This window comes from Larus michahellis, chromosome 15 (genome assembly GCF_964199755.1).
Source record: "Larus michahellis chromosome 15, bLarMic1.1, whole genome shotgun sequence".
Classification (NCBI taxonomy): domain Eukaryota; kingdom Metazoa; phylum Chordata; class Aves; order Charadriiformes; family Laridae; genus Larus; species Larus michahellis.
In genome coordinates, this window is record NC_133910.1 from 11,858,520 (window position 1) to 11,928,896 (window position 70,377).

The window sequence follows — 70,377 nt, forward strand, 5'->3', positions numbered from 1 at the left end:
GGCCTCACGACAGAGGTGGCACCATAAAAGCCCTAACGAGCACTGCGTGCAGAGGGGGGGACGCCAAGGGATTTCTTTTCTCACAAACACCTAGAGCTCCTCGCCAAGGTGGCAATTTATGAACCTCAAAACAAAGCGGCTGGGTGTTTTGGAGCTCCACAGCTTTCATGCAAACGCAACAAAGGCCTCTTTTGGGACGTTAATGGGAAGAGCTCAAAGAGGAAAAGGGCCATAAAAATAATGACGCACTGTTTTACGGTAAGCAGAGACTTCCAAAGGGAAGAGGTGATGATTGTGCACATCTAACAGCCGTGGAGACTTGACCCAACCTTGGCCACCTGCTCAGGCTGGGAAGACGACATTGAGCATCCCCCAGTGGTTTGCAGAGCCCTGGGAAGACGCTGGGGGACAGGGCAGGTGAGCCCCCCCCCCAGCCCAAAGCTGTGGCATTTCAGGTAAAAAACCCACATAATTCCCAATGCCAAGTCAGTAATTCCCAACTCCAAGTCTGGGCTCTTGTTAGCACACTCTCCCTCCCGCCGCAGGACCAAGCCAGGATCCGACCACTTTCTGAGCAAAACGCAAAGTCCACTTAATGAGGCTTAATTAAAATGTAGAGGCTGGTGCAGCCCTGCAGCTGCAGGCACCTGAGCTTTGCCATTAATACCAGAGGGTGCTGGCAATTAAACAGCACTGGCAATTAGTTGTTTACTATTTTTGTTGGACTCGCTGTTGTTTTTCACTCCTTTCTGAAAAGGGATGCAGACCCCACAGCCTTTGATTGAGCTGGAAACTGGGCCCCGCTCCGAGTTCGATTTGGAGGGTTATCAAAGACTTGGTGTACCCGAGACACAGCTGAATCGCAGGGAAAGAGAAAATTACCTAATTTTAATGTAAAAACTAATACTGCAACAGGAAAAAAAAAAATAAAAAATCCCATTCTTTGATATTTGCCAAACAAAGGGGCAGTCCCAGAGGTGAGCCATGCTGGAGAGGAGGAAAAGCACATTGTGCAATTCTGAGATTTTTCCAGCGCTGTTCTGTGCTCCTGAGGTTACACCTTGTACATTTATTTATATGCCGGTGACTTAATTAGATGTTCTTTTGTCTCAAGTGGCAGGGAGATGAATCAGCACTCTCCGTACGCGTGCAAGGTCTCTGCTCGGGACCGGCTCCCGGCAGCCCCATCCCTCCGAAAAGCCGTGGCAGCGGACAGGGGGGCTGCGCTCGCCCCTCGCCCACGACCCTGGCCTAAAACCCCCAGTCCTGCATTTTCCCAATGTGCCTTTGACAGCGCTGCCACCAGCGAGGACATCCCCAGGCTATCCATTGCGCCCCAGGCTGAAGGGCCCCAAGCCCTGAGGTGTCCCCGGGGACGATGGGCTCCCTCGGGGCGGAGGGTGGGGGTGTGAGCGGAGCTGGTCCTGCCCCTCCCTCCCTCCCCTCTCGTCTGTGGGGCTCACCGTGGATCCTGGGGGGCTTGTGTTCCTGCAGCGTGTCAAGCAGAAGAGTCAGAGAAAGCCAGATGAAAAGGCTTCTTATGATTAATCTTTTTTGGGGGCATTTTTTTTGCCTTTGCTGGTTATCCCAGAAGAGAGCAGTCATCCCCCCCCAATCCCACACGTCACCCCACCTCCCAGGTTCCCCAGGGGATTCCTCTCACCTTTCAGCACAAGTCTGAGACGGCTGCAGAGAATTTGCTCCTTGCAGAGCTGAAGTCATTTATCCAGTACCCCATCAACAAACCCAGATAAGCACCTGCAAACACGGGGTGGTGGGGGGGGAAGAGTCACCACCCTGCTCACCCCAGTCCAGCCCAGCTGGGCAGGTCACAGCCTGCAAAGCCACCCTAAGGACCTGGCCGAGATGGAGCCAGAGGACATTTGGGTCCCCAAGGGTGCTGATCTGCTTCCGCGCATGGGGGGACGCTCCGCCTCCCCCAGGCGGGACCCCGAGGGCAGCCCGTCACCCAGCGGGAGCAGCCACATCGCAGTCCACGGGCAGAGGCCCCCCCATGGCGTGTCGGTGGGGGTCCTGCAAGGGGGCCCTGAATTCTACCCTGATTTTTGCTGAACTGATTTTTTTTTTTTTTCCCAACAGCGGAACCGGTCTCTTGCTGTTTTATAAGCTAAGCCCACACGGTCACGTTCAAAGTGATGCAAGTCTGAATTACAAAGTTTTACGCATTCCTCTCCCCCCCCCCCCCCCCCAGTATCTGGCTTCACTTTTCATCAATGTTTTCGTATAACATTGCCAATACCATATTATAAAGAAAACGCATGACTTGTCATCCAGATATCCGCACTCCACCACATTCGTTTACGACCGGCGAATTCCTCCTGGCTCCAGAGGGGTGCTGCCCACCCAGTTCCCGCACCATCAGCCCGATGGGTGCGGAGCATGAAGTAGGTGCCGGTGCCCAGGGTTCGGTGCAGGATGCAGCGATTCTCCCCGGCTCTCTCTTGCTTTCGCTTGGGCAGGATTTTTCCGCTAGCAGATGGGAGTGGGCTGCAGCATTATTTGATTGCTACCTATTTATGGCAGCCTCACAATATCCTTTTCAACCAGGGCAAGAAGCCATTTGCGAGGAGGTTGGACATGTGAGTGGGAAGCCGTTATGAGTCGCTTTTCTTCAGGCCAGTAATTACGCAAGAGAAGATGGGGTGTCCCACCCGCGGCGGTGGGCTGGAGGTCTGCCCCGCAGAGGTGGGGCTGTCACAGGGGCAGGGAGAGCCGTGCCACCTCCCCAGCCGTGTCTGGTGGGACGTGGTGTCCTGCCCGAGGATGGAGGTGACAAACCACCCTGGTGCCGCCAGCCCAGGTACCCGCATTGCTGGGCGCTCGGCAGGAGTTGGTGTGCTCCCCTCTCTTCCTCGAGCCCAGCTTGCCCCCGCGCTTTGCTCCTCCAAACGCAGTTGGGTTTAGGGCTTGGACAAAGCCTCCCTGCATCTGTATTTCCAGTGAGAAATCGTGATTTAGCAAGGAAAAGCAGAGGACAAAAGCCTGGCTACCCTTGCACAGCCCGCGCTGCCTGCGGAACTCCCCTCACAAACCAGCCTTCCTCAAGCAAACAGCCCCATTACAAAGGATTAAACAGCTCCCCAGGGCAAAAAGCTCCTAAACCGGCAAGAAAACAGTCCACGCTTCAGGAGAGGAGTGAATTCAACAGGAACGGGGCTTACCAGGCCTCTGCGTGGCTCTGGATGTCCCCTGCATCCCCAGTCCGGCCACCGAGCCCCGCTGCCCGGGGACCAGCTCCAGCCCTGCCCGGAGGCGCTCGGGAGGATTCGGCAGGGACTCGCCTCCAGAGCTGCTGTCACAGCAAACTTCTCCCCGTGCCTGGGGCTGTTGGCGTTATTACTTCCGCGGCAGAGACAATATGATTTATTGAAGCTTTTTTTTTTTTTATTTCCCCATGGTTCCTCCAGCGCCGTATGTGTAGGGAAGACAAACCGTCTCATTATTGCCCTGATCTCTAATCATGTCACATTTTCGGTTGCTCTGTGGTGACGGTGACATGTTGGTGATTTGCTCTGCTCTGATGCAAAGATAAAAACCAAAAGAAGGGAAAGAGGAAGGGGAGCAAATGCAAGTGTGATGCTAACCCCCAAAAAACATTGTCCTGGCCTTCCCTTGGAGACCAACACACACGTACCTGACTCTCCTTGGGTCTGCGGTGTCACTGGAGGCAACACGGTGGCGACGTGTGAAGTTATACGCATGCACATAGGAAATCTGGGGGGTTTCGAGTGGCGCGTGCACCCCCCAGCTCTCCCTGCTGGGGGCCGCGTGCCTGGTGGGAAGGGAGATTGTGAACCCACAGGAGAGACCTCCGCTGCACGTAGCATCCACCCCAGGAGGTCCTGAGCAAGGGCAGCACAGGCTTGTAAAAGCTCTGTGAATCTTATTCCAATTTGCAGAAGAAAAACGGGATTTTTTCTATCCCTCCACGTAGCAAGACAACACACGGAAAGCTGGGAAAGACCCCTGACACCAGCCATCCACCTCGAAGCTATAGGATGCTTGCAGAGAGGCCTTTTACTTGCTCCGACGATGAATTCCCCCATTTATAAGCCTGCTAATGGCACGCTGCCGTAACACCTCTGGTGGCCCTCAGCCCCAGCAGGATTTTCCCTCCCAGCGGCAGCATCTCCTCCTTGTGCAGGGGATGCTCCGGGGTGCGAGACGGGGCCAGGCTCAGCCCTGCTGTGCAGGGACAGGGGCTGAGCATCGCTGCAGGCTGCGAGCCGCTGCTTACAGAGCCTCTTCATTACCTGCCTGCAAGGTGGCATTCGATATGTAGGGCAAAAACTCCAGCGAAAACACTTGGGGCTTTCGCTGCCATCATTAAACAAGGGAATAATATGGCCAGATGCTGTGAGAGAGACTGCTGGATTCATCAGTGAACAACAGAGAAACCGTAATGATTAAACATATTAGATAGTGAAAGACAACAGAGGATTAATTTCAGCACTTAATTAGAGTACCTTTAATCTTCCCCTTCATCGCTATTTTCCTTCTCTTCCCTTCCCTAGTTTGTCCACATGTGCTTCCAGAGAGCATCCTTCAGGGAAGAGGGAGGTGTGAGATATGCCAATGTTTATTTTAACAGCTCCTTTTTTAGGGCTCGGCTGTGAACGCGCTCCTCCTGTTGAACGGGCTCGTTGCTATGGGATAAAGTGATCCAAGTTCCTTGGTTTGTACTTTTTCTCCCTCCTGCTTTCACGCAGGTCTTGTTCCTCGCTGAAGGACACCTTTGGGTGTGCTCCCCCAGCACCGGTGACCCGGCTGCGCGGTCCCATGGGGTGTCCTTACCCTGCACCTCCATTCCCTTCCAGGGAATTAATTGGCTGCCACCAGTTTTATGCCCTCGTGGAGTTTCAGCCGCAACTGGGCTGACACCAAAACCAGGTAAAACCACTGAGCAGGCAGAGCCCCGGCAGCTTCTGCAGCGCGCCAGGACTCCTGCGAGGTGTTTGACGTAACTCACGGTACTGATTTAACAGATGGGAATGACAATATTAATACTGCATTAAATATTTAAAATGCAAACCGTATTAGAGCGACACCGTGGACTCTCAGGGCCGGTAGCCTGTTTCCAGCAGCGGCTACTGCTGCGCGCTTTCGGCAGAGCATTACAGCTCCGAACACAGTCCATTAGACAGCATCACCCCGAGGACAAATTTCTTCCTGACCCTTAGCTGACAACCATCGCGCGCCCTGGTGCATGCGGGCTGATTGCCCTTCCGCAGGTTTTATCCCCTCTGGTTTAACGGCAGAGGCTATTTTTACGCCGAAGGCTGGAACGTTTTACAGCTCTTTATCCCAGATTTGTGCGGGGCCGGGGCTCCTCGCCCTGGCTCCCAGCGGGGGCCGGGCAGCACCGCGCTCATCACCGCCGTAACGAGCGGGAGCGTGAACATCTGGCAGCCACAGAGCAGCTTCTCTTCGCTCGCGTTATGATAACACAGTAACAACGGCTGGTAATTAAAAGTCTGACAGTTTTTCCTGTGCAAAGCACTGGTTTATTGAGTTTTTGAAAGGAAGCGTTATGGCTGAAATCTGGGCGCAGAGCCCTGTTCGTTTCCAACAGCTTACCCTCCTCTGGCTTTTACTGCGGCAGCGGCTGCGCTCCAAGCACCTGCACTTGAGCGGTGCCTGTGTCGGCAAGCGGGGAGGTACTTTGGGATGCTCGGCAGAAATTCGGCATCTCCTCCTGCAGAACACCCTGCATTTCCGCAGGCTGGTTTCCTTCCCAGGGATGAGTGGGGTTTGGATCCTAAAATCGGCAAAGAGCCAGTGGCCAACCCTGCTTCCAGCAAGGAGACAGGCGCTCAGACCTGGCCTGGTATCATCATCGTCATCACCACCATCTCCTCTGTCACCACGGCTGTAGCAGAGGATCGCAGCCCGGTTTTGGTCCGTTCACTGCAAGTCCCGAATGCCTCTGGCCAGTGCTCCATCAGTGATTTGCGCAGATTCTTCCCACTGTTTGGGGGCAAATGGTAAGAAAGGAGAAATGTGGAAGTTTGGAAACATCTCTCTGCTCCTGCCTGAGCTCTTCGATGAGCCGTCCAGTGGATGAAGGCTGCCAGCTCTCGAGCGGTGTTTGCAAGAGGAAATCTTGCTTGAGAGCACAAATATTTGGGAGGGCCCGACCTAACACCTTTTCTTCATGCAAACTCCTCCTGGGCTGCAGGACTCACCCCAACCTCATTTCTCAAAGTGAAGCCCAGCTCCCAGAGCCACCCCGTGTCCCCCGGACGCTCCCTCTCACCATGACACTCCAGAAAGCCAGATCTCTCCTTCCGTACCTCCCCCACATCTGCTTCCAGGTCATCTCACGCTTGTGCTTGCTCATCCCGCCAGTCGTGCAAAGCAAAGCCAAGTGCACGGTGCCACCGGTGTGTTTTCCCTGGACCTTGCTCCCACGGCTGAGCGCGGCAGCCTGCCCAGCGCCCACGGCCAGCATCACCGGCAAATTCCTACTCAGCCTCTAATTTAAAATCCCAGCCCAGATATCGAGACTCACCCTTGCGGCTTCACATTGCAGAATTGCAATAAAACTTTAATTGAATGCCTCCTTCAAGAGGGGACCTCCCCGAGCTAATGTCAGCCCCTCGGAGTGACCCTTCGCAGCCACAGTTTGTCTATTTTATTACGGCACGCCACGGCCAATTTGATGGGAAAAGGAGACTGCTCAGGCCACAGAGAGGAAACGCTTTAACACTCATTCAAAGTGACAGTGCCCCAGTGCAATATGACTGGTAAATGCTAAATTGCCACAGACGGCAGATTTATGCTTCCTTTCTCCAGGGTCCCTTGCCTGCGTTGCTGGGGGCTCGCTACGCATGCTCGGGGAAGGACCCACGGTGCTGCTGCAGGTGCCGATCTGCCCGCAGACTCCTTTGGCTTTTTGGTAGCCGGGTGCTCAGAAAGCACAAAAACGGGAAAGTGCGTGCAGGAGGGCATGAAAAAAAATGATCCTGAAAGTGATGAGGTCTCTAAAAGACCAAAAAAGCCAGAGGGAGGGCGAGGAAGAGCTCAGCCCTTCTCCGTGGAGAGGGAGACGATTCGCTGCAAAGCGGCCCCAAAGCCGGGAGGGTGCTGAGGGCCAGGAGGGGAGCAGCAGCCTGTGGACAAACACAGCGGCTGGAGGTGGCCCTGGGCCCCTCTCTGGGTGTCAGCCGGTGGGCTTGGGCTGCTGCTCTCTGTTCCAGCCCAAAACTGTTCCACAGGGTCATTTCTACCCCCTCTTGGAGGACAGCAAAGCCAGGAAGCCACTGGTGGCCATGGCTGCCCGCGCAGAGGATTCCTTATGTAAGCACTCCTTTGCACTCCTCTTTTCGTGCTTTTTTTGGTTTTATTTGACAGATTTGCTTAAAAAACAGCGTGGGAATACAAACGACATGTTCAATACAGATCAGCTCATGGCTTTACAACATCCCAAAGAACATAAGTACCACATTATCACAAGTCCTCAGCGCGGGCTGAGAACAAAAGCCCTGTGCAGGTCGCTCTGGCGCGGTGCTGTTTGCCACGGCTCGCCCCGATCCCCCGCTATGGCTCCGCTCGGCACCAAGCCCCTCGGTGGTAAGTGTCCTCCTGCGATGGCCGTCCAACAAACTCTTAATGGCCATGAATTTATTCAGCCTGGCGGCCCTGGGGGCTGTTTTACAGGAGGAAGAAGCTGTTTGGGGTTAGTCAAGGCTCCCTGGGCTGGTGCCTCTTCTGCTGCAGACAAGCTGCATCCCCCCTTTACGCTCGTTGGATGCGATGGGAAGATGGCCAGCCCTTCCAAATGGCTTGGGCCCCCTTTTTAAGAGGTCTTAAGCAAATCACTTAATCCCTCTCCAGGTCAGGAGAGGGACTGTTCCACACCGACTCTGCGGATTTTGGGAACAACTCAGCCCTGGGCTTGTCAATTGGCCACCCATCTCCCCATTTTTTTGGCCACCTCCGTAAATCAGGTGAAGTCTGTGCGGCTCCATGCTTTGTAGGAGAGACCTATTTTTCTTCTGTGTTCCTATCTGGTAGCTGCACTCCTCCAGCTAACAGCTTGTGCAATGCAGTGGATATAATCCATGCCCATCTGGCTTTTATTTATTCATGACGGGCCTGATCCTGCAATGTGCTTTTGGGAGGAGCTGAGCTTTACTAATTCCTTTCTCCCCCCTCCGAAAATGGAAGGTCTCAACACCTACCGCCATCTGTAGGAACATATCCAGGGTAAATTAATATAGAGGGATGCGCACATTAGTTTTTGCAGTGCTCTAAAAGTGGAGTTATTAAGAAATCAGCCTGTAATTGCCCTCTTAATGATTCTTACTCTTCTGCACTCATTCGAAGAGAGTCATCTCTATTGTGTCAGGTATAAAAAGAGCAGCTTCATTGACATAGTTTATGACTTTATTAAAACCAAGGATTTTATATTAATAACTATCGGCTCCTCAGCTGTATTTCCCTAGTGAAGGAAATGTGTGTATTGGGGTAGGTCCAAGGCAATTTGTAAACATAGAGTATTAAAAGGCTCAACAATTCTAAAAAGTTTTAATTGGAAACTCAACAAATTGCTTTGCAACATCTTAATGCTTCAATATGGAGCTCTCAGATAATGAGGAGCTAATTAAGGGGCCAGCATTCATTTTTTTATGATAACTGTCTCCATATGGGCCCTGCATTCAGTGCTAGCAGAACTAATGAAGGTCAGAGAAGGAACAGCAAAGGAAGAAAGGAAAATTTTTAGCTCTCATGTTGTGATGATGCTAAGCAACAGTCAGTGTTTCTGCCTGGGTTTTAGGCCAGGTGCTGAGCGAGCTTCATTTAATTCAACGGGACAGTCTGTGAGCGCCATCACAGCTCTGAGCTGCATTTCGCAGCCCACCGCTGCTCCCCATGGGCTTTCCCACCGGTGGGGGAAGGATGAGCTCCATTTCCCTATGTCAGCCCCAAAAGCCAGGCTCTCCCCTCGCACAGACCCAGTCACACACCTTGGAGAAGGACAGCAACGTCACGGCGAGGAGGCGCAGGGACCTGCTTTGCCGGTGGTCAGAGCTGGCCAGACACGGAGCCGGGCTGTCGGGAGGCGTGTTCCCGTTGAACCATACCCAAAAGCCAGGCAAGCATCCTCTGGGGTGGGCAGGAGGGCTCCAGGGAAGGGGGCTGTCTCAGAGCCGAGGATAGAAAAGGACCATGGCTTGGTGATCTGCAAGAACGAGAGCAAACCCCATCAGATACCCCGTTCATCCCAAGGCAGGTACGAGCCAGCACTGGTTCAGCTGGCTCAAAGGCTGAAGGACAGCAATGTCGTGACATGCAAAATTAAATCTGTCCAATTATTTGCTCGGTTATGGAGCTGGGACTCGGCACGGCTGATGGGGCTGGGAGCAGAACCTGCGTTCTGCATCAAACCGAAACCCTCGCAAACATCTAGTACAGTGCTTTCCAATTAACCCCTTATAAAATATTAACAACACATAAACACACGTATGAAAGTATGGTCAGATGTTTCCCCGAAGTAACTCGCTGACTCCCATGACTAAATTTGGATGAGTGAGCCTCGTGCACCAAATAATTAAGTCATAGGCTATAGAAAGCAATCCTCTGGGACGTACTTGTCTTTGAATGGCTCATCCACTTGAAAAGTAATACATACCATTAAGTATATGACCATATGGCATCCATTTATAGAATATTGCACTACAGGCAAATAGGACAAAGGTACGCCCCTTAAAGCACTTTTCTTATCTCATTAACTTTGGGTACACGTTACAGAAAAGCTTCTCTGTCTTTGTTGTGTTCAAGGACATTTTGTGCTGTTGAGTCTTTCTTGTCTTAAACGAGTTGCACTAGGAAAATTAGAATCTAAATGTAGCTGTGCCCTAAAGCAAACAGCATTATTTTGCCTTTCTGTAATTCAATTTATTTTTGCAGATCAATGTTTTGAAGCAAACGTATTCTTTTGTCCTCAAATCCTGCCTAATGACAAAGCTGACTTTGGGTAATTTGGCACACGGCGGTGCCTCACTTGTGGCAGCGTGCCTGGCCGGGGCGCTGGCAGATTCAGGTGATGCCCTGCCGACGTGCTCCGGTCTACCTGAAAAATCTCCCCCAGACTGGGCAGACTGGCTGGGACAATCTCCGTGACCACCTGGAGAGGTCTTAGAGAGGAGCCGTCTGGTGCTCGGGGCCATGAGCACAGCTCCTTGGCGGGCGGGCGGGCAAACCCAGAACGCAAAGCCCAGCTGCTGGGACAATAATCTGCATGGAAAAGCAACTCAGCTTTTCAGATTCAAAACTCCGGCGAGACGTGCGGGAGAATCACGCCGATGCACTCGGGGAGCTGTGCAATGAGCGGGGTCAGTTGGCTGCAAAAGCCCGGCCCCTCCTGGAGCCACCAGCATCCCCCCCACTTCGATTGCAGCAGTCGCTGGATCCAGCTCTAAACCTTATAAAAACAACGTGTTCCCCTTAAATGAATTTGTACTGAAGAGATGCATTAATTAAATAGAAATGAATGCAGGTGCCTTACAGCTTGTTGGCTTAACAGATTTCTCTTGTGCGTCGAAGATCAATACTGCTGCCAATTACACCCTGGGTGTCTAGCCCCCTTTTTTAGCTTCTTGGAGGGAAACCCACTGCTAAATATCGAAGATCTCCACAAACCTGGCAGTCCAGAGCCTTGGAAATACGGTGTGTAGCAGAGAAACGGGTCCTGAGAGAGCTGTCCCCGTTCCGGCTCCGGCCAGCATTTCAGTAAGAGGAGCAGTGCTGACACAGGACAGGATCTCAAATCCCTGTAACTGGCTCAAGTATCCGCATGTGGAGGATCGTTCATTGCTTGTGGTTTAATCCAGCTCTGGGAAACCACATTACATCTTTTTTTTTTTTTTTTTTCTTTCCCCTCCTGCTGAAGGGCCCAGCAGGGACCTTCTGCTAAGGCCGAGAGGTTGAAATCCATATGTGCAATTTGCAGCAGTCGCCAATTGCTTATATTCAATTTCCTGACCTCGGTGATCCGTGATCCTTCCAAGGGCCCTAATGCATCCATCTGCCGAGCTCAAAGCCTGAACCTCATCAGTGAATAGAGCTGTTCACATACCACTGGGCTGGAAAACCATCATGCCTGATGGTGCTAAACACGGTCACCTGCTTCTCAGTTTGGAAAGGAGGTGGCAACAGTCAAACGGCACCGGAGCGAGCCCTCTGGGGCTTGCACTGCTACCAGGCAGCCCACTGCCCGTGAGATCCAGCTCAATGGGCTGCTTGGGTGGGCAACGAAGGCAGGACAGGTCCTGCCATAGAATTGTAGGGTCATAGAATGGTTTGTGTTGGAAGGGACCTTAAAAACCATCCAGTGCCACCCCTGCCCTGGGCAGGGACACCTCCCACCAGCCCAGGTTGCTCCAAGCCCCGTCCAACCTGGCCTTGAACCCCTCCAGGGATGGGGCAGCCACAGCTTCTCTGGGCACCCTGGGCCAGGGGCTCACCACCCTCACAGCAAACAATTTCTTCTTCAGATCTCATCTAAATCTCCTCTCTTTCAGTTTAAAACCGTTCCCCCTTGTCCTATTGCTCCACTCCCTGATAAAGAGTCCCTCCCTTGGTCACTTGTAGAGAGAAGACAATAAACGAAGCAGGGGAGTCTCCTAATATTTTTATTGTTCCTTAGATAACTGTGGATAGTACAAAGTTTTCCTCTTAAAAAAAATTAATTACCTTCACACTTCCATAAACAGGGCTTCCCATGGGAATCTGATGCCACAGAATTTCCACAGAAGCAATTTCCAACCACCATAATGCTATGTAGATAGTATAACAGTAAGAGAATATTCTTGTAGTTATCAACATGAAATTGGTTATCTGTGTATAAGGGTGAACACTGATCTTTTTTTTTTTTTTCTTTTTAGAAACAAAACCATCATTTATTAATCCAAACTACATCATTGCATTTACAACATTCATTGCATAAACTGGACATACAAAGTTTTGCCACCTCTGGTAAATAACAGACATACATTATACAATATATTTGCTGAATACATAAGTTCAAACAATATGGGTACAACAACTTGTTCATAATACATACTTAAACCATCGTGTTTAATAGTTACTAAGACACAGATCCATGAGCTACTTCGGGTCTCAGCACAGTTAATCTAAGTGACAAGAACACAGTAGAGAGACAGTAGCTGCAATGGAAGGCGAAGAAAACTAACCTGTGATAGGTCTTGTTCAGACAGCGAGAGCTCCTCACGGGTCAGCTTGTTCTGCTTTAGAAATACAAATCACACATCCATCACAGCTGACCGCGATGTCGGGAAAATGTCCATGCAACCCACACACAGAAGAGAGCGAGTCTCCCAAGGATAAACTTTCAACAGTCATTGCCTTACTTCTTTAGTATGTACTATAGGTCTGCTATCGGAACAGAAACAAAACAAAACCCCAAACTGAAGTGGTTCTTTTAAGTGCAGTTCCAGCTGCAAGTACATGGTTATTCGTGAGTCTATAACACAGGGCCAGACTTCTAGAAATGTAGAGGTAATGCTGATCTGTCAGGTTTATGCTGAATAATCCTCCGCGATGTTGGTCTTAATTTTGGCAGCTGTTTATATATTTACTTATTTAAAGTGTGTTTCCTTGATATTAGTTTTGTTGTCGGTTTTTTTTTTTAAATTAATTTCTCCCTTTTTTTCCCTTTTTTTTTTTTTTTTTTCCTAAATCAGTTTCTAAACAAGGATGGACTACAACTCGTCGGACCTGATGACGTGGAAGAGGGTGACATTGTAAAGTATTTGGTGCCCGTTGTTCCAGGCATAGAGGGCCCGATCCTTGGGGTTGTAGTCCAACATGGAAATGTGCGAGTACTTGTTTTGGAAGGGGATGTCGATGTACTCGTAGGTGGAGGCGTTGGTCTGGTAGGCGTAGTGCACCTTGGTGCCTCCCGAGTAGCCGTTGGTGACGTAGAGCGTGCCGCAGATGATGAAGGCCTCCCCGGCGCTGCGTTTCGGGTAGCTGGTGTTCCAGGTCTGGAGGCTCTGCAGGGTGTTGGGGTCCAACTTGCTGATGACGATGTTGCCCGCGTTCTGGTTGGTGGCGTAGACGGCCCACAGCCCGTTCTCGTCCACCATGAGGTCAATGTCCGAGTGGCCACCCCAGGCGTAGTGGTACATGTTGTTGTAGCCGGCATAATCCAGGCTGCGAGTCTTGAGAATGGTCTCTGTTTTCAAGTCAAACCTGATAATTATGTGGCTTTGGTATTTATTGAAATAGATAGAGCCATTGTAGACCACTTGACCGGTGCCCGACCATGGGTGAGGGAGACGGTGAGAGGTAAAATTGTCAGTATTCATGAAATCTGCCATGGATTTATATTCGCGGACGAAGCGGTTGTTGTGGTAGCTGTCCATGTACCAGACCTGGGCGAGCAACAGAAACACGTGGGGTTAGAAAAAGAGCAGAGACGCGGCTGAGCCCTTTGCGCATCACCCTAGAAACTGAGCTGGGACCAAAACCCAGAGCGAGGAATCCAACCTGTGGGAAAATGATGTGTCCAACACCTGCCACCTACGCCCAGAAATAAACCCAATTTTTAGAACCTCAAATCGGCCATTAAATCAACTAAATAGCAACGCTTTCCTGGGGAGTAACCTGGTGTTTCCCCAGAAACCTGTGGCTGTAACAGATTCCTTGGGAGTGCTGCATGATGGACATCGTCCTTCCAGAGGGCAATTAACATCTTTTCTCTGGCTAAACCCAGCATATTATGTTGATGCCGCTTTTTTTGTTTCCCGTGAGCTCCACCGCGGTAGCGCTCAGTAAATGATAGCAGCTGCTGCGCAAAACTCCGTTAATTTGGCATGCAGAAGCGATGGATGCAATCGCTCATTGTCAAGGAAATTCAGGCAAAGTCCATATTGGTTTAAAAATCCTACACTTCCGCATCAAAAGCTGAAACCAAGGCCGCTAAAACGTACGAGACAAAGACATCAAAATCTTGCTATCGGTAGATGGGGGAGAGATTTTTAGATCATCATTTAAGCGTCAGTTCACTAGGGACGCTGTCTAGACTCCTTCAAAAAAAAAAAAAAAAAGCTTTTGTCATATGAAACTAATTCCGAAGCAAATGACAAAGCTGTGCAGTTAACATCAAGAAGAAATATCCAGCCAGTGAGTGACATTCCGAATGCAGTTGCTGCCTAAAACTAAGATAGCTGCTTTCTGTAGAAACTCTTTAGGAAGGAGAAAAAGTAAATTAAAATAGCAAGAGGGAAGCCTTTACGGGTGCAGATTTGGGTAACGTGGTAGCGCAAATTCTTTTGCAAAATCTGAGGGTGCCCTCTCTGCAACATGGCTCTCCCTTAGGAGAGCAGACAAACATTTCCACACGGTGTGAGCACGTAAACTGCTTTTTGGCTGCTGTATTTGAAAGGCCGAGGGGGGTCTGCAAAAACTTAGTGGGGAAAGTGCAGCCCCGCCTCGTTACCCCCCTGGAAACACTGCAGAGGCGGGGAATGGACGTGTGGCAGGTGGCCCTGACCGTCACACCTCCACCGTGGGCTTGGGGGTGGCTGCAAAAGCACCGGGGAAAAACCAGGCGCCCGGGGCTGAGAAGAGCCTGCAGCCTGGGAGAGCTTCTGCTGTCAGACCTGGCGCTGGAGAGCATCCCCGCTTCACGCAACGCCTGCATTCAACTACACCAGCTTGGGAAATCACAAAAAAAACCCCTAAACCACCCAGAAAACCAATTGTCTCTCTGCTGCTCCCATTTCATTATTTGGTATTAAAAATTTACGCATGCCCATGCATTGTGCTCAGTTTTTAGAGAGACAAAGAGAAGCCTGGAAGGGCAGAAGCCCAGGGCATCACGCCGTGGCTGCAAGGTGGCAGGTCCCAACAGCATTTCGTGCGTTGGAGAAGCAGAGATTGATGGCTAGAAACCGGCTGGCTTTGAGCAACCTCCTCCTCCTCCTGCCAACCCCCATCAATCCCGGCGCTCAGCATCCCCCCCGCCGCCTCGCCGCCGGGCTGCTCCTGCGGGACTCCCAGTTTCCCCCAGTTGCGTTCAATGACACGAACAAATAAATGACCATCCGAACCACCAAACGCCTCCTGGGGCTTGGCGACATGAGATGGCGATGATGAACTCATCCCCATCCCCATCTCTTCCCCATCCCCAGTTTGCCACTCTGCTGGGCAGCCAGTGAAGTTCACTTCATTGTGTGTTTCTAATAAAAGTCACAGTAGATTTATGTATTACACACACATGCTCGTGAAGCTTGAGCTACAGTCCAGAGAAAACTGCTTGTCTACTCTCACGACAAAAATAGGCTGCAGAAAAAGGCACGGGTAATAAAAATATGAAAAAAATACCAGTTTGAGACAAAACTCTCTGAAGACATGGAAAGATCTTTAGCATTTGATCAACTGGCTTCAGCTGCAACAGGCCTGACTCCTCCTTCACTGATGTACAAATCATGTTAGTGCCGAGGGATGCGGCAAGCACAGCCCGAAGGGGACAAATCTGAACCTTGGCTTGAGCAAAACGAGATGTGATGTGGGTAAAGCCTTCCTGTCTCACTTCATAATGAGGATCCTGTGGTGAAATTTTGTTTAATAACTGTAAAATATGGAGGTGTCGTATTGGGGAACCAGTGCCAACCAGCTGGCTGCTGGAGGGAAAGTGCCCGACGCCTCAAGTCACCGCAGCTTCGTCACTGCACGTCCATGGGCCAACGGAGCCACCCCCAGGGGTGGCTTCTCCAGAGCATCCCTCATCCTCTCTCAGCTACAGAAAGCCGATCACGGGGCAAAGCTCTCAAAATAGCTGCCCCGACACAGCCCTTGCTGGTGCCTTCATCCTTTGATGAAGGATGCCGCATGCAGCAGGGAATTACCACGCAGCCAAGCTCTGTGGCTTTTGTTTTGTTTTGCTGCCTACAAAATCCTCAGCAAACGCTCGAGATATTTTCCATTCCATCAGTCATGGGAAGCCTGGATTGATTTTCAGCCAGTTATTGGCCTCCTACCTCCTTGGGATCAAAATTGAATGGTCTGAATGGAAAAAAAAAAAAAAAAAAGACCAAAACAAAGGAAAACAAATCTCTCTCTGGCTGCAGTCAGTTAATTCCTCAAAACAATGAAGGTGGAGGATGGAGGACAAATGCAGTCAGATGACATTATCGGAGGCACCGGCAGCAGAAGAGCAGCAGGGACTGGGACCACGGGGTCCCTCTGCCCGGGCCCAGCTCTCTCCTGGCTGCCAAACCCAGATGAGAAACCCCATATTTGATTTTTCCCTCCCGCGGGAGGCACAGACCTCGCAGTGACACTTCTGAGACCGTGCGCGCTCATCACTGCAGTGAGTTTCACCCGCCCTGTGAAGGGACCACTGCAGGGGGCTGCTCAGCCCCCTCCTCCTCCTGCCTCCCTGCGGGATCCTCAGCCCCCTCCCGCGGCAGAGGAGGCCAGCAGAGCCCCCTGCGATGAATTAGGATGTTCCATGGGTTTCACAGGGCTTTGGTGCTTGCACGTAGTGAGTTTTCAATGACCTCAGCCTCATGGATGGAGGTGGGAACACAGGGACGGAGCTGTGGCGGTCTTACCTTGTTCTCTCCCTCAGGCGCGAGAGGGTCCGTCATCCACGATCCAAACCTGGACCCCGAGGTTTTAATCGTGATCGGGTCACTTATTCCTGTCAGCTTGCCACAAGCTGAAAAAAGAGTGCAAGGCTGGTGAGCACCACGTCAGACCCCCCCCCGCCCCCCCGCCTGGTGGCTCCTGTGGGTCTTTGCCAACCAGCCCCGGAGCCCCGATGAGGGGCACCAGAGCGAGCCACCACCCGCACTGTACTGCCCTCTGCTCTCCCCCGCTGATGGGCAGCTCTGGTTTTATTTAATTAGAGGTAATTAGGCTGGGAACAACTGTTGGATGCTTTTGTTTGTTTCACGCCTCTTAATCACAATTGTCCTTATCACACTGCCCCCAAGAAAACAAGCTTTCCTGAACCCGCCGTGCTGCCAATGTCACGGAATAGAAAATGAGAAGAGTTAGCCAGGGTCGAGCAGCCAGGTGGAGAAATTAGCTGAAAAGCTCTGCTCGTTTCTGCTGTAATAGAGTGGGTGCAGCCAAGATAAAAAGACAGACGTGTCTATGCCAGCCCTGCTGCAAACGTACATTTGTTACAGGTTACGCAAAGGAGAGAAGAAAAAGAAAAAAAGGCCAAGGTGGGAAATTATATGCAATATAAATCCCTTCCTTGCAAAGACCATTTAGCGGCTTCTACCAGCCATCTTCTCTGTTCCCTATCATCGTGTCTGCACGCTTCGGAGACACTAATGAATTCACCAGCCTCCTCCTTTGCCAGCCCTGGGAGAGGAACCCAAGGGCAGGAGGACGGGAGGCAGGAGGTGGGATGTCCCCAGGGTCCCCTGGGAGCTGCCCCGGGAACCCTGCCCAGACTCAGCATCACCACAACAGGGACCCGCACCCGTGCAGCGCTACGAGCCAGGTTTTTGAAGCATATTTAGGTGCTCCACACTGTTGACTTCATGCCACCGAATTCAGTGGCCACGTCAGCACATTTGCAAGCCCAGCCAAGTGCCTGGCTGTGTTTTTAAGCCCTGAATACAAGGTGAAGCAGCGGCAGCTCTCCCCCAGCTCACTGCGCCGGCAGCTTTTTTCCTTTCCGTGGCTCTGTCCCCTGACATTGAACCCAGCATCCCCCCGGGGACGCCCCTGACTAGACACTTGCAACGCTACAGCCTTGGCATCGAAGGTGCAGCCACACGCCGAGCTCCTATTTCCAACGATATCCCCAGGTTTCAGCAAAGCTGCCGTTCTGGTCTCCTGCAACACCAGCGTTCTAGCATACGTGCCCCAAGGAACGAAAGACGAAGAGACAAAGATGTGGATGTGGTTTTGGATGGTCTTTCGCTATGGAACCACACTCATTTAAAACCCGGACACACTCAGTGCAGAGCCGGTCCTGGAGCAGCATCTCCTGAGCAAGCCAAGCTAAGGTCAGTGGCACCAGGGGGACAGCCACAACCTGAAGTTCAGAAGATGTTTCCTGACGTCTCCTTTTTGCCGCGGAAGCCTCTGGCAGGCCAGGGAAGGGGAAGGTGGTGGTGCTGGGATGGAGCAGCTGCTCCGGAGGCTGGGTTTGCAGCCTGAGCTGCAGCTGCACTGCGGTACGGATGGTGCCGATGCTCAGCGAGGGGTACCCGGGGCTGGGGCTGCAAGGTGGGAGCCCATGGAGGTGCTGCTGAAACACATAAGGAGCTCTGCCAGCTCAGGACAAGGTCCTTCTGCTCAAAATTACCAAGTACAATCATAGAATAGTTTGGGTTGGATGGGACCTTTAAAGGCCATCTATCCCAACGCCCTTACAATGGGCAGGGATATCTTCAATTAGATCAGGTTGCTCAGAGCCCCGTCCAACCTGACCTTGAATGTTTCCAGTACGTACAGTCTGCAATATCTCTTCGCTGCCTCTCTCCTTCGCCTCTTCTCACCTGTCCCTGTATATTCCTCATTAAGGCCATGGGACGCATCCACCTACCTCAGCTCTGAGCTGTGGGCAAAGGGGTCACCTCAGCCTGGGACATAAAATTGATGAAGATATTCTTGATATGTACCAGCCTGCCATGGGCAAAGGGAGCATCAGCCTTCCCACAGCCTTCAGGCACCGGGCAGGTACAGAGAGATCCCACCAAAAAGCAGCGAGCTTTGCTGGCCTCACCGAGACACGACGTACAGGATTTTGTCTGATGCATTCAAAACCTCTCAGCTCAGGAGGAGAGTGAGGTATTGACAAAGGGACGCAACGGGTTAAAATCATAAATGCTTAATGTATTGCAAATTCCCCTTGCAGAGGACCAGCCTCCCTCTAATCACAGATCTGCTCAACGCTGCCTTCCATTATCGCAGCCCTACATTGCTGTCACTTTATCTCCTTCCTTCCATTTCCCTGGAGAGAAAGGTTGTACAAAAGCTCATTGATTAAAAAAAAAAAAAAAAGTAAAAAAAAAAAAAAGAAAAGCAGCAGCAGCTGATAAGGGTAAACCAGTGTTGTTTGCAAGTAGTGAGGCTCCATCTCATACACGTTTAGCTGGAGGCACATTCACAACAGCTCTTCAGCAATGCAAGGGGGTTGCTCTTACACAGGGCAAAGTGTTTTCTTTCTTGGTGTAAATCGATCGCAGGCACTCAGATGCTAGAGGGAAAGTTTAAAAGGGATCCTTTAAGGCCCCTAGCGAGCTGGCTCCCTGCAGCTCTCATGGGCTTGCCACCCAGGGACGGACAACTACAGCCTCTGCGATCCTCATTCCCCCGTCCGTTCCTCGTGAGATCCACACCACACTCCAAACACCATCAGGTTCTTCCCCCTTTCTATGGGGCTCGCATAGGAAAAACAGGAAGATTACTCTGCTGGGGGCAGAGGGGTCTTGTGTCTTCTACTGCTTCCCCCGGACATGTCGCAGCTTGAACCAGAGCAGTAGCTCACAAGACAGGATTCTTGCGACTCCCTACTCTCCGGCATGGAGCAGCAGCCCGCACAGCCTCGAAGCACCCCCCAGCAGCACCCCCAGCCCCAGCAGCGCTCCCCTCCGCGGGCGAGGAGCTGAGCGCGGGGCGGTGGGGTGGGAGCAGAGCTGGGGAGGGAGCCCAAGAAACCCAACATCCAGGTCTTCCCCTTATCAGACTCTACCGACTCGCACAGGGCAGTTTTCAAGCCCCGGCTGTGATTGCCCGAAGCTGCTGCTTGACTGCCCAGCAAAGCCCTCCTGCCCCGAGCAGCCCAGCACCCATGGGTGCCGAGCCTTTCGCAGTAGACCTGCTCTCCCGTTGGGATGGCAGGAGCATGGGACACCACGGGCATTCCAAGTCACTCAGGGACAAACGTCCAAGAGGAGAACACGAGCTGGTGCTCATCCATCAGCCCACGGCGCAGGGGAAGCCTGGGAGCAGCAGCTTTCGGGGCGTGCGCAGAGGATCTGTTTTCATTCCAGCTTCCCCAGCACTACTGGGGCTCCCGGACCTGTGGCCCACGGGGACCGGCGTGTCCCTGTTCTTGGAAAAAAGCCCAAATCAGCCTCTTGCCCAGTGACCCTTGGGGCTGACCCCGCCAACCGCCTCCGACCTCAGCAGAGCAGCAACGAAACACCGCGCAGCCCCTTCGCCAGCCGCACAAGGAATTTTCCAGCAGAAGACAGGCTTTCCTCCAGCCAGTTAAAAGGACTGCTACCATCCTCCCAGGATGCTAACACCCCCGCTCCGTATTTCTCCTAAGATCCAGCCCACAAGCGTTGTTTAGCGGCTCAGCAGCAATTTATCCACCAACGCAACCACCAGGTTGACACCAGCACCATCTCCTTCTGGACTCAGTGGTTCTGCCCGGGCTGCCGCTGCCGCAGTCGAGCGCCTTCCCTGCTGGGGCTTCCCGCGAAGCCGAGGGCTGATCCACATCGCACATCCCGGGATCCCACATTCCCCAGCAGGAATGGGGTTGCAGTGGTGGGGTCGTGCCTTGCCCTCGTCTCTGTCACTCGTCCGGGAGCGCCCCCATCCCAAAATCCACCTGGGACAGGCCGGCAGGGCTCTGTCCTCGTCTCTGCACCGGGACCGTGGGCTGGGATTTTGTGCAAGAGTCAGGGAAAGCTCATTCCGTCAGGCAAAGAGGAGCTGGCAGAGCACAGACGACTTAAATTCCCCCTCGAATCACGGAGTGACAACCTCTCTGCGCCTCCAAGGCTCCTCTTAGGAACATTAATGGAAACGCTAAAATCCCTGTATAAATAGTGATCTTTAAGAGTGTAAACAGAATAACAGATTGAACGTGCCATTATTGATTTTTTTTTTTTTTCCCCTTCACACACATGCCAGGGTCAGGAAGCGTTTTCACTCTTGATCCATCAATAATGCTTAGGAAACCCAAAAATGCAAAACAGGACCTTGTCTAAGGAAAATGCTGCTGCCCTGTGGAGCATCAGTGCTTCCCCAGGGGATGGGGAGAGGAGAACCGGACGGGAACCGGGCACATCCCCTCCCCTTCCCTCGTCCCGTGGTTATTGCAGCAGCTCCCAGCTCCTGTCCTGGGTGCTCCCAGCTGCATCCTGAGCTCTAGGAAGCGAACGCCTGCCAGGTGAGCGGCACGGCTGGCCCCATGCAGGAGCAAATCTGAGCTGAAACGTGCTACTTGAAACGCCAGTGAGTCCCTCTGAGCCGATAATTTGCAGCAAACAGCAATCCTCAGCAAACAGGGCCTCACCGCACGGCAGCAAAAGTGTCTGCAAGGCTGTTATCCGAATTTAACTCAATTAACTACCATTTTCACTGGTTTGCACTCTGGAGCGATAAACAACATCGGAAATTCAATCCGTGCTGTTTGCTGTTAAGTGACCAAATAAATCACCCTCCTGGGTGAGCAGCAAACCCTCCCGGGAGAACCCTTGTGAGACTCAGCGTCCGTCTCCACGAGCACCCAGGGGTGCTGCAACGCCCCGAGGCAGAGAAGCTGCCCTGACCCCAGAGGCAGCAAGAGGAGAAAAGAAGGGGCACGGCCAAAGAGCCCAAATAAAGCCTCAGAAAGATTAAAAAAAAACCAAACCCCAAAGTTCCTAGAAAACATTGCCTACAAGAGCTGGCCATCCCAGCTGTCTCCATCAGTCTTACGTGGGCTCCTTGGGTGGATGTCCCAGCTGGAGGACCTGAGCATGAGGATGTAACGAGCCAGGACATGGCCCAGAGCAGGAAGAGCTAACGGTCTAGAAGCGAACTCTTTTTTTGGAGTCCTGAACGGTTTGGGAGTTACTTCCTAAAGTTCCCAGGGTCATTGGGATCATCACAGCTTCCCTGGCTCTTGTAGACCAGCCTGGGCTGGGCAGCTCCACCAAGGCCAGGCGGAGAGGGGCTGTGGGGTCCAGGATGGTTTTGTTTAAAGAACTATCCCTGGGAAGTACTTCTGCAGCCCAGACTCGAATCTCTGGTCCTGCTGCTGTTCCCCCTCCCTATCACCCACAGCTCCTCCTCATCTTCAAGAGATGGGCTGAAGGCTATGGATGCAGCAAGCGGATCCCTCCTCTCATCTCACCCACATCTCACCTGCCTTCGGCAGGGGAGAAATGAGAAAAGCCGTTCGCAGGGCAGAGCTGCCCTGTGCTGGCAGTGTAGGGCTGCTGGGGGGGTTTGCTACATGACCTTGGTCAACCATAGAATCATTCAGGTTGGAAAAGACCCTTGGGATCATCGAGTCCAACCATCAACCCCTCTCTACAAAGTTCTCCCCTACACCATATCCCCCAACACCACATCTAAACGACTCTTAAACACGTTCAGGGATGGTGACTCCACCACCTCCCTGGGCAGCCTATTCCAGTGTCTGACCACTCTTTTCTGGGAAGAATTTTTTCCTAATATCCAGCCTAAACCTACCCTGCTGCAGCTTGAACCCATTCCCTCTTGTTCTATCGCTAATTACCTGGGAGAAGAGACCAGCACCAACCACTCTACAATGTCCTTTCAAGTAGTTGTAGAGAGTGATGAGGTCTTCCCTCAGCCTCCTCTTCCTCAAACTAAACAGTCCCAGCTCCTTCAATCGCTCCTCAAACCAGACACTCCTGGGCCTGCTCTCCATCCTTTCTTGTCTTACCCACTGCAGGACTGTCATTCCCGAGCTGTCTGTATGGTGCCCATGCGATAACGCTCCAGGTGGTAGGTATTGCTAAGGCAGAAAGCACCAAGTCATTATAACCTCAATCATTTCTGTCCCCATTAAGCTTTCAGGGTGAAATTCCATCAGGTGAGGACAAGGAAGGTCAGGACTTCCCTGCCACCCCTCAACCCTGCTGCCTTCCCCGTGACCACTGCAGGGCAAGGAGAGGGACCGCAGAAAGCGACGGCACGACTCGCCTCCGCCTGTTCTGCCCCCGAACCAAACCTGGGCACATCAGCGCTCGTTAATAAATGAGAAGTCAGGCTCTGCCCTCTCACTGAGCCTCCAGGGGGGGTTATACCCGCTGCCCAGGCAGCTCCCCGGGGGGGAACGTGGTGGATGACTCGCTGCACGCTCCTACTGCTGAGCAGCCGGGCTTACGTGGAAATTCACTTTCCCCTCCCAGATTTCCAGCGAGAGGTAGCTCGTAAGGGACATCCAAGGTAAGAGAGGACAGGACGGAAACGCGGAGGGAAATACAGGCGAGGCGGCTGCTTACAGAAGTGTGGGGGCAGCTAGAAACAAGCAAAAGCAATCCCACCAGCAGAGACAAGAGAGAAACAAAGCATTACCTTGCCAAGGATATAAAGTGCTCAGAAGAGATCTGATCCTCCACGAAGTTACCTGAGAGCGTAACTTCATATGTGCTACCAAAATAGACTGCGGAGCAGTTAATGTGTTTAGATTATCTCAATTGCTTAACAAGAAAGTCAATAATGTAAGTAGAAATTAAATCAAGTCAGAGAGAGGCCAACAAACGGTGGGGAGATTCCCTGCAGGTGCGGAAGGCAGTGCCCTCCTTCCCCCCTTCGCCACCCCCGGTTTGGGGTCAGACCCTGGGTTTGGCTACAGCTGTGTCTCCCCACAAGAGACCCACGGGCTTCGGTCAGTTAATACTCTCTGTATGAGATTACGGGTGAATCTCTCGGGTTTTAGCATTGCCGGTTACGTGGCCTGACGGAAGGGGCTCCCTGGGGGAAGGGGAGAGATGGGGGGGATTTATATCCTGCTCATGGCACAGTCCAGACCAAACCGCGAACCCACACCGGCCACATCATGCTCTTCTCAACGGTGGTTTGCAAGATGCAAAAGGGGAGGAAAAAAGGGAAACCGAGTCACAGCCTGCACACACACACACACACGCGCGCGGGCGCTAGCGGCGCGCAGAGACCTTTGCCGGTGCGCCAGGTCCGGTCAGCAACAGGATCGGACAGGGATGCAGAAGCAAAACGGGGGGCATGTGTTGGCTTTGCATAAGCGCTGTTTGCAACAGGCACGGGCATCTCACCGCATTGCGCCGCCCGCTTATGCAAAAAGCCACATGCCCGCTCGAGGGCCCGATCCTGAAGCACTTACGCCATGAGCAACATCGGTCTTGCAAGTAATCCTCAGCAGGACTACTCCCAGGATTAATGTTACTTATAGCATAAATGTTTACAGGATCCCAACCCGGCTGTGCCAGCTCATCCCTTACAGCCAGGCCAGGCACGGGGAGATGTCCAGTCTAGCATCTCTGCCTCCAGACGGGATGGGTGGTTTGACATCGATGGTGTTTAGCCAGTGCCACCATGTTGTTCTGAGCCTACCTAATTTTTGCATGCATGCACGAAGCCTTTCTTCAAGATTTGACACTCTGTTCTGAAGCTCTTCGTAGTCATAGGCGCCAATCTCTTCCTGGAGTTCGTTTAGAACTGACGTCAGATTCTGGACCTCCTCTTTAAACTGCAATACCAATTTGGCATCGGCTTTGTACTCTTCCAACACTGGTATCAAAGGCCTAAGTTCCTCCATTTTCGCTTTTATTGCCTGCAAGGTTAAAATAAGCTTGGTTCAGTGCTATGCGTGCAAAAATCTGCAACACTCTGCCTTGACCTGGTTGCTTCCTACGTGAGTGCAATGTTCATACCCCACAATTATTATCATTAAAATTATTTTAATTATTATTTTGGTCCAAATGATGTCTTGGAAAGAACATATTAAACAGGCTGCAGAACACCAAAATATTTGGGAAAGGCCTTTATTTGTCATTTTTAGAATGCAACATCTTAGGGTTACATGCTTCAGATCACATACACAAAGAGTTCTTTTTTTTTTTTTTCTTTCCAAAAAATAAAATAAAATAATATATATATGCATTGACAAGGGTTTCAAACTATTCATGAAATGCATCTACAATTGCATGCAAAGGAAGATCTCGGTTGTGTGGTTCAAGGTTCCTTAGTGAGATATGGTGCTAATTTGGAAAATAATCAAAAAAATAAATGCATGGTGCAAAATGCTCTGTGGCCCTCTTTTCATGGTTACATGGGAGTGAACTGCTTCTTCAGTCACTGCAGCATTGAAAAAACTTGCTTTTAAGTTAGCCCTGTAAGCAAGAAAATGAAATACTGTTGAGGATCTAGCTCGCTAACCTGCCTTATATAGATAGCCATTCATAGACAAATACTCTTACGGAACTAAAAAGAAAAAAAAAACAAAAAACCAACACAAGAGCTCCAAACCACTCACATTTTAATGCTGGCATTAGCAGAAACAAAATGCTGTGGCTGTTATTTAAAATGGTGCTTCGGCAGCAAATTAGACAAAAATCCCTTACTGTTTTTAGCCATGCTATAAAGAACATAAAAATCAAAGTCATTATCAAATTTATTTTGCGGAAACGAAGACTTTTTTTTTTTTTTTTTTTCTTTCCCCCCCATAAATTAACTGAAGGCCTCGTTTAAAGGCACGGTACGCAGCATTTTGTTGAAGATGCTTTGCTCCAGCAGTTAATGAGCAGACATAAATATGCATGCACCTACCCGTTAATGAAGCATGTTAGTGTACACGGTAAACCTGGTGCTGCGAAAGCTACTGCACAGTGGCCGAGCTCCCAGCGCTCAGGGCTGCGACATCCCACTGTCCCGGGGGCGACCGGGATCACAAATTGGTCCTCAGCCTCGTTTCTTTCCTTCCCATCCCCTCCTATTTAACTCAAGAGGCTTTCCCTCTTTTTTCCCTCCTGTCCTTTTTTTTTTTTTTTTTTTTTTTTAATGTGGGGAAATATATTTATTTCCTTATTTACTTGCACTTCCCGGTGCAGGCGCCCTGGCAGGCAATGGGGAGGATTAGACTCATCAGAATGGAGGGGGGACAAAAAAAAAAAAAAAAAAAAAAAAAAAGAAAAGGAAAAGGAAAAAAAGAAAAAAAAAAGAAACTCACGCTTAAATCAGAAAGATGATCCTTACATCCAGCCCGCGGATCTAAAATTTAGGGTCCTGCGGTAACCGGAGATAGGGAGTGGAGGAGGTGGAGTCGGGGAGAAGTTTTGAGAACCTTCTTCCCAGCTTTTTATGATGCTACTTTGGTATTTCAGCATTTAATTTATCAATTAAAAGATTCTGCTTTAAAACACCAGCCAGCTGGGAAGCTGCCTGAGAATGAGGATGGGAATCGGCTGGGGGGCTGATCAGAAACGTCCCCAGATTTCACTAGAAATCTTCTCAATTTGTTTTTCACATCTATTAATCCAAAGCATTACTAAAATTTAAGATTCCAAATATTGCCGACAGCCTCTTTTTGGCAATTTCCTTTGTTCTCCGTCGTGTTCTTGAAAGTTTGACCATTGCTCGCCACGACAGCCCCGTTTAAAAGGCTGACAGCTTTACTTCTCGTTTGCGCGACACCGGGACAACACAGAAATAACCCATCAGAAGGTGCTGGCTCTGCTGCCAACACCGTTATTTCAAAATTGGACGTTTGCACATCCTTGAGATGTGCAGTCTGCCAGCCCGAGGACGGCTGCAAGAGTATTTTTGGGTTTGTTTTTTTTTTTGGGGGGGGGGCGGAATTAATTTGTTTGATGGATTGCCCTGTTGCTACAACCAGCCCAAGGAGGGCAGCGGTTTGGTGACAGCCCATTGCGGTTTGCCACGCGCTGCAGAAATGGGAATGGAGCCCCGGCTCCTTCCTGGCTCTTCCCAAGAAAAAAAATGGGGTCCCGGGCACGGCGTGGGAACTGGCCTGGCCTGGAGGGAAATTTGGGCAGCCCTGACCTCAGCTGCCCCGGGGTCTCCCCTCTCACGGAGCAATCCCGTGCCCCCTGTTTGGGGCACCCAGGCGGTTCGTGGGTACGGGATCGCGGAGATTTGTGCTTTTAGCCTATAGAAAAATGTACTGCGGCCGAGGACGCGATGCCGCAACCCGGATCTGGCCGTGCTCGGGACAGGAGGGAGCTGCACGGGTGGGAGTACGACCGGACCAACGGCTATGTGTGACCGGGGCCACCGTTCCGTGCGAACCCCGCAGAATCCCCGGCCAGGGCTTCGTTAGCGTTTTGGAGAGCAGACTTACCTTAAACTGCCTCGCCAGGTGCTGCTTGTGGCTTTCTTCCACTTGCTTAAATTTTGACTCCAGTCCCCTCATCTGGTTTTCCATCTTCTCAACGTACTGTAGGTCTCTCTGAGTCCGCCTGTCCAACACCTCTATCGACTGGGACATGTTTTGCACCTGCCAAAGGAGAAGGGGCTCATTAAGGAGGTGCCTCCCCAGCAGCAAGGCAGCCCCGCTCGCATCCCAGCGCCGGAGGCGGACCTTGTCCGACACGCTCAGCAAAGCTAAAGGGTGATCACCCCATGCATTATTTACCGGTTAATCGACAGCATTACGACCCCCATGCTCTAAACCAGCAACGTGGTTTCATAAACATTTATTCTGCCGCGCTGCAGAGGATAATTTAACCATCACGCATGCAAATAAGGGTCGTAGTCAAGGTGAAAATGCGTCACCCTCCGTGGCCTCTCTGAGAGGCTGGGACGGCACCTGCCATCAGGCGAGGAGAGGCTCTTGGTGGAGCAGAAGCACATCTGACTGCGAGGAACGCTTCTGCTGAGGTGCACATTAGCATCTCCTCATGCACGCAAGTGACACTTACTGATTGCCTGAGTGCAAACTTTACTCCCAGCTAGTAAAAACTTCATTATCCCAACAGCCCGACTGTTTATACAGCAGCTGCCACAACAAACCCAGCTGCAGGTGAGGGCAGCCTGGAGCTGGGAAGCGCCGCGGGGGGGCCCCGAGACCTGCCTGTCCTGGTCCCCCCCCGTCCCTGCCCGCTCGGGCGTTTGTGCCGTGTCGGCATCCTTCCTCGCTGAGCGGCGCCGCATCCCCGCGGCCCCCCCGGGCAGCACCCATCTGGCCCAGCCAAAGGAATGATGCAAGAAGGTTGGCTGGGCTCACGGTGAGAAAAAAGAGCCGCTTGCGCTGAAGGTGTGAGGAGAGGAGGGAAGCCATAGCTAGGCTGACCTGATTTTGAAGGCTGGCTGCCATCTGATTTATTAAGATATTCCCTTCTCCCATTTTTCAGAGCTCTGATTTGGGCAGGCACCCAAGCACCTATTCAGCAGAAAGCAACGGGCGTAATTTGAAGTCTTTGCGTCAGGGACGGTGGTGTTTGTCGCGCGGTTTGTGCATTACGGGGCTCAGCCCACGGCTGGCGCTCCTGCCACGGCAAGGCGACCGCCGGCACCGGTAGGGATGACGCCTGTGTTTAAAATGAATCAGGCACCCAAGCGCGCTGCTGCGTCAGGGCCCCAGCTACAGGCATCCCGGTCCAAGGCTCCTCATCTGTGGGCGTCTGAGCAAAACCCAAATGTGAGCCAGCACCGTCTCTGCGGATCCGCTCCGAGACACTTCCCAGAGCCCGTGCTGCCACATCCCCTCCCGTCTCCGTCCTCGCCAAAGCCAGGGCTGAGATGGAAGGAGATGGGTGCAAGTGCAATATTGCCTCCAGCAAATCACGCTGGGCTGCCGCGACTTACCTGGAGTGACAGCGCGAGGGGATGGCGGGACACCCGCACGCAGCCAGGTCTCGGAGGCTACTTGCTGAAACCAGCCTAGGTCAAATGCCAACTTTGGCGTCTGCATCACTGAAGGGATCAAAATGCCCATTGCTCATGCATGACGACAAGAAAACTATTACGGGGAACTATTAAAAATGTATGGACAACCTATATTTCAAAGGCCAACAGCGAGGAGACATTTTCTACAAGCAGGACAACTGCTCCGGGGGTCCAATGGTCTCCCTCAGCAGAGGTGAAGCTATTTTCAGTCTCCGAGGCCCAACACACCCCTCAGAGATGAACCAGCACCCATCCTGAGAGCCACCAAGGACCTGCTCAGCGAGGTGTGAGGAGCAGGGACGGGCAGAACAAGACCCTCTTGGTTTGAAAAGAGCAAACCTGAGCTCAGCCCGTTTAGCCGTGCCTCCCTCGGGGTACCTGAGCTCCCAGCGGACGCAATTGGGTGCCGATTTACCTGGGCTGGACGTGGAGGAGTTTGAAGACCTCTCTCCACCCTGAGGCAGGCGAAGGGAAGACTTAGACAAGCCTGACTGGTCTGCAGATATTTTTTATTCTGGTAATCCAGTCTATCCTCCTTTGAGTCAAGGTGTACCTACACAGCAGAGTTGTTCCCATGGGTGGGAACAGGAACGACTTGTAGGGATCGTACAAAATTGATCTCATTTTTTCCACTAATGCCTACCCCCAGTTAAAGGCCAAGCTGTGAGTAATCAGAAAAAAAGCGTTTCTGTAATGATGTGCTGGTGTGTGACACTGCAGGGGCCGCGGGAGGCTACGGGGGGCTCCTTACGCTGCCTCTTGGATGGTGGGGAGGGAGAGCCAGACTCCGCTAGGAAATGAATCGGAGCATCTCGCTCCGGCTTCTGCTCTGAATCACGGCTGGAGGAGTCTGCCTCTCCCCTGACTGCAGAGGCAAACAGCCTCCTCACATGGCTCTAAACCGAGATGCCTAAAATTAGCTGCTGTGCTATTCTGGGGAATCTGTTTTACAAGTCCAGACTCTCGCTATTCGTTGCCCATATTGTTTTCAACCAGGCAAAGATCCTGGCCAGACTTGTAAAAAGTCAGTCTCCATCATTCCCGATCTCTGTGCGCTTCATCAGCTGAAGATCTACTTGTTTTCCTTCATTAGCATATTAAGCCCTTGATCCAGCAAAGTACTTTGGCACATGATTAGACTTCAATGAGACTGTTCATAGCTTAAACTTAAGCATGTACATAAGTGCTCTAATGAACCGAGACCCAAGGATACTGTCTCTCAAATTCCCTCAGCTTCATCCATTAACCGCTATCCTCAAACATCAGCTGAAATGCTTTTTGCCTCCGTTGGCGGAGCACGCACCCTCAACACGAAACCTCATTTTCCATCAAGCTAATGGGAGCGAGACACCTGCGATTGTCTTGGGGAAAAGAGTTAATTTTAGCATTTGAAATAGAAAATTGATACAAACGAAACTTCCAGTGCTGTTCTTGTCAACTTGTTTGACAGCGAGTTGTTTCAGAATTAAACCAGAGTAACGGAGTGTCAATATTGGCCTGATGACCAATGGAGACAGATATGGCCAAAGCCATGGTTTAAACCCTGCTCAAGCTTCCCTGTGGATCAGCCTTTCACGCCAGCTCGAAAGGGCTGCTCTAAGATCATCTCTGGGGTTTGAACTGGGATGAAGCTTCAGCTTTGGGTAGCCGGACAAACTGGCGGAGCAATGGGGCACCTTGAGGGAGATTTTCGTGGTCTACAGGAAGAATTAGCAGAGAGATGGACTCAGGTGATGGACCAGGACACGAGAAGTTCATCTTGTAAGGTCTGTAGGAAGCAAAGTGAAGGCTGAGAAGAGATGTCACTGTCCTCCCTACATCCACCTTGGACTGAATATCAAAGGAACAGAAAGAACTGTTTAATCTGGAAATCAGTGCTGGCAAAGAATAAGAATTGGCAGGAAACCAAAAATGGTTTAACCATCAGAGGAGGAAGTCCTCCCAGATAACAGGGCCAAAAGAAAAAAAAAAAAAAGCCGTTTGAAGATAAAACATAATCTGTTTATGAACAGGATTTAGGTGATGTCTTGGTTTGGATTCAGCCCAAGATCTGGACTCAGCACCTGACACGTACAAGGCTGGAAGGACTCCGTGTACTCCAGCCAAAGATGAGCTCAGACACCTCGGTGGCAAAACACGGGCTGAACAGTTTGTGCGGTGGCGAGCAGACCTGGCTCACCTCACCTCACCGAGCGCCTGCTCTTTAAGCCGACGGGGTGCCCAGGATTCACTCGCGAGCAGCATGAGCCGCAGTTTCTCTGCATATGCCTGTGCCCCTGCGCTGAGGGTAGATGGGGTCTTGGCAGCTTTGAAGCTCCAAGTACATTCTGCTGCTGAAGCCTCTGTGCAGAGATTAGCGCAGAAGATGCTGTAATGGGTTTGCCTACACGCGCACAAATGCAGCTTATTTCTTGCCCGTAAAAGCAACGCCTTATTATTTCCATAGGTGACTGCCAGGTGTCCTCCTTTGAAACTCCAAACATAATTACCTCTTTGACACATTTACGCCTCTTCATCTGCCGGCAGAGAGAAATGAGGAGATGCGAGTTTCCCCATCGCAAAGCTAGAGTTAAAGTGTCAGATGAGGGAAGGAGTTAGCAGGTTTGAAATCCTTCCTGGGAAGCTGGAAGCTCTTCCCCGCAGTCGCGTTTTCCTATAGGGATTATCATTTCAGCCTTCGTCAACATCAGATGTCTGGCACTAAGAGCCTATTCTTTATTTTGGGGTTTTCATATAGGTTAGCGTAGGAGTGAGATGCAGACAGATTAGCAGGCAGGTAACATATCCCCAGAACACATGCCTTGAAATACCGCTCCTCCCTCACTCTATTCATTGGCAGCCGGGGAGCTGCATAAGGGAAAAACCACTGAGCGCTTACGCCCTCCGCTCGGGAGCCGACGTTATCCCAGGTCGCGTATGCCCAACTCGCCCGTCCATTAGCAGAGGGCATCGGGTCAAATCCTGCTTGTTTAATGCGTGTGAGCAGTTCTGGGAACACGACGGCTCTCGGACGCCCGTGTCAGCTGCTAATATAACGCACGCTGCCTCTTAGGCAAATGCGCTGTTGGACCGATTGCTGTTACTGCTTAGAGAAATAAAAGCTTGAGTGGGATTATTTTTAGAAGCCTCTGACATACCAAAGAAGCGTTTTAGGGCCAAATGTTCCCTGCCTCACTTCATTGTCCTTATCACATAAGAGAATCAGTTAAGTGTAGGTTTAATATTATTACGAGTAACTAATACATCAACTTCCCGATAGCAGCGGGATAAAAATTATTTTGTCATGCACAGCACATGCCAACACAGCATTAGGGCATGAGGGATAATTACATATCCAGCACTGGAGTCCACTTCTATTTTAAAGAGAAGAGCACCATTTCACATGAAACAGCTTTTCTTCAATGAAATCCATTATCTGGAAAATTTCTTGTTATCAGGAATGTTTCCCTAATGAGATTCTTTGATCTCTTTGGACAGCAGACTATTAAAAAGTAATCAAGTGGATGTCAACATTAGAAGGAAAACCACTACCTGTCATTTCCGTGCTATTTGATGTTGACAGCTTGTACTGTTTTACTTGACCTTTTTAATATCAGCTTGGCTAGGAATGCATGGGCTTTGGGTTTTTAATTCTATCTTCTCTCATCTTGTTGAGGCTCATCCTTTGAAACCGCTTGTGTTAACGTAATGAAAAAAAATAATGAGTAAATGACTTTTTTTTTTTTTTTTTTTAAGCAATGTGGTTCAATATTTTTGCTCTGATCTCAGCAGTTTTAACCTGGCCTTAGGCCACGGTCTCTTTTCCTCCGTGCCTCAGAAACACCCAAGAGATTTATCCTCCCGACTGCATCTGATTATTCCCCACTACAGGCATGGGGACAGCTACGGCGCGGGAGGGATGGCCAAGGGATCCCTCTTCCCTGGAAACCAAGGCTCAGCCCAGCTCACTCGAGTTTTTGCCCCCCGTGTCACGCCAAACCAAACCACCTTGCCCAGAAGGGGTCATCCGTTACCTTTTCTAATAGTTGTCTCAGCTGCTTTGTCCTGGCATCACGCGAGCACATCGTCTGTTGAGGTGCCACCACTGTGCATATACAACGTCCCTCGCTATCTTGGGCAGAGCTGTAGACCTGCCAGCTTTCCTCTGGGTTGGTAGGCAACACCTAATTAACACAGGGAAAGAAGGGTTAAGTAAACGGGGGGAGGCCTGGCAGGGGGGCGGGAGGGGAAGGGGGCTGAGTGGAGGGAGCAGGATGGATGTGGCAGATACTGGAGCTGTGCTGGCAGCGGAGGGAGGCTCCTCCGACAGGCCCAGCTGGCAAAATGCACTTGTAATGCAAAAATATGGATCGGGGACAAATAAAAGAAGGGTCTGAAAAGGAGAGCAAGAGCTGGAGCAAGAAGGCAACGCGCACGGGAATGCATGGACCGGAGGAAAGCCACAAAGCAGCGAGGGCTGGAGCGTGCTGTAAGGCACTGAGCGCATCAGGGTGGGGAACCCCCTGCCCCGCCGTCCTTACAAAGCACTTGGCTTCTCTTTGACAGCGTGAGAAGGATGTGCCCGAGCCACCAGCGAGGATACGGTGTCCTGGCTGAGGGCTGAGCAGCGATCAATGTGTCTCTGCAGAGCTCTCCCGGATCCGGCAGCAGGAAAATCAGCTCCCCTCAGTAAACAGACACCGGGAGTTAGGTTTCCCCCCTCCTCTGCCAGACTCTCCTGGGGATGGGGAGGTTCACCAGACAACCATCTCCCTCCAAACCTTCTGCGGGTCCTGGGCAGGGGAAGCCCGGTGCCGTGCCCTGCGGAGCATGCCAGCAGAGAAGGGATGCGATCCGGAGGGTGCGATCCGTGCCCCCGTCTGAGCTGCCAGGACACGCTGCAGAAAGGGAGCCCAGCCCCAAACACAGCACGGTCCCCAGCCCCCCGCCTGCCCCTTCTGCTCTCCAAACCTCTCTGATCTTAATTTTCCTTTGATCTCACAGTACTTTGCAAAATACATTATTTAATCACAATTCGGCCTCTGGTTACTTTGAAGGTACCCCCGTTTTGCCAACTGGAAGGGAAACGTTCTTTCTACTATTGCAATGCATTACAAATAACCTTGCAAACACCCATGTTGCCAGACACACACACTGAGAGAGACGGCTAGGCAGACCGGCAAAAAATTTGATTCTCTATCTAAAACAACTGGGGAAAAAAAATAATAAACGGGTCTCATAATCCCCAGAAAAAAAATAAAAATTCCCAGCTTCATTCACAATCAGCAGAATCACTACCCGAAACACTCGTCTTGAAAGAGCAGAGCTGTAACACGTTAGCTCTTTTCCAAGGCACAAGCATGCAGCCTGGAGGCGAAAGGTGCCCGTTTTTCCCTGCTAAGGGGAGACAGACGGAAGGATTGGATTTCTCAGCCATTTCCAAAGTGGCAAGACCAGGCACCGTACCAGCCCTCCAGCGAAACGGGGACAGGAGACATACGGCACCACCACAATACACCGCAACTTCTCCCCTGCATTTTCCATCCCATTAACGACTATTGATTAAAGGCAAGGGAGGCGAACGAGATCTTGCGGGACCTGCTGTCCCAAGCGGCTTCGCCCAGCGACACCAAAGCGGCGACGAAGGAAACTTTGCAAACCCTTTGCCTGAAGGCACGGGGTGGGGGGGGGGGAGCACCCGGGTCGCCCCCCAGCCCGGGACTAGTGATGGCTAAACCCGAGCGCAGGAGAGCAGCGGCGCTCCCCGCACGGCCACCCCACTCCCCCGTCCCCTACAAACCCCCCCCCAACCCCGGCCCCGCAGCGCCCCGACCCCGCTCCTGGGGGGCACTTTGCAAGAGATGCTCCCCCCTCCATCACCCCGAGGGGCGGCGGCCCTGCCTCCCCCCGGGGTGCTGCTCTCTGCACCCGGGGGGGCTCCCGGAGGGCCTGCCGGCGGGAGGGAGCCAGACCACCCTGGAGGTCCCGGGGGTGCGGGGCTGGGGGGACACCCCAGCAAGGAGGGATTTAGGCAGCCCGGGGGACACCCAGGCGAGGAGGGAGCGGGCGGCCGGGGGTGGGGATGGGGGGGAGCGGGGCGCAGGCGCCCCGGGAGGCAGAGACGCTCCAGGCAGCCCCCCCCCGTCCCCTGCCCGCCGCCCCCCGCACTTACTCCCGTGCTGCGGTCCAAGGTGCCGCCCGTGGCCGCCGTGAGTTTGGTGGTGTTGAGCCCCACGAGGGAGGGCAGCGTCTGCGACATCCAGTTGGTGATCATGGCCATGGTGCTGAGGACGACTCCAATCTTGAGTAAAGGCACAGACATGTCTGCGGGGGGGGGCGCCAGGCACCCTTCATTCTGCACCGGCGCCGGGCTCCATGCCGCTGGGGACGGGCTGCGCCAGCCGCCCGGCCGCCGCCGCCGCCGCTCGCCGCCGGCCCATCGTCCCCCGCCGCCCCGCCGCGGCCCTGCCCGGCGCTGGCGATGGTGCGACCGGTGCCTCTACCGGAGCCGGTGGTACCGGAGCGGGGTTGCCTCCTCCCTGTGCCCGCCGCCGGGCGCGCCCCAGCCGGAGCGGAGCGGAGCGAGCGGCTGCGGGAGGCGGGACGGGACCGGGGCGGGCGGAGGGAGGGTGGGAGGGGCGGGGAGGGGGGGGCGTGAGCGCCCAGCCAGCCGGAGCGACTGCGGGTGGGGGCAGAGGGAGAAGGAGAAGGAGAAGGAGGGGGTTTGGGGAGGGGAGGGGAGGGGGGAGCGGAGGGGAGGAGAGATTTTTGGGAGGGAAATAATTTTTTTAGGTTTTTTTTTTTTTTTTCTGGTGGTGGTGGGAGATTTGGGGACGCGGGAGCGGAGGGAAGGAGGGGAGAAAAGATTTCAGGAGAAAAGATTTGGGGAGAGGGGAAATATTTGGGGAGAAAAGATGTGGGGAGAGGGGGAAAGAATTGGGGAGGGGGGAGGGAGAGATCTGAGGAGAGGCGGAAAGGTTTGGGGAAGGGAGAGAAAGATTTGGGGAGAGGGAAAAGATTTGGGGAGAAAAGATTTGGGGAGAGGGGGAAAGAATTAGGGAGAGGGGGAGAGATTTGAGGAGAGGCGGAAAGGTTTGGGGAAGGGAGAGGAAGATTTGGGGAGAGGGGAAAAGGGAAAAGATTTGGGAAAGGGAGGGGGGGGAGACTGGGGAACGGGGAAAAAGACTTGAGGGGACGGAAAAAATCTGGTGGTGGTGGGGAAAGGATTTGGGGAGAGCGGAAAGGAATTGGGGAGGAGGCGGCAAAGATTTGGGGAGGGAGCAGACGAGCGTCGGCGAGGGGCGGGGGGGGGGGGACGGGGGGGCGGCTCCCCCCGCTGCGGCGCGGCCCCGCTGCGGCGCGGCCCCGGGGCGCCCCCTGCCGGCTGCCGGGGGCAGCACACCCGGGGGCTGCACCGCTTCCGCGCCGGGTGCGGGACGCTGTCACCTGGCGGTCCCCAAACCCGTGGCCTCCCCGGGCTGTCGGTCACCAGGGCGCATCCCCTACAGCCCCACAGCTCCCCCCCCCTCACGGCACTCCATCAGCAAGAGGGACGCAACGCACTCGCGTTAAACCGAAATGCCCCAAAACTCTGCCCTGGAGTCGGCAGCCCTGCCCTCGCCGCATTCCCAGCGGGAAGGGCTGCATGGGCAAGAGGGATGGGGCACCATCAGACGCTGCCGGAGCATCCCAGCCCAGAGTTCCAAGAAAAACTCTTGGCTTTCTGTGGCTGGTGAGGCAAACCCCGCTGAGGAAGCCCAGGGACCGTCACGCTGCAAACAGCGCACGGCGCGTCTGAACGGGCCTGGCACAGAGTCTGCAGCGAGATGGAGCTTGTGCACAACTCCGTTTTCCTGAAGGCGTTTGCAGAACAGTCCTGCTGATGTCCAAACCAAAGTGTCTGACCAACAGAGACCTGCAGTTCCTTGCACATCGTTCCCTAAGTGAACCTTTAAACACCTCGTGCAAGGCAAATTATGAAATTAATCCCCTGGCCCTCTCCAGAGGATAGGAGTGACACCCCTCACTCCGCTGGCATAGCACTCAGCATGTTGGAGCGGCCACCGTGGCCCTGCTGCAGGAGACCCCGTCTGTTCCGTGGCCCTACCACCCCCAGCCTGACTGGCCCCGTGGGAGCCACCACATTCCCACTGGATTCTGATCAGCCTGGCCGCAAACCTGCCACCTCCAGAGCTGCTCTTCCCATGGCCTGGCTCCTTGGGGTGGTGGGTCTCACAGTTCCCTCCCCAGGCGCTGGCTGGGCTAGAGCTGAGAGGGGCTGAGGGGTCCCCAAAGGCTTGACCCGCTCTTCCTTGCCCTGCAGCATCCAGGATGGTGTGGGGAGCAAGTGTGCAGAGCAAATCCTAGCCAGGGAGGCAGGGAGCTGTGCCCTGAAATGCAATTCCTGCCGAGCCGACCTGTCCCACCTTAACGGGACCTTGCCCCGTAGCTGGGGACCCTGGCGTGGGATCATCCCAGCGCACCCCAGCACTGCTGGTTTGGGCAAAGGGAGCAGAGATGGATGACAGCCGCGGGGAGCTGTTTCTGCAGGGAGCGCTGGGGAGTTTCTGTAACGCGCTGAAATAAAAGCACATTTAGTGAGTCCACCAGGTGGAGAAAAAGAGATGAGTTAGAGTAGGAGCGCTGGTGCCAGCTCGGATCCTGTCCCTCCGACAACGCGGAGGCAGAATCAGGCGCTGGGAGGCAGCGGCTGGTGCGTGTCGTAGGCTGCAGCAGCTGAAATGCCATCCCTTCCCTGAAATGCCATCCCTTCCCTCGCTTCCCGGCACCCTCAGACCGTGTCACCCCTGCCCTTTGCCCCCGCTCGGGCCAGACCGGCTCTAAGGCGGGTAAGTCAGCCAGGTGACAGCTCAATCTGCTGCTGAAATCAATATGAAAACACTCCTGCCCTCTGAATCGCTGTCCTGCTTAGGGCTCCCGACGCAGATTAACCGTTCCCCCGCATGAAATCAGCCTCACCCAGCCCAGGCACGGGGCATCCGGAGCATCCTCCCCGTGGCAAAACCGCTGCCGGGCCGTGCGGTGTCGTGCCTGGGGAGGCGTTTCAGGCTGCGGTTGTAGGAACAGGTTTGTTAGGCAAAAGCCTCGGATGGCTTCCGTCTTTGAGAATAAATCCCTGCTCCCCGTTCTGCTCCAGTTCAGCCTGCTCTGCTCTAACAGGTGCTTCTGCTGTGCTCAGCACTGTAGCGGCCCAGCCCCTGATTGCTTATCTGATTTCATACCGTATAAAACACCTGAGTGCTGCGCTTAAATCACCTTAATGTTCATCTCGAAACTGAGTTTGTAAGTAAAGTTTATCCTTCATATTCGTCTACTCCAAACACATACTGAGCGAATTAGACCTACAGATGCTTTATTATTTAAAATAGCATTCAGCAGGGTGACGAGCACTCCTTTGCCTTGCTCTGGATTCCATCCGGACTAAAGAAAGACTCATTTCCTACCGGTGCACGAAGGTAATTTCATTTGTATGCCCTCTGAGTGCTTTGCGATGATTAAAGCTCCTGCAGATGGGGCCAGCGAGGCGCAGAGAGGGGCCGCAGCCACAAGTCCCTGCTAAGGAGAGGGCCCATTCCCAGGAATCTTTTCCCGGTGCCCAGCACAGAGGGTCCGTGCAGGCGGGGGGAGGCCGGGCAGCCAGAGCTGCTCCGCTTCCCTGGAGCAAAACCTGTCGGCTGAAAGAGGGACCGTGCGTGTAATAACGGGGGAGAGAGGAATCCGGGTGATTTCCTTTCTTTCTCTTGCTTCCAGTGTTTACGAAATACCCAAAAGTAGCAGTTTTTCCAGGGTAAGATAAAGGGAGTTAAGGTTTTTGTCAGCGTTAGGTTGATGATTGGACTCAATGATCTGAAAGGTCACTTCCCACCGAGGCAATTCCATGATTCCATAAAGCGGGGACAACAAAAGTCCAGCTGTTCTTCCATCCCTTTTCTGAAAGTCCAGTGGCTTGATGCGTTAACGACCTGTGCCGGGAGCGGGATGCTCCTGAGCCCGTAGAGGCAGAGCGCCCTTCCCCAGCACCTCCGGCTGCCCGTGGCACGGCCACGCCAAGCCGTGCCCACCTCGGCTGCCCCAAAGCTGAGACCCGGAAAAAAAGATGCTCCCAGAAATGCCGCCATTTCCCTTTTTTTTTTAGGGGCAAAGGGCTGTTCAGAGGGAAGCAGCGGCGGTCGCTGCTGTGCGATGAGATGCTGCCGGTCACCTCATGCTGTGCCAGGTCGTGGGCATCAAGCAGGAAAATGACCCCTGTCATCTCAGTGCCTGAAGCAGGTGACGTGCAAACATGGAAACATCTGCCCTACCCTAATGATTTCCCTGCTTTTGGAAGCCCAGCATGGCAACAAAACGAAACACAGCAAAAAAACAGTCGGGATGTGACCTTGATGTGGGAGACCTGACATTGCCTTTCCTCCTGCTAGAGCAAAGGAGAAGAAATGCTTAGCGACATGAAGAAGGAGGAGAACTCAGACGACTCTTTTTGACCCGATAGCATTCTCTGATGGGTCTTCCGAGAGCAAAGCAGGATCTGTCCTTAAAAGAGCAACTTTCCATCATAACGTCTGCAGAAATCTCTCCAGCACCATTTTTTCTGAACTGGTTGAGATCACCCTTCTCCTGATCACTTTGGGGTTTTTTTTGGCACAGGGCATTGCCCTGAAAAAATACCCCTCGTGATGTCACGGAGTTTTTCTTGTCCCGATGCGCTCGCTTGCAGCCACCCTCCCCACAGGATCAGGGGGTGCAGAGCCGCCCTCTCCGAGCACCTCCTGCCGTAAGCAGGGAAAGACGAACTGTTAGGGAACAAAAGATCCTCTTTGCATGCATATATTCTGAGCAGAGAAAGAAGAGGAACGACGGATAAAAGCAAAGAACAGGGACTTCCAAAATAGCTACTTAGTGGAAAATTCCGCTGCTGGGAAGCGATAATGCAAAATGTGACGGTCTGCCTAAAGGAGCCCTACAAGGGTCAAGGTTTCAAACAGACCCACTCTCCTGTGTGTGTTTGTGTGTGTGTGTGTGTGTGTGTACAGGACACGGCGGTCATTGTCTCCCTCTCCTGGCTGGTTCACAGAAGAGGTCCTGAAGTTTCTCTTGCTCCCAAGCTTTCGTGGGGACGGCGTCTGTAGACCCCAGTCAGAGAACTCCTATTTAATGCGTGGTGAGAGGATGGGATGTGCTTTAAGATACGTACACCTGTATTTTAACAGCCTCGAATCTCGCTGGTGCTCCACGCTGGCTCAGTAAGTGCAGGAGGCACCTCAGCTAACACCCAACAGCTCCAGCGAGGAGGATGCGTCCAGCCGAGCTGGTTGCTCACTGGAGGGCAGTGCCTCAGGCACCTTCCCAGGGCTGGGGCTTCTCTCTTGGGAGCGAAGGGCTTAGGAATTTGGCAGGGCACTGGGATTGCTCTGTAGTGCACAGGACAGCCCAGACACCAGCTCTTTCCGACTCTGCACTGGAGACCCTCAAGATGTGCTGTGGGAAAGCTCTGTCCTTTCCAGAAGGACCTTGCCGTCCTTCTGGAAATTTCAAGGATCCTCCCTGAAAGAAGAGGAATGATGGATAAAAGCAAAGAACAGGGTCTTCCAAAATAGCTACTTAGTGGAAAATTCTGCTGCTGGGAAGTGGTAACGCAAAATGTGACGGTCTGCCTAAAGGAGCCCTACAAGGGTCAAGGATCGACTTCAGGGATCCTCCTTAGGTACTTGGACGAAGTGACTTTTCTCCAATTTTTCCCTCCTGTAGTTGATGGAGGGGCTCTGGACCAGCCTCTGGAGGACTCTCTGCCTCCACCGACTCTTTGGATCCCTCCCGGAGTCCTGCCCGACACCAGGCTGCCAGAGTCCCTGCTGCTGCCCCGCTGCGCTTGCGAAGGAGCGTGGGCTGCGTGGAGGCAGGGGGGCTGCAGGGGGGGAGGACACCACAGGGTTACGGGGGGACAGAGCCCGGGACTCCGCTCTTGAGAGAAGGACGATGTTTCTCATCCCTCTCTCAGCTCAGCAAACATTCAGCCCCTTCCCTCGTGCTCCCCGTTGCCTGGGCTTGGGGCAGGAGGTATCCACAATCCCTCCGCACCAGCCTGCGGGCAGCGGGGGGGCTGTGAAGAGTGCCAGGCAGAAGAGGCACCCCACCTGCCCTGGGAGGCAGCATGGGCAAGTCCACCCTCATTAGGGAACATACACTTTGTACCCGTCACCTTTGGAGCGTGGGACAATCTTCTGTTGCATTTGCCGTGGGGCATCTGTCCCTCAGCAGGTCACGACTGCCACAGAACGAAATGGCACCAGGTTTCCCTGCTTTTTGGGTCTGACTTCCTAACGTCCTTGCTTTTTTGCCTGTTTTTTGTCGCTATCTGTGCTACCATCGCTCGCACGAGCTTCCGTCCTGAAGCTGGACCCTGTCCCCTCGGCACCGTACCGACGCGGAGCAAACTTCCCCTCCCGTCACAGGGAGGGTATGGATGGACAGACGGGCAAAGCGAAGGAAGAAAAGAAAATGCCAATTAAAGACCCCAAAGTGCATTGGAAACAGTGAACACGATGCTGCAGGTCACTGCCCGTGCCTGGAGCTGGGCTTGGCCCCAGGAGCGGCCGCGTTTCGGGAGCCCAAGGCGCTGCGGAGAGTGAGCCCCCAGCTACGGACAGCGTGACGGCTCCTTCCACACACAAAACACCCCACAACCTCTCCTTTTGTTATCTGCACAGCAAGCAGAAACACCCCGCAGCAGACAGAACACGCTCTTTGTGTCTCACTGGAACAGAATAATCCCCTTTGCAGGTCTTCACTTGGCTAAATCTGTGTTTAGCTAAAGCTGCTCTTGACATTAAACCCGTGCTCTACCAGCGGGTGCCAATACGTGCCACAGCCTCGGGGCGAGAGCGGAGCCCGGGAACGTCAGCGCAGGTTTCGCGGTCATGTCAGTGGGTTCCTGTTACTCGGATGTTTTGGTTAAGGGTGATGATTTTTTTTGGCGTATTTCCCTGGGTCGGTCACACGCCCACAGTCAGAAAGCGCCTTTACACCGAAAACGCGTTCTGCGCGTCGCTTGCTAGAAAACACGGCGTCGCTCCAGGGTCGCTCACTGCTGGGCGTTCACAGAGCGAGCGCTGACACTTGCTATTGCCCCGCTGTTATCTCTCCAGATCTTTTGCATTTTGGCTGGTTTTGATGTCTGCCTCCCAGCTGGGACGGGGAGGGAGGCTGGGAGCCAGGACCTGAGCCCTGAACAGGGAGAAAGTTTCCCCAGGGCCAAACCCCAGAAGAAAAAGCTGGTCCGGAGGCTGGGAGCAGGGCTCCTGGGCTCAGCTCCGGCAGGGCAGTGGCAAGCAATGGCTACAGTCTGCAGAAGAGGGAGCATCGGGATTTTGAGATGCTCTTCTCCCACGGTCAGGATTTGCTGGTGCTAAGACACATCTCAGGCTGTGCCTTATTTTCCCCAAGAGCATCTTCCCCTTTTGGGGACCTGCTCGACTCTCTCAACCTCTTGAGCACCTCCCTGACCACCCGGCTCTCCCAAAGAGCCTGGCTGAAGCACCCACAGGCAACAAGCCCCAGAGGGACACTCCTCGGGTGTCCCTGTCCCTGCCTTGTTCCCTTTTGTTCGCAGCGTCATCACAGCGGAGCAAAGCCAACACTTATCACTCATAACTCGAGAATTAGTTTCTTCCACCGTCAACGCAGTCTACAGCCTTCATCTGTCTAATTCACTCAGATAGTAATTAGTTTTGTATTACTTTACACAGTGATGCTAGTACTGATTACGAGGACTGATAACTTGAGTAATAAATATGACCCAGGGCTGAAAATTACCTTTCTTTTTTATTGGTTAAAGCTGAAGTTAGTGAAATGAAACACAAATTGGTTTATGAGATGAGGCAGCTGCCTCTTGTTACAGGCTGCAGACTTGCAGCTTAATCCTACTCTAGTTTCCATGTGTCTCCCTGACAGGGGAGGGAAGAGCCCGGCCACCATACCAGGGACTGGGAATTTCCCCATGGATGGAGGGAACCCAGCACGGCCGCTGCTGGGGCAGAGGGGCACAGGCAGCTTTGGGGAGGGCAGCCTTGGCAGCTCCCCCCCCTTCCCTGAAAATAGCCCCAAAAGGGACCTGACATGCTTTTAGGAAAATCAATAGCAAAATTGTTTTTCTTATTTTTTTCTTTCTGTCTTTCCCCCCCCCCCCCCCCCCTCCTTGCAGAAACACTAAGCGTTTAATGACTGCCTGCTCCAGGAAGGTATTTCTTCCTGTGTGGTTTCAATGATTACGGGGTAAGTGGATGTCAGGGCGCCGGCTGCCCCGCTCTGCGCCTGCGAAACTTTGAGGAATGCAAAGAGGTTTTCACTGGTAATATCCCACGACAAAAGGAGAGGCTGGACAGACAGACAGACAAGCAGAGGGCATCCTAGACCCCCTCTGCCCATACCCCCGGCTTTACTACAGTGGCCCAAATCCCCTGCCCTTCCAGCAGCAGTATCTTTCTGCACGTGCTAAGCAGATCCTTAGAGAGCGTAAGTTGGCTCCGCTCCTTCATGGCCACCAGGAGAGCCGCCCTGGGTCTCACCGAGAAGAGGACAAGGAGATAAAGCCCTGTGCTTTGCCCAGGAACCCTCTGCCCAGAGCTGCCTGTGCAGCCGTAGCCAGGGTGCTGCACCCCAGGGTGCCCAGCGCAGCGGCTCTGCCCCCCGCAAGCCCAGCCCCCGCACCCCCAGCCAGCCCCTTCCACTCAGACGAAGGATTTGTCATTTCAGGCTTTGATGGCTGACCCGTGGAGAGCCCAGGCAAGGGGCAAAACAAATTTGGCAACTAGAAGAAACCCCAGAGCCTCCTGCAGGTCTCACCCCGGGCTCCAGCCACCCCCCTCGGCGCTGCCTGTCGAGGGGACGCGGGGGATCGAGGGACAGGCAGGGGATCCTGCAAAGGACTGGGATGTGGGGGGGAGGTATGTGGGGGCAGCTCTCCCCTCGTTTCACACGGGTAGAACTACCATCCACCTTAGGCAGGTCTCAAAGCCCCCCCCAAACCTGGGGGTGCCGCCCGCAGTGTGTGCATCACCCGTGTGCTCCCAGCCGGGCGTGGGCACCCTTCCTCCCACCCGGGGCGACCATCAGAGGATGCTGCAGTACCAATACCTTGAAGACAACTCCCTCCCCTCCACGAGGAGAGCTTTCCCAGCACCCAGCTGGAAGGAGAGCCATGTGCTCACCCCATCCAGCCCCGTTTAACAGCCACCCCTCGCCCCATTTCTTCCTTTCTGGTGTCCTGGCCCGCCAGTGTCACTGCAGGGAGGGAGAGGAGGGGACAGCAGTAGCTTCTGCATCGTCAGGGAAAGCTGCCTAAATCAGCAGCCTCTCTCCCCTGAACCTCGATCCCTCCTCCCCCCGGCACGGGATCTGTGGAGGGGATGGGAGAGACTCCACGCATGTGATGGAGATGTGAATCCGGCACCAAATTAAACGTGGAAGCCACTGAGCTGGGCGGTGCCTGGGCTGAACGGCGTATTTGGGGATTGCATCTGGCAGCTGTGCTACAGAAATGAGATGCTAAAACTCTGGAAGGGCTCTGCAGTGCCAAGCGAGCCAGCAGGCATGCTGGTGGGAGAGCTCTGCGCGGGGCCTGGCAGGATTCGGCTACCTGCAGGCAGCGAAGCCCAGGTAGCCACCGCAAACCAGAAACTAGCCCCAGCCGACGGCGGCTCAGCAAAGCCAGGGCTTTAGCAGGGGCTTCCGACCTCCCACCAGCGGGCAGGCACGGAGCTCTGCCGAAGTCAGCCCGCAGCGCTCAGCCCCACAGGTCAGAGCAGATTTGAGTCCCCATCCCCACCCCGATTGAAAGTTGGGTGAAAAGTTGGGAGCGCGGCATTCGCACAAAAACAAGACAGCGAGAAAAGGAAAAAGTAGCCAGGCAGAGCGGCATCCTTGGCACAAGAGGTGGTAACTCGCTGTCCTTGAAAGACACCACCAATGCAGAGAGATGGGGGTTGACAAGGCCGAAAAGGGAGGGTGACTGCCTCTGGGGAGGGGGGCACCACCCAGGTGCCCAGGCCACGGGTGCAGCCCCTGGGGCTGGGCAGGAGGGGCGACCGGAGGGGCAAAGGGGCAGCGCCCCCAGACTGCTTCGCCAGGATGCAGCCGTGGCCCCGGGCTGGCCGTGCCCTCGGCTGGGCCGGGTACGTGGCGAGGAGCCCCTTTTTGCTGATTCCCCAGCGATGCTGGCGGCTTTGTCCAGCGCGGCGCATGCGTGCTCCCCCCGCATCCTCTCGCACACAATGGGCTTCTCCTGGGCACTCACTTGCAGCTCTGGTTCCTTCCCACCCCTCCTCAGCCACACAGCTCTTGGATATCTTTGCTTCCTCCCCCAAATTACTACCTTCTCATCCCTTCTCTGGAGGGCTCCCTGCAATTAAGGCAGCTCTTACTTTAGCCTTTTCTTCCTGGGGGCAGCAGAAATACTCTGAGGGTGCAAAGCCCCAAAGGCTTCAGCTACTGAAACTTCAGCAATAGGGCAGTGACAGGAGAGAGCATTGTCAGCAGGAGAGAGGAAAAAAATAATCTACATAAAGCATCCAGGATGAGAGCCCAGCTGCTAATTGCTCCTACACTAAGAAGCCTCCATTCCCCTCCTATTTATAGCTTCTTTTTCTTTCTTTTTTTTTTTTGCTTCCAGGCAGCACCACAATTAACCCCACAATCTAGAGCATCCTCTTGCAATTACTTTTCTTCCTTTCCTCAATGACTGGGGAAAAAAAACCAAACCAAAGACCATCTCTCTGCCTGCCTCTCCCCAATTATCTTAAAGAAGTCAAATGGAGTTTTATTTCCACTTGCAAGAGATGGCTTTTGTGTGCCTCCTTCCCTGCTCCCTCCTCCCCCCAGCCCCACTACTCACTTGGTCCAGGGGCTGGGACAGTAATTGCAAGCATTAAAATCCAGTTTAAAAAAAAAAAAAAAGGCAAAAAAAAAAAAAGGCGGAGGGGGGAGAGGGAGATAAATAAGATGCTCCTCTCTCCCACAAGCCTGTCACAGATGGAAACATCAAGGGACATTTAAATGTCACCGAAAATCAGCAAAGCTACCCCCACACGAGGAGCTGGTGTGGAAGGGTGGGGGGTGAGGAGGAGGGACAGACACCGTGCACTCACGTCTGGTCCCCGCCGGGACCCGGGACGGGCGGCCCCGAACTTCGCCGAGCCCCAGCCCCGCGGTGGCGGCCGTGGCCAGCCGAGCCCGGCGGCGGGGGTCCCGCTGCCCTCCCGCCCCCCGACCCCGCACGGCAACTTTCCCCGCAAGCGGGGCGGGCAGGTGAGGACCCCCCCAAAACCCCGCGGGGATGGGGGGGCACCCCCGTTCTCTGCCCGGCTCTGGGGTCCGGTCTCCTGAGCCCCCCCCGACTTGCTCCCCACCTCCTCCGCGTCCCCCCACCCCCGGCCCGCAGGGTCCTTTGCAGGGCGGGCTGAGCAGAGGAGGGATGCCCGGGGAGGTGGTGGTGATGGGGGGGGGGATGAAGGTGCCGCTTCCTACTCCAATTTTCTTTTGTGCTCTCGAGGTTTAATAGAAAATGGCGTTGGGGAGAAAGGGAGAGAAGGGGGGAGGCGGTCTGGGGGGGCTGGGAAAAGCAAGAGAGGAACCTACTTGAGTGAGTTCTGTGCCCATCAGGATGAGGAAGCAGAGGGTCAGGAGCTTGCTTGCCGGTTGCATCTCTCGCACCCAGTTCTAGGCACCTTGCATACAGATCACCTCCCCGGCGAGTCTCCCCGTGCCGATCACCGAGCGCCTCGCTGCCTCCTCAGTCCTTTATTGTTATTATTATTTTAATTACGAGAAAAGGGGGGGAAAAAAAAAAAAGAAAAAAAAAGAAAAAAGGCAACAAAATGAAATTTAAAAAAAAAAAAAAAATCAGAACGATTTCCCGGGCGGCTCTCAGCACCCCTAGGAAGCAATGCAAGAAATCTGCTTAGCAGAGCCTTCACTTTGCATATTTATTGGGATCCCAGTTTCTCTCCTCTGCTCTCCGTGCTGGCTCTCTGGCAATTTTTTTTTTTTTTTTTTTTAATGGCTCCCCTGATCGAAAGGCGTTTGCGAGGAGAAATTCAACGGAGCACGAAATGATTATCTCTGCTATTGCCAAAAGTTTGCCTTGAAAAAGGAGGGGGGGGGGGTGATGGGGAGAGGACAGGGATTAAAAAAAAAAAAAAAAAAAAAGAGGAAAGGAATTGGTAGGGCTGGCTACTAGCAGGGGATGGCTGTGGAACAGGATGTGACATCAACTAAGGCGGGGGAAATTTAACTAAAGACGGGGAAGGGAGAGGGGGAAAGGCAGCCTCGGGAGCGGCGGTGCAGGGGGAGCGGGGCCGGGCCGGGGGATGCTGCGGCGGCGGCACCGGGGGGAGAAGGGGATGGAGCCGGGGGAGGGTTAACCCCCTCCCTCCCTGCCACCGGCGAGCTCAGGGACCTGCTCAGGTGCCCCCGCTCTCCGGGGGTGCCTGAGGAAAGAGGGGATGCAGAGGGATCGCATCCCCCCCCCCCCCAATTACCAACCCCCAAGCACAGGTGCCTCCCCATACCAAGCCCTCCAGGAGGGCTCTGAGCAACGGCCGCTGTAAGGCTCGGATCCAAGTTAATTTGAGGCAGTAGGAGCACGGTGACAACCCTCTCGCTCTGCAGGGCACCTGCTCCCAGCACCCTGCCAGGGTCCTGCCGGTGCACCAGAGGTGGGGGGCTGCAGGCAGTGCCCACCCCACGCCACTCCGGCTGCATCCTCCCCAAGGCCACGGGGACTGCTCACCCCTCCTTTCTCTCTCACACACACGCTCCTTGAATGCTTTCCAAACCACACTTTTCCCAGGACCTCATAAATGCTATTAAGTCTCTTAGTACCTGGCAATGCAGGTGAATAGCATCACCCCCCTTTTCCGGAGGTTAGAAATGTAACGCGGATCTTGTTCTCTTAATGATTATTGAATGTTTTAATAGAAATCACTTGCCACAGGCCTGCAATTAGCAGAGGTCCCACAAGAGGATTTTCCCTCTTGATTGCTCATTGCAAAGGGTTTCCTCTTCTGGAGTCCTCTGCTACTGGTTATTACTGGAGCAGGAGGTGGGCTGACACAGGGCCTTTTCCAAGTCCCGGGATCAGAGAGCACAGTGTTCAGCAGAAAGCAGGAAATTTGCAGCACGGTGACCCCAGGCTGAGGCTCGGTGGGGACAATGGGCTGAGAACAAACTGGAAAAAGACTTTTGTGTGTTGCCACCAGCAAATGTCCAAGGGAAAGTTGCCCCAGACCTCCTAAGAGTGGGTTTCAGCAGCACCCTGTGGCTTCAGGCAGCTCTTCCCTAGGCAGGTAATAAACGCATTAGTTTAAAGAAAGCTCAGAGAAAGGCAGTCCGGAGAGCAGCTGTGGGAAAGCTGGCGTGTCTGACTATCCTACACACATCTGTCTTTAATATACTTCCCTCAGCACCTCCCTCTAAGGTCGGTGCTTTATAGCCCATAAAAGCCGAGGACCTTTAAAAAGCATTAAGCTCCCCTTGACTTTATCAAAAGCAGTGCAATAAGGCCAAAAGCATCAGCGGTACGACAGGGTTCGAACGCATCCTCCCCTGGTGCCGTAGAAGGTTTTATTTTAACAATGGGCATCACCTTCCCCCTGGCAGGGATCGCAGCGGGATACCGGTGAATCGGTTCTCACCAAAAATCAGGGGAGGGCAGGGGGACTAGGCTGTTACACATGGCTGCATTTCTCTGCAGGGTGCACTGTTAAAAGTGCCTTCAAAACCCACCCGAGCAGCGTCCCATTAACCCTGTGACACAAGTCGTTGATGCAGCTCAGGATGCAGCGTGTGAGGGCCCAGGTGCAGCTGGAGCTCACAGGGCTTAAAATAGATTGGAGAGGTGCAGAAGACTCGCAGTGAGGGCGTCTTTCACACAAAAATCTTCAATGATGAGATCAGCTTCACCTTAAGTTGTTGGGACCACGGAGGGTGACTTCAATTTGGGTGTCTTGGACCTCAGAAGAGAAAAAATCCCTTTGTTTTCCACAGGGGTACCAGATAAGGCTCTGAAACAGCACCTTTTCCGAGGCAGCAACGGCATGTCCCCAAAGGGGAATCTCTTTTCTCCCCCTCCTTTGCTTTTATACTCATCTGGCTTCATTGACCTTCATGGTAATAGTCACGGCTTGCACCTGGGTAAATGACAGAAGCATCAGCTCTGCCATTTGTTTTAATTTATTCCTCTTCTGAAGTCTGTCTTAATTAATATCAAGAACCTTGTTATTGAACCTGAGCTCCAGGCTCCAGAGTGTGAGTCCCTGGACGGTCCTCCCTCCAGGAAAGAGCCCTGTCCCACGGAGCTCCGCTCCCAGGATGTAAATCACAGAAACCGAAAGAAATAAAAAGAAAAAATTGGCTGGTGTGACACAGCAGAGAAGCTGGGGAACACAACCCAGAGCTTTTGATTCCTGCAGTGTCTTACCCACGCTTTGAAAAATACCTCCAGAACTTTGGAAAGGGTTCAAGGTCTGGAGAACGTGCCCATGGAGCGAGACTAAAGATGCTCCAGCTCTTTCCCCAGCAAAAGGGAGGCTGCCTGGGGGAAGGCTTCTGTACGTGAAGGCTCTTTTATCTGATAAAGTCAAAGCAAGAGTTTGGAGTAGAAGTAGGACTTGGTTTTTTTTCCTCAGGGGAGGATAATCAGACTGTGAAATAACTCAGCCGAAGGCATGGTGCCCTCTCCATTGCTTGACATAGTTAAATCAGAGCCAAGAGCCTTTCTGAGAGATGCATCCCGGCTCCTCCAGAAATTACAGGCAAGACGCCTTCAATGAAACCCCGCTGTGTGATGCGGGAGAGGAGATCAAAACACTTCTGGTTTCACTTCTTGCTTTATAAGATGCAATTTAGGCTAGCACCCTGCTCTCTAGACCGCGCTGCCCTCCACAGCAGCCCACTGCCGGGATGCAAACTTGATGCTGGGATGCATCCTGGTAGAAAAGCACCGTATGGGCAGGGGACAGCAGGGGACAGCAGGGGACGGCAGGGGACGGCAGGGGATGGCAGGGGATGGCAGTGGACAGCAGGCAGCCCCTTCATCTGCACCGGGAACCAAAGGGATCTGCAGAGCCACAGCACGGGCAGCTGGGAGGGCTGAGCTGGCGCTGCCGTGTGCTGGGGGGGACAGGCGTGTGTTCCCTCTTTAGGTCTCGACTGAGGATGCCGAAGCTCCCCCGGCAGCCAGCGAGCTCCTGCCGGCCCTGCATCCCTCTGGGCTGGGTTCCGGCTGGTTTGGTCCTTTCAGAGCAGACCTCGCAGAGCCCCATCCGCTGCTTTCCCTGCACAGGGCCAGATGGTGGCCCTTAATTCACACGGCCTAGTTCTCTCTGCCCTTTACGAGGATCTAGATTTGGAGAACGCAACTCTCTGTTTCCTCCTCAGAGAGCTCCCTCGCGGGGAGCTTTCCTGGCTCCGCCATCTCTGCTCACCTGCCGCCTCTCTGAAAACCCCTCGCGGAGCCAAGTGCCTCTTGCTCGCTGGGGTCCTGCTGTCTTCCTCTCCGCAGAGAGGGAGGCTATTCCAGGCACGGCGCAAATAGCTTTGTTACCTGCAGAGAGGCTTTGTTGCCCACGGAAAGGCACATTTCATATACATTTTTTTCAAAAGACCTTTTTTTTCCCCACTCATTTGTCCTGCCTTTTGTATAAATTCAGGGAAAATGGCTTCCCGTCTTTTTTGCGCCCTTTCCCCTGAAATTTTGGTGTCAGGCATACCAGGGTGAACTTCTACTGATGACGCGGATGTTGAAATGCTCCTTAAGCCCAGCCCTGCTGTTTGCTGCTCCCTGCGTGGGCATCTCCTGCAGAAAACCATGGGAAAGGGAGTTCCTTCCTGGGAAGTATCTTCCCTGTCTGCTTCCCCAAGGCAGCGTGTGCTCATACTGGTACTGCCCAATTTCTCTTTGCTGGGATGTCAAGGGGTGCCCCACACCAAGGAAGGACTCTCCCAGGGCCACCAGCCTGGCCTGCTTGAGCCGATTCCCAGGAGCCAGGGTGGCTGTCAGGAAGACCTGGGAGGTGAAAGTCAGCTCCGGCAGCGCTGATACACCCAGAGGACAAAAGCAAGCAAACTCAGCGGAAGAGATCTTGCACTTGCTATAATTTGGACAAACAAGTAGGAGACTTTCAGCAGCCCCAGGCTGGATATGATGCCACCAACACTCCTTCAGCCATTGTATTTAGCCTCATCCCCTGCTTGTGACACCAAGGAGGGATGGAGGGCAATGTGTGACTCCAGGCTCAACCGTGAATAATTTCCACATTCAAAATCTTCACTGGGGCAACCAGGCAACCAATTTGAGCATCGCAATTGAACTGCACTCGGCAACGGCTCCACCAAACATGAACCCCAAGGAGACTACTTGATGGAGCCGTTTAGGGATATACATTTGTAAAACCTTCCTTTTTCCTCCTCTATTCACCACTCCCATATGATCAGTGAGGTGAGATGGGTCTTATCCCCTCCCCTGGTGATCCTTAAAGGGCTGCCCAGTGTGAAATTGATTTTCCAGATAGACCCAAAGTATCAATCCCTTTGTCAGAAGAATGTCCGAGGGAGAGATGCCAGGCACGAGCATCGCTGCCATGGCTGTGTGACAGGAGGACTCGCTGCAAGGGCCCCTCTGGGAGCCCTCATTCTGCAGGCGGTGATGGGTTAGTAGCATCTGATACTGGAGGAGCGGGCAATCTATCCTCAGAGGAAATCGTACCTGTGTGATCCTCCTGAACAGCCCATTTCATGCAGACAGACTCAATGATGAACACAGGACATTTTCTTCTGGCAGCCTGGATGCCACCATGGCTGCCTGGGCAATAGATTTTCCTCTTATCTCTCTTAGGAATTGTCTCGGGATCCCAGCTACAGACACTGGGCGTGAATTTCTCCATTGGTGGTTTTTGCTGGCATCAGCCCAAAAGAAGGCAAAACCTGGTATTTCTTCAAAAATTGGCCCACTCTAGTAGAAGATGCTAATGTAGTAGACAGTAGGGGTGGAGACCCCTGAACAGAGCTGGACATCCAACCTGCCCGTGGTCACTTTTCCTTCCCTTACAAAGTGGAAATACTTTTGGAAAATACCCTGCTTTTGTTGCAAGTTTGTACAGCATGTAGTCCAAAGTGGCTCCGGGCCATCATCAGGCACTGCTGTGGTCCAAAGAGTAAATCTAAATTAACGCGCTTCCTCCTGTTTCATTCCCAGCTTCTGTAGCATCCCTGGCGAGGGTGCGGGCTCAGCTCTGCTCCCGTTCCAGGGGGAAAGGCACCACGGAGCCGTTCCTGCCGCTTTCAGGTAGGGCTCCGCAGACCTCGGGCAGAGCATCACCATAACGTGACGCGGCAGTTGCTAAGGTAACAGCACCAACATATTTTTTCATGAATAGCAAAGCAAATTGTCATGGAACAGCAAAACCCACATACGTTGCCAGGATATATGGTTCTGTTGCCCCAGGGTTACAAGTATTTACAGGCTGCTTATTTTTTTTTTCCCCATCTTGAAAAATGATCCTACATGTGCCCACGTACTGTTTGTGTCCCGAAACGTCTTGTTTGCAGCTACCTTTGTCCACTCACAACAGAGACCCCAAACTGATGCTGTGCGTTTGGCCAATGCACGTGAGGAGACTTCACCTGGACCTTCCGAATTGCCCCCACGCCTGAGCCTGCTCTTTGCTTTGCTCTTTGACTGCCCCAGCTGAACACGTCTTCAATAGCTGGCCCCTTAATGCCTCCCCATTCATGCTGGTGGGTTTTTGCATTTGGTCCCAAGGTAGGAAGGGTTGAGGAACACCGGTGAGCAGTGGCCATTTCCCCGTTCCTGGCTCTCGACACGAGGACAGCACTGCGGCCAAGCACATGCCTCCTTGCAGAGATGTTGACACTGGGCTGTCTCTCTGCTCTTGGGGGCTGGTTTCCAGCCCACAGCATCTTCCTACCAGAACATCTGCCTGCTCAGCCCCTCCTGGGATGTCCCCTCCTCACCCTCATCACCCGCAGGGGACCCTCTCTGCACCGGAGTGCACTGGTCATGAGATGGCACGGAAAAGGCATATATTAGCTGAATCCGAAAGGTGACAACACCCCCCGGTCCCACACAGACTTGGTAGGAAGGCCCATGAAGCAGGAATAGGGCTTTCCCAGCTCCGGCTGGAAAGGGGAGCTGGAGAAGGTTGTGCCTTTTGCTCGGTGTTGTCCACAGGGCGAGGTCAGGGCGAGGGACTCAGTCGCACCGTCGTCTGGGGGTGGTGGGGAGCAGGGCTGTGGGTGTCAGCAGCAGCCTCCGTCCAGGAGGGACAGGATGCTTCAGTAAACGCCTTCCCGTAGACACCACGGCCGCCGCCTGCTCACGTCTTCGCTGCAGAATGAACGTCCACACGGACACCGGAAAAGCTGCCTCACTATCTGCCCATACCCTGAAGCGCTGCTGTAAACAACCTAAGGCCAATTTCAGCTCATTTCAGGCAACTTCCACAGATTTACCTCCTTTTCTGAGGACCCGAGCTCTTGGGCAGTAGGTTTGGAGTCAGGCAAGGCCACTTCCCATGCGTTTTCACCTGCTGTCTCAGCCCTGGAACTCAAAATGCACCCAAAGGAGATAGGATTGAAAAGCAAGATGCACGCATGCATCTGAAAACATGGCATGCCTTTCTTTTATTTATTTATTTAAAGAAAACATCTCTCATTCTTTGCAGCTCCTCACCTTCCTGCTCAGAAGTGGGTAGAGGAGCAGAAACCACCAGACTTCAATTCATCCGCTAATGCTTCAGGGAGACCAAGTGAGAACAGGTCAGAAACCAGCAGCGTGTGTGAGGAATGGTAAGAACCAGCCTTTTCCATCAGAGAGAAGAAATAATACAGCAGCTGGAGAAACGAGGAGGTGCCGAAGACAAATAGTAGGAAGGGAACTGGGAAATACAGACCTAATGGCAAGAGAAAAACCGAACCTCATCCAGATTGATTTTTTTTTTCCTTTTTTTTTTTAATAACGTTTGCAGCTTGTCTCTTTGTTTGCTGCACTGAATCAGCACACGGCTGGCGGCGGTGAAGAGGATGGGGTGGGGGGTGGATGTGGGAGACAGCAGCCTCGGTGGCATCCAGCCTTGGTGGCATCCGTCATCCCGGCAGCCAGCTATAAGCCTCCGATTTCTGCGCGATGCCGAGTCCTTTCCCCGTTGCCGCACGAAATCTCAGACCAGCCCAAGGCAAAGTCTGCTGTCAACCGCAGTGCCCCGGGCGGGAACAGATTTGTTACAGCCTTCTCCCTATAATTTGTCTTGAGTTGCCTTTTCCCGGTGCAAGCAGCACGCCGGCATTTTGCCTTTGTGTCCTAGCGACTTCCCAGAGCCTTTACAGGTGTATCCACAATTTCCAGACGGTTGCACAGCTAGTTCCATTAGCAGCGTTGTGTTTTCCGTTGCTTTCTGGTACGGTCGTATTTTTCCCCCTCATCAAACGCTTCAGTCCGAGCCTCACAGTAGGAAATTGTGTTTTGCTGCTTTTAAAGAGTAGAACAGTGCCTTTCCTGGCCTCTTCATTATCCAAATAATTCAAGGACCTGAGCAAGAGAGAGAAAACCCTGCAAACCTGGAGCAGGAGGGCAGAATCTTCTGAAGCAGCCGGTCACAGCTCCCTTGCAAACATCATCTTCCTTCCCGGCACTTTAAAGTGGGTTTTGCACTTGATATATTCTCTTCGAAAGAAAACGAAATCCACATTAGCAGATTTTAAAGGGCTTGCGAGCTTCCCAGCAGCCTTAAACTCGCTCGAGGATCAATGCTTCCCCATCACAAACTCCTCTGCTTCCCCACGCCAGGCAAAACCTCCAGCAGGTTCCTGGTGTTTGTGACACCTGGAGGGAATCCACACTTTATACCACATTTTCTTATCAACAAATGGGGTCAAGGAGGATAACAACTAACATCGGGGACTCAACCAGCCCGAGTCACACGGGGAAGATTGCCTTGTGCGGTTTGGCGGCCTGATCTCTTTTAAAATAGCACTAAATTGTGCAGCCTTGCTCGAAAAGGAGCCCCTTGCTTGGGAGAGATTTCAGCAGGCCAAAAATAGCTGGAAAAGGTGAGAGTCAAGTCATTTTGCAGAGTTTACCTCTTTCCTTTTCTTCGTGGTACGCGGATAACAGGCCATCTGGCTGGTCTGTGGGGCTTTGGTGTGCTCTCCAAGAGTTTCCATGGTATTTCTGGAGGGCAGCTATTAGACGGAAAGCAGTATTTGCTACCCGGTTGGGGTTCTGCCCTCTCAGACATTTTGCAGCTACTGGAAAGAGGCAAAAAAGCCTCAGGCAAAGTTTAAAAAAAAAAAAAAAAAGAGAGGATTAAATAAAATAAAAAAATTAAAAAGAAAAACAATACATTCCTGAATTTCCAGAAGTAATATTGGCTCATAGGGAGGAAAATGCAGACAACAGCTTATGTTGCTAAAAAAACAAGTTTGCACTGTTTTGGGTTCAGCGTTTTAGCCAACTGCTAAGAACTTTAGAGTAAATCTCAGCATTTCCCAGGGCCCAGATTGCATATTGGACCATATACCCTGAAATGTTTTTATTTAATTTGAGTCCACATTATGCTGCCTACATATGGTGACACACACATTTCACTTTATGTAGCAGATGCTGCTTTGCTATTGAGAATGTAATATACTGAGTACATTATAGTATCATTTGGGCTAGGGTAACTGCAGTGTTTTTTAACTCTGATTAGCCTTAATTTTAAACCTGATTTCCTAAGGAGATGAAGCCTATGACATCCCGCTTTGTATGCGCGCTGTGCATCCATTCCCTTGTCCATCACTCTCCTATTTCTTTAGAGCTGGGGGCCAATTTCAAGGCAGCAGGAGAAAACCCAGCTTGCTTCCCCTCACACTGCACAAAATGACTTCACCTGGGAGATGAAGTTCACGATGCAGGTTCGTGAGTCCTGGGAAAACGAGCTGACACAGCACTTTCCCCTAAACCGTAAGCGCTTCTGAAAATTAAAGAGATAAGGGTAATAAGGCCAATCTCCGGCAGCACCTGGGAAGAGGTGTCGATCAGGCTGAGTTGTCCTGCTCTGCAGAGTGACAAAAGCCCATCTCCGTTTTAATTAGAAGCTGATTAAAGTCTACAAGTGATTTCAGCTTTGCTGACCTCCCTGATAGCTCACCATGTGGTCCCCCAGTTCCATCGGCAGAGACCGGTTTCCCGTTCCAGCATCAACCAGATGGCAGCGGGGCAGTCCCAGTGCACGTCACCAGCATCAAGGGGCTGCTGTTTGGCCACAGCGCTGACTCCGTCCCACTGATCGCATCCCTCCCGCTCTCGTTTTCAAGCCATTTCCAGAGAATCCGCTGAGCTCTTCCAGGAGCCGGCGGGACGCAGCTGTGACTGAAACGAATCGCGCTGGGAAAGCCGGGCAACGCGTTTCTGCAGCTAACGTTGGTGGTGCTCTGCACTTCTCTGGCACTTCTCAACGAAACATCACGAGAGAATAAATAGCGGAATAACCGTGTGCCTGTGCCCACCGTTCAGCTGGCACAGACCAGAGCTTGGTCCTTCTTTGAGAGACCAGACACGGTGGGGTCTTCCCTCCATGGATCTCCGGAGCTTGGACCACAGTGTTTGGGGAACAGGCTTGTGTGCCATGGGGCAGCAAGGGGAGCGGGTACCCAGGAGGACAAGAGCTGGCATCATCCTCACCATCCCAGCGCCGGGCTGTCGGCACATCAGCCGCCCCTTCGGCTGTGCCCACCACGGTGGAGGCGATGCCGGGGCTGATGCACGGCACAGCCAGCACCCCGGGCTCTGCACAGCCCCGAATTCATGAACTCTGCCATGATACAGTACAGACTCCGCCAAGAAGGGCCATAAACAGCACTTAGTGATGCATAATATATGAAAATGCCTCATGTCGAGCTTTTACATACAGAAGGATTTTTTTTTCTTTTAATACTATTACAATGTTCTCTTGCAGCCATGGAAGCACCATCATAAATATTTAAAACGAGGTTTTAAAAGACCCAATCTGTGCGGATTGAATATTTATAGCCACCAAAACCCTGAACTTTAGGTTTAGGGTACGGCATACATAAACCAGCCTTATTAAACTGTCCACCACAGGTCAGCCTGGGGATCCAATCTGAACAGAAATCTCCTTCTGAGCATTTAGCATTTTTAAAGTTCCTTGCAGTAAACAAACAGAGTGCAATAAATGTAGACGAGGTGCTGAGGGACACGGGCTAGTGGTGGTTTTGGCAGTGTTAGGCTAATGGTTGGACTCGATGATCTTAAAGGTCCCTTCCAACCCAGACGATGCTACGATTCTATGAAATAGGGATTTCAGCTGCGGGGGGAGGAGGGGTGAGCAGGTCCTGTGGGGCTGGGGCTCTCCTCCCCTCGCCTGGGAAACGGCCCAAATCCCCTGTTGGCCTCAATCTTCCAGCATCTAAAGCAGAACGAATAATAGCAACGGGGTGAACAAACAAAAGTTGGCCAAGGCGTGAAATCATAGAAACACAGAATGGTTTGGGTGGGAAGGGACCTTAAAGCCCATCCAGTGCCACGCCCTGCCCTGGGCAGGGACACCTCCCACCAGTCCAGGTTGCTCCAAGCCGCATCCAACCTGGCCTTGAACATTTCCAGGGATGGGGCATAAATGCAGAAAAAAATGCAATATCAGGGATAGCGGGTATCGCTTGCGTTTTTGGAGAGTTTCCTCCATCCAGCTCCGCTGCCCTGGATTTGTCCCGCTGTGGCGCTGAATCCCCAGTAACACAAAGCCGGGTGTGCTCAGCCAAATCAGGGCCTCAGCGCCTTCATTCAGGTTTTTCCAGCAGACCCGCTGCAGTTCAATACTTCAATCAGAGCCAATCAGAGATTTTCAAAACCACCGTGCTTCCCAGCTGGCACATATTTTACTTTTTTATTTATTCCTTTTCTTGAGATTTATGACTCACGCTCAGTGTTTTCAAGTTAAAGCCCCACGTTCCCTCTGCTCGCTCAGCTCATCAACCCACCGCTTTCCTCCCCAAGACCCGTGCCTGAGATGGAGCTGAACCCATCCCAGGGAAGGATGGAAAGGGGGAACACGCTGCAAGTGATGCCCTGCACGCTGGGAACCTCCTCCCTGCAGGCAGGTGCCCAGCCCTGGGCAGAGGATGGACGCTGGGGCCGGGAGGATACAGCAGGAGCTGCTGGGAGCCAGGATTCGATCCCAGGCTGGATCCAGCTTGGAGGAGCAGCCGAGGGAATGCACAGCATCCATGCGTCTGGTTGTGGGGTTTTTTTTTTTTAGAGTAAGGCAGGAGCCTCTCAAGAGCTCAAAGGCCCTTCAGATCTATTTGTAGTCAGGAGTCTGAAGCGCTCCTCTGATGTATTTGCATATTTAAAAATAAAAGAGAGGCGAGAAGATAAAAGGGAAGAGTTTGTGCATGGCAAGCACTGACCTGCAGAACCCAGCGCTCACAGGGACCACAGAAAGGTGGCACCTGGTGAAATCCCACTCAAGCCACTGGAAAAAGCAAAAATTTTTAATCCTTTTCTTTTTGCTTGTTCCTGGCCCACTCCTGCTCTTTTATTTTTCCTGGTTTTTTTTGTTCTTCGCCCCACAGGAGAAACCTCCCTTACCCGCCAGAGCTCACGGCAGGTTCGTGCTGGGGCTGCAGGTACAAGCGTTTGCGTTCGTGCCGGACCCCACGTGTCAGATAACCCAAGCCCAGCGCGGATGAGCGAGGAGCGAGGCTCAAGTGCCGTTTACAGCTTAATGGGGTCGGTAACAAGTGCTGATGGTTCGGTTTGGCCAGTCGCATTTTGAACTCACTTGCAGCGCGAGGCCAGATGAACACCACTCAGATGCCACTGCCAGTCCTGCGGGCGGGGGTCCCGCAGGGAACCTTCGCGGCTGGGTTTTCGTGTGTGTTGCCGTGTTTCCGAGCGCAATTTTCCCATCTCAGCAGTGGCCAGCGATAATCAACGGGGCAAGTGTGCTTTTATGGCTTTTCTGATGATAAGTTTTCCATGACTCGCATCCACTTCTGCAAGGCATTCCGATTCCACTGCCATAGCCCTGGGTTAATCAACGGCTCAAAGTCCACATGGAGATGGGTGAGAAGTGGTGTCCCTCAGGGGTCCGTATTGGGACCAGTACTGTTTAATATCTTCGTCAATGACACAGACAGTGGGATGGAGTGCACCCTCAGCAAATTTGCCAACGACACCAAACTGAGTGGTGCGGTTGACACGCCTGAGGGACACGATGCCACCCAGAGGGACCTGGACAAGCACGTGGGGTCCAACAAGACCAAGTGCAGGGTCTGTACCTGGGTCAGGGCAACCCCCGATATTAGTACAGGCTGGGGATGGAGGGACGGAGAGCAGCCCTGCCGAGAAGGACTTTGGGGTGTTGGTGGAGGAAAAGCTGGACATGAGCTGGCAATGTGCACTGGCAGCCCAGAAACCTGTTGGAGCGGGTCCAGAGGAGGCCCCGGAGATGGTCCAAGGGCTGGAGCCCCTCTGCTGTGGGACAGGCTGGGAGAGCTGGGGGGGTTCAGCCTGGAGAAGAGAAGGCTCCGGGGAGACCTTGGAGCCCCTTCCAGTCCCTAAAGGGGCTCCAAGGAAAGCTGGGGACAAACTTTTTAGCAGGGCCTGCTGTGATAGGACAAGGGGAAATGGCTTTAAACTGAAAGAGGGAAGATTTAGACTTTTGATATAAGGACAAATTTTTTTACAATAAGGGTGGTGAGACACTGGCCCAGGCTTCTCAGAGAGGTGGTAGATGCTCCATCCCTGGAAACATTCCAGGCCAGGTTGGACGGGGCTCTGAGCAACCTGATGTAGTTAAAGATGTCCCTGCTGATGGCAGGGGGTTGGACTAGATGGCCTTTAAAGGTGTCTTCCAATGTAAACTATTTTGAATCTATGATTAATTGTGCTACTAATGACACACTACCAGGTGTGTGTCACAAATTATCCATAGGAAATGGACATCATTTTTGTGACTTTCCCAGATTTGTTAGCTGGAATTGATCCTGCTGCTACATTAGCTGGAAAACAAACAAAACCACAGCCAAGCTGGCTGCATGCCTATTGCTAGGAACCTGCTGGAAAAGACGGAAGATCCAATATTGCAATTAATAGGTCCGCAGGGGTGTTTAGAGAAGCACTTCAATGTCTTCACTTTGCTCTAACACTTCGCGATGCCTTCAGTGCTTCCTTTCAGACTGAGCCAAAAGCCGTTAATGGATAATCCCTGCACTTCCCAAGCTCGCTCCCTGCGGAGACCCACCAGGATCTGCCATTCTCCTCTTGTTAGTGTCCTCCCAGGACTGCTGACAGCTCAGAGGGTAGCAAGGGGAAGCAGGGACAGCTGTCTCCACTCTTTCCACCTTAGTTCCTTGTAGGGACACTGGACCAGAGAAGCCTTTTGCCATCCCAGGATCTGACTGCGCGTCCCTTTGTACGTAACTGTAGGTGCTCATGGGTTACACCAGGGTTTGAGCCTTTAACTTGGGTCTTTCTCGATCCAACCCCTGTTTTTTGTAAACCTGAGGAAATATCCTTAAAATCTCCCACCTCCTCTCAGGTTCGGATGGTGCCAGAGCTCCTGGGGGTGGAGCTGGCACAGGCGAGGCGGCTGCTTCGCCTTGTTTCCCCAGGAAACTCTCCCGCCTGCCAAATCAGCCAGCGATGGTTTCCTGTAGCCCGGGGAGCCAGAAAGAGAAACCGTAATAATTATTTTTGTATGTAAATAGTTGGGAGACGTTCAGATGGGAAGAACTGTACCGAGCATGGAAGACCTTAGAGGGTGCAGGAAGGATTAATTAGCGAGAGTGGCCATAGGATGTATGGGAACGCGTGCTGGCCTTTGTGGGGCTAAGGCTGTCGGGGTAGAGCTCTCATCTGGGGTGGAAAAGGCAAAGAAAAAATCTGAAGAGGTAGAATCAGACCTATTTATGTCACTAAAGGATCCATCCCTCTCCTTTTGGGAGCCTCTTTAATCTACTTTGCAGAGGGAAGCATTTTCTCAGAGCAACCCAAGGGAGTACCCTGGGGAATCTTGGGCACATCAGAATTTGGGAACGGTCTTGCTGCTTTGTTCTCTCGTGTGTTCAGCAACCTTGTCTCCTGTTCCAGTGGGTTTTACAGGCTTTGTTTCACTATATATCCCCATCTCTGAGCCTGATGGTCTCCACGGCAGGAAGGGAGCTCAGGGAATCTCACCGGTCCCCAGGGAACACTCTGTCCCCTCCTGCTGCCCCGGCGGTTGTGCTTTCGGTGCTCCAGCTCCCTGGGTTTCCAGCACCTGCCTGGGCAAGGGCAAGGAGCCGATGGAGTTAAGTTATTTGCGGGAAGGGGGAAGGTTATATACCCCATCAAAGCAAACCTTTACGGGTGTTTGACTAGCAGCTGTTTGTAGGCACTCGGCACATTAGCAGCGACGCTGCCATTTATTGTGCAAACATCATTTCAGACCATCTCCTTTTCTTCCCCGCGCTCCACAACAACCAAAATGGAGCAATAAAAATCCAACCCGAGGGGGACAAATAATCACCTTTATAGTTTGTCCCCGGGCCTGACCTGCTGGCTGTGGGAAAGCTGGCTGGGAGCACGAGGGCTTGTTTGTGCTGCCTGGGGAGGGGGGTGAGCAGCTCAGTGACCCCCCAAGGCCTCTGCCGTGACCCTGCCAGGGACGTCAGTGCCCCAGGATGGGACCCACAGGGGAAGGGGCCATTTCGGAGCAATCCCCGCCAAGCCGCCTGAAGAAACCTCTCCAGTTTGAAACTGGTCCCACTTCCCTTTTCTGTCCTCGGGGAGGAGAAAGAGCCAAGACCACGAAGGGAGCTAAACTGTTGTTTTCACTGGCTCAAAGGCACTCCAAATAGCCGTGTTTTTTAAGAATTAAATGCTTGCATCCAATTGTATTTGCACAGTGTAACATTCTTATCCAAAGCAATCACTTCAAATCACTGTTCTTCAGATCCTCTGGGGCATCTGCAGTGAACAGAGGGCCCAGGTCAAATATAAACCTTCTGGCTTATTTGGGAATGTATGTGTCAGGGTTACCGTTGCATTAATGAACCATGTAAATCATAGCCAGTTGTTAAAGAATGGAGGGGAAGAAGGAGGGGAAGGCAGAAGGGACTTTATACCCTTTATACGGAGCGCTCTGCAGCTACAAGAAAATCTGTGTCAGCGTCACAACTTGCCAGCTTGGAGGACATAAGTTTCCCATCCAAATATTGCTTCTTCAGACGCCCTTGCTGCTCCCAAGAGGTTCTGCAGAAATTTGTAAAGCCCAACTTCAGCATGCCTTTACAGGCATTTACAGGAGCCTAATATGAATGTAAATATTTTTAGTAACTAAAAAAAAAAAAAAAAAAGAAAAAGGGAGAGAGAGAGAGACAGGTTGCTTCCCTTCTCCTTTAAGCTTTCCCTGCAGTGCTGGGATGCAGGGATCAGGCTCTACCGTCTGTCACCGACTCCCAAGCACGCAGCGATGTTTCTTGGTGTATCAATCGCCCTTCAGTCTGCACACGATAAAAGCCCAGTCCGGAGAGGGGTTTCTCAGCTCCACACAATGTACTGTTATTACTTTAATGTTAAAGAGAAAGAGAGGGGGGAAACTGGTAACCAGACATATCACTTGGCTGGAATTGTAATTTTTTTCTGGCTGTCTCCCTTCCCTCTCCATCTGTCCCAAGAGCCAATTCCCTCTCCATTTTTCAGCCCGTAACACAGACAGGATGGCTGGCTTTGCCGTTTCATCCCTGCTTGGCTGGATAAAGCCCTTTCCATCCCAGGCATCGGGGCCGACTGCTTTTGGGCACTAACTGAGGGGCCCCACCGGAGCAGACGCGTTGTTTAGCAGCCAGGGAGGTGTAAAATATTGCATCCAGAGCAGGGTACAGCATCTGAGCAGGAAACTACCTGTCCTGTCCCGAGACAGGCACCACCGCTCATACATACGTACCCAACGGTAAACGGTTACTGCACGCGGAGGGAGTTTGGGGGTGTTTATACTCTCTTTTCCACTAAGAGGCTGCCCATGAGACGTGTAAAAAGGTTACATTTCCTACCCATTTTATCAAGGAGACTTGATTTCCACCGTGTTTCCTCTCTAGAAGCTTGGCACTTACCTGTCCAGTAGAAATCTTTGTGTGCTGCAGATGTGTTGAAACGGTAATGGAGCTTCAGTCCTCTCCTCTCGATGCTCCTTTCCTGAAAATACAAAATGGGATGGTATAAAGCGGGCTTGTTACTGTAATTATAATTTTCCTAAATCATCTTTACTAAATTCATCGTGATGCTTCTGCCTGCATCACGTTGGGTTGGGTCACTGGTGGCCGCGGTGTTTTGGGAGCTTTGCGTTTTGACATCGGGTGACAAAGCAAGTGAGACAGTTAAAAAACGAATAGTCCATAGCGATCCTCCTCTATTACAGAAACCAAATGGGTTATTTCTAAAATTAGCTTTAGGTGTTTCAAGTTCTGAATGCTGTCAATAAAAAGAAAGGAATGGAATTTTTTTTGTTATGCAGATGACCACCGGCTGTGTTCCTCCTGCATCCACACTTCCCTGCGGGCTGCGGGTACCTGGCAGGGGCTCCGTGGTAGCTGGGGAACGGAGCGGGAGCCTGCGTTAGACCCTGGGTATGAACACGTCAAGCAGGGAGACAGTTTGGTGCCAGATCTGGGTTTGCTGAACCGAAACACACTTGAAAAGCTTGGGAAAAACGGTTTCGAAAAGCTGTGGGTTGGGCCGGCTGATGGTAAAGGGGACTGGGGAGCTGCAGTGAATCACCCCAACGCCCCGCACGTGAGCGAGCCGGTAACGTCGCACCCACCACGGAGCTGCACATCAGCTGTGCATCGACGGATGCACCCTTCGCCATCCTGATCTGAATCACCCGGCTAAACACAAGAGGAAAAATACATTAAGCTCATCTGACAACACTGGGACAGTATTTTCCCTTCTCTCCTTATTCCCAGCATTAGATCGCTTAGATCATTTACCAGAGCTATGGAGATGTGTTTACATACAGTGGCTTGCACTAGGTCAAATCTGTAATCAGTCATCCATGGGGTAAAGAGTGACAATATTTCATGCCCAAGTAATCTGCCTTGTGAAAGCAATGAAGCTTACTTGGTGCTTGGGCTGATCTGATCTTTATTTCCTGAAGAGATGTATTTCCAGTGCTCATCACCATTATTAACACAAATGTTCAGAGCCGCATGCACCAGGCGGCTGCTAGGAAACATCCGCCACAACAGCAGCCCCAGCGAATTCAATTTGCCCTGCTCTAACAGCAGAGATGGTCCTTGATTAGCCGAGGTGGAGGCTGATGGATGGGGGCGGCTGCGGGGTGAGCTGCCTTGCTTCCCATTTCAACTCAGCTGGCTGCAGTTGCCCAGGCGTTCCCCGCGCCAGGGCAGGGCAGAGCATCTCCGCACTGTGGGTACGGCATCTGCAAATCCCCCCTCTTTGGGGGGACCAGAGTGACCGAGCAATAGAGGAGTGATGGACTCAAGCTGATGGAGATGTCGCCTGGCCGTCAGGTTTCAGGGGCCTACAGAAAAGCTGGAGAGGGACTCTCGATCAGGGAGTTGAGCGGTAGGATGAGGGGTAACGGTTTTAAACTGAAAGAGAGGGGATTTAGATTGGATATTAGGAAGAAATTCTTTGCTGTGAGGGTGGTGAGCCCCTGGCCCAGGGTGCCCAGAGACGCTGTGGCTGCCCCATCCCTGGAGGGGTTCAAGGCCAGGTTGGACGGGGCTTGGAGCAACCTGGGCTGGTGGGAGGTGTCCCTGCCCAGGGCAGGGGGGTTGGAACTAGATGGTCTTTAAGGTCCCTTCCAACCCAAGCCATTCTATGATCCTATAGCTGCATCAGGGAGGGCTTCAAAGCAGCATGTCCTTTAACATGCTCTTCCAGTCAGCTACGTACAAGAAGACCCTCCAGTTTACGTCTGTGCCAGGGTTGTGCCGCACTTGTTGGTGATTAGGTGGGAATGCAGGTAGAAGCATGGCTAAGGTGTGGTTGTCCATAGCCAAAAAAGAGGTTGGAAAAGTGCTGCTTATTTCAGAGAGCTCAGAGCCAGACAAGCAGAAGTAGCTGAAAACAAAAACCCTGCCCAAATGTTTTTCCCTAGCTCCTAACGAAGCCAGCCTGCTACTGCATCCCTGGAGCAGTGCTAATCCTCTAAATCAGCATCCCCTCCCCATGACAGATCCCGAGTGAGATGAATTGGTGACTTAGGAAGGAGGGGGAAAGAAAACACGGGAACCGCAAAAGAAAGTGCCTTCACCGTTTTGCCCCATGTTTAACTAATGCTGCTCGTACACTAGTTTTCTACAGAGAGTGCGCGGCCCCGCTCTGAAGCCTAATGGAGCATGTTGGCACGCGGGACGCGACCCAACTTACCCTAATTGGCTTCATCACCAACGCACCCGCAGCAAAGCCCCCATTTATTTCACTTAGCTTCCCTCTGACCGGCGGCGCCTCGCTGTGTCAAACCAATCCATTTCCATCTCCGCCAGGCCCACAGCGCTGCTGCAAGTTTGTCTTCCTATTTTGAGACTGACATTTGCAAATATGTGTTATTTATACACAATCCCTTCTTTTGCTGAGGTGCTTTTTTAACCAAGCTAGAATGAGACAGATATACTTTTTTTTTTTTTTATTTAACAGTGAGATGCCATCAGTGCCTCAAGCTGCACATTTTGCTTCTGCAGGAGTCAGGTATTTACACGCTGGAATAATGAACCATCAGCTGAGTTGCTGCAGAGTGACAGGGACATTCTGCATTTTATGGCTTTTTGTGAAAACAGGCCCCAGTCAATAAGCACAGATTTTCTCAGGAGGAGAAGACCCTATTTGCAATTGCTGTTTTCAGGGAAACAGTAAGCTCTGAGCTGGTACGACTCCGGGCAAGAGCACAGGGTGAGATGCGGCTGTGTCGGAACCAGCCGACAATCAGTTCAATTGATCCGCATCTCGGTGTGGTTCTCTGGGACCTGGAGTTGGAGAAATGTCATAACAACAACATAAATCTCTATTTTCTCTGCTGATATTAGTGGCTTTGAAGCTCCATTGCCCTACCCTTCTCCTGTGATTTGGTTTAGCTTTTTTCGGCAGTGGTTGATCGCTAATGCCAAACACCTGGTAGGCAGCATCCTCCAGCCTGGAGCGTGCTGGTGGCAGAGGGACATCACCCCAAGGGGGTCACGGCTCCCCTGCACACACGGTCCAGGCCCAACCTGCCAACACACAGAGAAAAGCTGGAGAAGACCTGAAATTTCCACTCCTTCAGTGATTCTAACACTCGCAATGGAGCAAGAGAAAGGAAGCACGGAGCCAAGTTGAAGTGTAGCGCAGGGGTTAATAAAGCCAGCAGCAATAAAACGTTTTGAAATGTTTGATAAGAAACTATTCCTTGGTTCCAGGCTGGCAGCTGCCCTTATTTTTCTCCCTCTTTGAAAGATTTTAGAGCAGTGAGGATTTAAATACATCCACATAATGTGGCTTCAGACAGCAAACAGGATTAAAACCCAACTCCAGAAAAGGAAAGGAAGTCAGATTACTTGTCAAAATTAAATTTGCCTTTGGATGCCATTACGTTCTACATTAAAAAGCTCTGGGGATTAGGAGATAAAAGAGCTAAATCCAATCTGGAGACAGGCTCAGAGGAAAATGTCAGCCAGCCAGTAATCCAGGCTCTTTTCTCTAATAGGATCCTCCCGAAGTCAAAGAAAGTGAGAATAATTATTTAATTCCATTTTGGAGCCTGGCTTCTTTATCGACCCGGCTCAGCATCGCTGCTTCAGTGGTAAATCAACTGGTGGCACCGGCTTCACAGCTCCCACCAGCTCCACGAGCAGTTTGCTTTACCTTGTGTTGTTCACAGATAGATTTAGCAGCAGCCAAACCGTGCCCAGCCGAGGAGCAGCGAATGGTCCCCCACCACTGGGGGGTAATTCTTCACCATAGCCCGTGACTGACATAAAAAGTCCTCTCTTGGCTATTTTTTTCATTTTTAAGGGCAATAAATAACTCCCCATATTATGCTGAAGCACAAATGTGCTGTTGCACGTCCTTATGCCGCCGCAACCACCATAAAAGCCCAACGCTTTCCATCTTCCAAAGGCCCAGAGGGCCAGAGCCTTTTCTAGCAGATTCCCCTTCATCTTTTGAAGTACAGCCACAGAGAGCCAAAATTACAATCTGCCCCAAATATCCTAGCACCTAAAAGACTGTAACCATGGTTGCACAGTTATCTGCAGGCATGGTTATCCGCACAGACACGCGTGTATTGACTCAGAGGATGATTTCATTCTTCAGCGCGGTGCAAAAGACACGAGAAGCCCCGTGCCATCTGACACGCTGAGGGATTCATGCCAAAGTTTCCTTGAAGCCGAGCGCTGGACAAAGCTCTTTGGCCACCACCATGGGTGGGAATTAGCAATCAATAATCCTCAAAGCGCGTTAGGGCTCGGCGAGGAACCGCGCACAAGCCGGGCTGGTGGGCACGTGCTCTGGTTGCCAAACCCAGGGAGATCAGAAGATGGGCCGTGCTCGGTCTTGTTTAATGCAGGCCCAGATGATCCTGGGAGTTCAGAGGTGGGCCAGAAGCAAACGCTAGATATGAGAGTATTATTTTTAATAGCAGGGGAGCAGGCGTCTCCGGAGAGCTAGAGAGATCATGCACAGGAGTTCAGTTGAACGCCTGTGTCAAACTGCGGGTCAAGAATTATTTATCCAGAGACGCTCTTCTACTCTAAAAAGGAATCCAAAAATAGCCTCGGAAAGAAACAACAGGGCTCTACCATCAAGCAGGGAAAACAAAGGCCCTGCTAGACCCCAGTGACTTTGGGGCTGGGAAATGCACCTTGTCATGTAGAGAGGGCAGCTGTGCAACTTGTAGGTGGTACAGGAGGTAAGTAAATGTCCAACAGGGTGAAGAAAACTGCTTTTAAATCCTCCTATGTGCTTTCTAAGTGCTTTTTTCTGCTGGTCCAGGCACATGTTGGTACTCCGGCAGGAGGCTCCGACGGTGCGTCCCATACATCAGCCACGAAAAGCGCTTCCTACTGGGACATCACCGGGGTCTGTGCAGGAGCGGGGCTGACACCCCCTCCCCAGGGCTCCAGTCACCAAGACCACACTGAGACAGTCCAAGCAGCTCCTTTTAATTTCTTCCTCCTGTTTTCCTCACATGGTTTCTCCCCAGCCAGCGAGCGGCCCGTGGATGCCTTGTTACTTCCCGGCAGTTGGCAGTGACAGGTAAGTGCTTGCACGGGGACGTGGAGGGACCGAATGTAGGCCAGGAGCCACCCTTTGCTCCCCTCAGGAGCATCTGCCAGCGCCGCGGACCGACCGAGGGCGGGAAGAAAAGTGACCAACCCTCCACATCCCCTCCACCCCCAGCGAAGCCAGACCCAGGGGATGCCCACCACCTCCCTCCCAACACTAAAGAGCTGCCTCTACCCTTCAGATCTTAACTATCATGCACATGCGAGCGCAAAGGACAGCAAAGCCATTGCCACCGACCTTGGCAGCCCATGTCCTGCCCACAGCTGCTGGAAGGGACATCTCCGTCCCCATCCCTCCTGCAGCCCGAAGCCCGTGAGCAGCGCCGGTGCTCGGCCCTGGGAGGAAGACGGACGGAGAGAGGCACCACCCCCTGCATTTATTTCTCCTTTTGCACCCAAACTGCAGCATCTCGGCTATTTGAGCCTGGGGGTGCGTTAATTTATACAAACGACGAAGGGCAGCGAGGGAAAAAACAGCAGCAAAGCCGGCCAAGCGGACGCACCGGAGGGGTTTCTGGAGCCGGCAACGTGGGTTTAATGACAGAGGAAACTGTCTGGGTGACACGGTCCTACCGGGATGCCATTGCCAGTGTCTGTGCCAGCCCTGCCCTTCCTGCTTTGGCACAGGGAAGGAGGCACTTCATGCCTGATGCATTGCTTTTTTTAATTAAAATAGCTGTAGGGAAATATAACATTTTCCTTCAGTAATTCATCCCCATGGCTCCCCTATTTTGTCATTTTAATTAAAGCCAGCCCCAGCCACGGTTTGGATGTTTGCAGCGATTAGTATTAAATCAAGCTCAGGCCTTAGGGACTGGCCCCTCTTTTGCTTTTTCTTGGGCTTTTACAGCAAAAAACAACCGGGTCTGAGGCTGAATGCGTGAAAAAGGCAACACAGCCACTGAGGCAGAGACTTCAGGCTTCGTTAGGGAAGATTTTAGCTCAGTTTACTGAGTTCCCACTGCCTTTGCTCATCAGTTGGAGAGAGAGTCAGGGCCGGGGCTCTGATGGTGGATGTGGGGAGAACCCGCTCCCGGAGAACTTGCTGTTGGTGGCAACAAGCCCTGGGGGCTCCCATGGCTGAGATGAATTTTTCAACCTGGAATCTCGACTGGAGTTTTCTTCTGGAGAACAGACAGCTCTTTATTTTAATTGTTTCTCAGTAAACCCACTCTAACCCCTCCTCTTGCATACACCGAGCGAGAGACAGTCCCAGACCTTATAACGAAACGAGGGGAGGGAGCTGGGAGCTCCGTAACCTGCCCCGGGCAGCCGGTGTCTGAGCTGGCTCTGGCCATCCCTCCCAGCATGTGCCCGTCCCTATAACCGGAATTTTCCTCAATGCCTAACCCGAACCTTCTTTTTTTCAAGGCTAAATAATTTGCCCAGTGCTGCTTTGACCATTGTCAGTGTTTTAATCACGAGCTATAAGGTATTCGGTGTTTTTCTTCAACCCACAGCTTCAAGGCTAGGTAGTTACCTGGGAATCACACATTTTATTTTAAAAAAAGATTTTGTTGTTAGCCTTCAGAGTGCCAGAGCAAAGGTGGAAAAACATGGTTTGTGCATCAGCTAAGGGCTCAGAAACAAAGGAAGGAAGGAAAGAGAAAGAAACTCAAGAAGGATTTACTCGAATATGATTTTTTCACACAATCGCAAGTTTTCCCTGTACCCGGTTCTATTTCTGAGCAGTAGCACAACAGGGCTCAGTATCTCTGGCAACCAGCGGTGCCCAGAAGTTACTGCACTATCGGGGCACAGCTTCGTCATTGCCATGATCTGAATTTCACTCCCGGCTGCTTCTCAGGGGGTTGTGATTCCTGCAGGTGCACAGGACCAGAGCCTGGCACGAGCCACCTACACTGCCCTCCTGCCCCGCCAACCGTCACCCCTGAGTGTCAGCACCCATCCCTGCACAACCCTGCGGATCTAGATCATTTTAACAGCTTGGCCACCCCGATGGGGATGGCAGCTGAGCCCTCACCCCCATGCCTGCCAAGGAGAGAAGTGCGATGGGAGTCCAGCCACAGCCAGGCCGGCAGGACATCGTTACCCAGGTAATAAAACTCGAACCAAACACCGAAGCCACTGGCTGAAGCCGCACAGGACTGTGTGTGAATGTAAAACTCCCCAAAGACAGCGGGTACCTTCTTTTGACATTGCAGACGGGCGCGTCTTCTGCGGCGCAGGAGGATGCTCGGCGCTTCGCTGCGGCACGGAGGCAGGGGCGCCGGCCAAGGCGGGAAGCGGCGCTGCCAACTCCAGCTATCTGAGCAGAAACAGATGGGAGAAACAGGAGGAAGTATTGCGGAATGAGGCGAGGTTGAGATTTTGCACAAGGGAAAACTGTTCTCTCCAAAAGCAAAAAAAAAAAAGAAGAAAAAGAAAAAAAAAAAGTGTAATCTTGTCAACAAGTCCCTGAGATCGTGGTGACCACGAGCC

General features: G+C 52.6%; 1 protein-coding gene across 3 annotated transcripts; it reads right to left on the reverse strand.

Moving 5' to 3' along the window:
- Positions 1–11,640: 11,640 nt before the first annotated feature.
- Positions 11,641–46,866, reverse strand: OLFM1 (olfactomedin 1). Of its 3 annotated transcripts, none has more exons than XM_074608187.1 (6): positions 46,225–46,866; positions 32,610–32,759; positions 27,050–27,205; positions 24,304–24,523; positions 16,608–16,714; positions 11,641–13,421 (listed from the first exon to the last, which is right to left on the reverse strand). In XM_074608187.1, the coding sequence occupies exons 1-6, from the start codon at positions 46,288–46,290 to the stop codon at positions 12,747–12,749; spliced, it is 1,374 nt and encodes a 457-aa protein (XP_074464288.1). In that variant the 5' UTR covers positions 46,291–46,866; the 3' UTR covers positions 11,641–12,746. The 3 variants fall into 3 exon arrangements, with proteins under 3 accessions (XP_074464288.1, XP_074464287.1, XP_074464289.1); XM_074608186.1 differs by lacking the exon at positions 46,225–46,866 and adding an exon at positions 34,748–35,158; XM_074608188.1 differs by lacking the exons at positions 11,641–13,421; positions 16,608–16,714; positions 24,304–24,523 and adding an exon at positions 24,719–25,082.
- Between the last annotated feature and the right edge of the window lie 23,511 nt (positions 46,867–70,377).

Coding starts and splice junctions, on each gene's coding strand:
- OLFM1 (XM_074608186.1), bottom strand. CDS start 34,897: ATGTCTGTGCCTTTACTCAAGATTGGAGTCGTCCTCAGCACCATGGCC. Junction 32,760..34,747: donor CCTTGGACCGCAGCACGGGA/GTAAGTGCGGGG, acceptor TGTGTTAATTAG/GTGTTGCCTACCAACCCAGA. Junction 16,715..24,303: donor TGCATGCATGCAAAAATTAG/GTAGGCTCAGAA, acceptor CTCTTTTTTCAG/CTTGTGGCAAGCTGACAGGA.